The sequence below is a fragment of the Phocoena phocoena genome, chromosome 17 (assembly GCF_963924675.1).
Source record: "Phocoena phocoena chromosome 17, mPhoPho1.1, whole genome shotgun sequence".
Lineage (NCBI taxonomy): Eukaryota > Metazoa > Chordata > Mammalia > Artiodactyla > Phocoenidae > Phocoena > Phocoena phocoena.
The window spans coordinates 25,896,644-25,968,732 of NC_089235.1; positions in this window are offsets into that span (position 1 = coordinate 25,896,644).

Below are 72,089 nucleotides of genomic sequence, written 5' to 3' on the forward strand. Positions count from 1 at the left end.
TATCTGTTTTGAAGTATACAATCATTTGCATTATTTTTAAGGCTCCACTTACAGGTAATATCATAAAGTATTTGTCTTTATCTGATTTATTTCACTAAGCATAATACTCTCTAGGTCCATATACATTGTTGCAAATAGCAAAATTTAATTATTGTTTATGGCTGAGTAATATTCCATTGTAATATATATATATGACACATCTTCTTTATCTATTTATCTGTTAATGGACACTTAGTTTTCTTCCATATCTTGGCAATCATAAATAATGCTACTGTGAATATTGGGGTGCATGTATCTTCTCAAATTAGTGCTTTCATTTTCTTCATATATACAACTAGCAGTGGAATTGCTGAATCAAATTGTTGTTTTATTTTTAGTTTTTGAGGGAATTCCATACTGTTTTTCATAGTGATTGCACCAATTTACACTCCCAACAACAGTGTACAAGTGTTCCTTTTTCTCCACATCCTTGCTAATATTTGTTATTTATGGTCTTTTTGATGACAGACATTCTGACATGTGTGAGGCAATATGTATTGTTTTAATTTGTGTTCCTCTGATGATTAGCAATGTTCAGCATCTTTTCATGTTCTTGTTGGCTATCTGTATTTCTTCTTTGGAAAACAGTCTATTCAGTTCTTCTGCCCATTTTTTCATTGGGTTTTTGGTTTTTTTACATTTTGAGTTGCATGAGATATTACTTACTTAGTTAACTAAGTAATACTTAGTGTAATTACTTAGTTAATTACAAACTTAATTTCAATACTTGTAATTGGTCTGTTTAGATAGTCTATTTCATTGTGTTAAGTATTCTAAATACTCTCATATGTTTTATTCAAATTAAATTTGTGAAGTATATAGGCAAATGTGGTCAAAACCTCGTCCAGGTTGTTTTTAATAGTAGATCCTGGAACATTAATTGTAAGATTTTTAGTGGTAACTGGATCATTTAAACACATCTAGGTTGGACTACAGAACTTATATCTTTGCCAGTTTTCAAATACACACTGTGCTCAATAATTGAAGCTTGAAGCAGAGAAACACTTGTAATCAAAGCTGATTTCTACCTTGAATGGACTGGCTACTGGACACTGGGAAATCTCAGCAATAGTTTTAAAGCAGCATTGTATTATTCTCCCCTTCCAAGGCATGAAAGCGTCAGGGCAGAAACAAACAATGGAGAGAAACTCCTGGACTTATACAATTACTCTACCATTCATTTAAAAGTTATTTTAAAGACCCTCATAAGTAAGCTGTTTGGACAGATGCTAATAAAACTACAAGAAAACAACTACTGTTGCTATTACTATAGCTAAAGAGAATTAGTTTAGAAATATTTCCTTTTTTCAAACAGTCATTTATGTCTAAATAATGATTTGTTACCTAAATTTTAAGAATCACTCATATTGTCATGACCTTTCCAACAATCTTGATCATTGTGATGTTTTTAAAGACATTATGGTTTTCATTGAATTTAGGCTTATTACTCCCCATAAGTTTATATTTTAAAATTAATCAAAAACTCCAATTATCAATAGTACTATCTATAAGTTGTTAAGTGATGAATAACATTAATCTGAAATGAATATTCCTCATTAGAATCGAGCAGAAAGTATATGATCAATGGAACAGAACTTCAGATCTTGTTCTGCCATTAATTACCGTGAATCACTTTGGAGTAATCATATATCAATCTTTTTTGTGCCTTATTTTTTATTATTATTATTATTATTATTATTAGCACAAAAGGCTGATTCAATTACTTTGGCCAAAACTCAGGACTTATTTTTGAGACTTTTCTTTCCCTCACCCCCTACATTCAATATCTTGATAATTCTGTTTGCTACGCCTCTGTTACAGGTCTAGAATCCAAACACTTCTTAATAGCTTCAGTGTTAAAAGCAAAGTCCAAGTAACCAACACAGCTCACCTAGGCTACTGAAATCTTCCTCCATATGGTCTGTCTGCACCTCTTTTTCCATTTTGTCCAAAATGCCAACATTAATTTTAATTGATCTCACACAATTCTTCTGTCCTTGGACATGCCATGCTTATTCCCATATCAGGCCTTTTCACTTGATCTTACTTCTACTTGTAACATTTTTTCCAACCCCTCCACCACCTAGAAGTCACTCTATCACATTATTTTATTTTACTTTTATCAGATTAAGAAACCAAGATTAGATGAGTGGGAAATTCCATGTTAGTATTCTGTCTCTTCACACAAGAATGTAAGCTCCTTGAGGGCCCTGGTTTTTGGAGTGCATAGCTTATTGATTAAATACAGTATGCCTTGCCTTTCACTCTACATTTATTGCCTAGAAAAGCTCCAAGCACATAGTTTATTTCTTAATAAGTGTTTGCTATTTAGATGAATGGCTAATTCATGTGAGAAATCAGAAAATACTCCTCAAAAAAAAATACTAAACTAGGTCTTCAAAAGTAATTAGCAGTTAATAACTAATAACTGCTTCTCAATAATGAGAAGGGATCTGAAGCAAAGAGATCACTATCTGAAAAAGTAGAGTTTTTAAAAAAAAGCACTTTTATCAAAAATAATTTAAAATGATGTAATTGGTTTTTTTTCCAAAATACTAAATATAAGTTGTGAAAAATTTTAAACATCTAATTAGAGTAAAGCTGATAGATAAGTTTGCCAAATGCAATTTTAGATGGCCAGCTCATTTGTGAAGTATATAAATCTAAAATTATCATGTTTTAAAAACAAAACAGAAACAGACATATAGACACACAGTGCAACCTGGTAGGTGACATATGAGAGGTGGGTGGAAGATTGGGTGGAATAGGTGAAGGAGATGAAGAGATACAAACTTTTAGTTATAAAGTAAGTAAGTCATGGGGATGTTCTATATTGCATAGGAAATATAGTTAATAATACTGTAATAATTTTGTATGGTAACAGATGATTACTAGACTTATGGTGATCATCTCATAATATATTTGATTGTCAAATTACTGTGTTGTTCACTTGAAACTAACATAATAATTGTGCAGCAACTATACTTCAATAAAAATTTAAAACTAATTAATTAATTAAAATAATTTGGAAGTCCTTGAGTATATTCTTTTAAATGTGTACAAATTCTGTGTAGAACTTTTTTACTAATACGTTTAAATTAATCTTAAACATTATACCTGATTATACTAAGATACTGTTCTTATTGGCTTGAATTCAAACTTGTACATTTAGTCAATAACCTAGTCACTGTCAACCCTAGTATTCATTAACTTAACCTCATTTTGACAATGAAAAGCACCTGCTACTGGGAAACTGACAATTACATTTATATCATGTTTTTTCTTTTAATTAGCCTTCTCTTTCTAGGTAAATGCTTATAACAGGCAGATAATTATATTTCTTTAGCTCAGTGTAACCCAGCACAACAATGTATTGCTTAAACAGATATCCTCATATACGCGTATTCATTTGGCCTTATCTGTGGAATCAGATTTCATGACTTTTTCTAACCAAAACCAATCAATGACTTCTCGTTACACTTAGAACAACATCTATATTCTTTCCCTGGCTCATAGAGACCAACATGATCTGGGCAGTAAGTACATCTGATCCTTTGTCACAGTCCTCCTGGCTTTCTTGAAGTTTTGCAAATAAATTGCAAAAAAATGGCTTTTCACTTTCTACTTTCTCTGCCCTGAGTGCTCTTTTCGCAGATATGATTAGTGCTCATTCCTTCATTTTATTCAAACCTCTACTACAGTGTCATCTCTTCAGAGACACCTTCACTAACCACTCTATCTGAAATAGATCTCATTCCTAGTCTCTTTCCAGCCTCATTTACTTAGTTTTTATTTTTTGAATTTATCACAATCTGACATTATATTTGATTCTTTAATCATTTATTGCCACTCTCACTCACTGAAATGTAAACTCCGTAAAGAAAGGCACTCTACAATACTTTACTCTCAGTTCTTAAAATTATGCTTTTCACATAACTTGATTTGAATAAGTATTTGTGAATGAATAGATGAATCCAGTGACTATTAAAAAAATAATATTCTGATCCAGATAGCATAGTAATAGAGGAAGTTTTGCTAAAGAGAGCTGAACCAGGTTAGGATTGCTAGAAAAGGTAGTAGCTACTGCAATACATGGTATCATTTCTTTGATCTTCATTATTTCTGAAAACAGGACCTCTTAAAGTTCAGGAGGATTATCAATCAGGCTGACTAAAAATATTAGTTCACCATCATAATGAAGCTCATCTGCTCTGTTTATTTCCTTCATATGTCCAATGATCTTACACTTTTATCTTGTTTTTTTTTTCATTTTATCTCATTTCTGAGTTATATTTGGACTCCAAGTTTTATTCATAAACAATATCCATTTCTCTGTATATGCCAAGATTAATAATAAGTGCTTTCATTTTCAAATTCCTAGAGGGCAAGACATATCTGAAAAATACTTTTTAGGAAAAATAAATAACTGTGTATATTTTATTTTTTGTTTTGTTTTGTTTTGTTTTTGGTACGCAGGCCTCTCACTGTTGTGGCCTCTCCCGTTGTGGAGCACAGGCTCCAGACGTGCAGGCCCAGCGGCCATGGCTCACGGGCCCAGCCGCTCCGTGGCATGTGGGATCTTCCCAGATTGGGGCACGAACCCGTGTCCCCTGCATTGGCAGGCGGACTCTCAACCACTGCACCACCAGGGAAGCCCACTGTGTATATTTTATATCCACATATGATATAGATTTTAGATATTTAATTTTTATTTTAATGGCATGATGTAATATCCCTGATATTTCTGTTTCAAAGCCAACAATTATTTTTTAATTAGATTATAATATGTGCATAAATTTTTAAATTTACTAAAAGTTATTGAATTGCTAGAGATTAGCCAAGATGGCTGAGTAGAAAGACCCTGAGTTCACCTCCTCTCACAGGCACACCAAAATTACAACTATTTGCAGAACAACCATTGATGAAACAGACTAGAACCTAACAGAAAAAATCTTCTACAACATAGATGTAAAGAAGAAATCAAAATAAGATAGGTAGGAAGGGAAGAGTCATGGTATAGTCAAGTCCAATACCCCTGGATGGGTGACCTGCAAGTGAGAAAATAATTATAATTGCAGAAATTATTCCAAAGGAGTGTGAGAGGGTCTAAGTCTCATATCAGGTTTCCCAATCCAGGGTCCTGTACTGGGAAGATAACCCCCCCAACATTTGGCTTTGAAGACCAGTGGGGCTTAGGTTCATGAGTCTCAGAGGGCTTGGGAAAAAAGGGACATCACTCTCAAAGGGACACACAAAGTCCAGCACACTCTGGGACCCCAGGCAGGAGCAGTAACTTGGAAAGAGCCTAGGTCAGATCTACCTGCTGATGTTGGAGAGTCTCCAGAAGAGGCACGAGGCAACTTCAGCTCAGCCTAGGGACGCTGACACTGGTGGAAGCAATTTTGGGGAGCTTATTCTATTACTTCAACCTTAATGCTGGCATGCACTGTTTTGGAATCCTCCCTGCAGCTTATTAATCTCAAGACCAAGCCTTGCTCTGGCCCAACAGCCTGTAGATGCCAGTGCTGTGATGCTCTGTTAGGCAAATGAGGAGACAGAGGAACATGTTCCAAATGAAGGAACAAGATAAAACCCCAGAAGAAGAAATAACTGAAGTGAGGATAGCCAATCTACCTGAGAAAGAGTCCAGGGTATTGTTTGTAAAGATGATCAAAGAACTAAGGAGAAGAAAGGATGCACAGAGTGAGAAGTAAGAAGTTTTTAATAAAGAGAAAGTATAAAGAACAACCAAACAGACATGAAGAATACAATAACTAAAATGAATAATACACTGGAAGAAATCAACAGTAGACTAACTAACACAGAAGAATAGTCAAGTGATCTGGAAGACACAGTAGTGGAAATCACTGATGCTGAAGAGAAGATAAATGAAAAGAAATGAGAACAGTTTAAGAGACTTCTGGAACAACATCAAGCACAGAAATATTCCCATTATAGGTCTCCCAGAAGGAGGAGAGAGAGAAAGGGACTGAGGACATAACTGAAGACATAATAGCTGAAAACTTCCCTGGGAATGAAAGAAACAGATATTCTAACCTGGGAAAGGAAACAGATATTCAAGTGCAGGACATGCAGAGAGCCCTGTACAGGATTAACCCAAAGAAGAATACAACAAGACACATTGTCATTAAAATAGCAAAAATTAAATATAAAGAGAGATTATTAAAGCAGCAAAGGGAAAGCAACAAGGGAACTCCCATAAGGCTATCAACTGACTTTTCAGCAGAAACCCTGCATGAAGAGAATGGCACAATATATTTAAAGTGATAAAAGGGGAAAAACCTACAACCAAGAATACTCTACCCAGCAAGGTCTCATTCAGATTTGATGGAGAGAACAAAAGTTTTACAGACAAGCAAAAGCTAAAAGAGTTCAGCAGCACCAAACCAGCTTGACAAGAAATATTAAAGGAAACCCTCTAAGTGAAAAAGAAAATGTCACAACTAGCAAAATGAAAATTATGAAAGGAAAAAGGTCATTAGTAAACCAAATATACTGTAAAGGTAGGAAAGTATCCATGCACAAACCTACTATGGAATTTAAAAGACAAAAGTAGTAAAATCATCTATATCCACAGTAAGCAGTTAATGGATACACAAAGCAATTAGATGTAAAATATGATGTCAAAAACAGTAATCATGTGGGAAGGAAAGTTCAAATGCAGGGTGGTTAAATGCATTTGAAAATAAGAAATCAGCTTAATCACATTTATCTATCTATTTGTATATAGATAGATAGATAGATGGTAGATAGACATAGATGGGTATATAAATACCTCATGGTAACCACAAACCAGAAAATTATATAGATACACATGCAAAAAGTAAAATGAATCCAAATCTAACACTAAAGATACTTATTAAACTACAAGACAGCAAAATAAGAAGAAAGGAATAAAAATAACCTACAAAAATAATTAACAAAATGTCAATAGCTACACACATAATAATTACTTTAAATGTAAATGAACTAAATATTCCAATCAAAAGACAGAGTGGATGAATGGGTACAAAAACAAGATCCGTATATATGCTGCCTACCAGAGACTCACTTCAGACCTAAAGACACAAACAGACTGAAAGTGAGTGGATTGAAAAAGCTATTCCATGCAAATGAATATCATAAGAAAGCCATGGTAAAAATACTTATATCGTACAAAATAGACTTTAAAATAAATATTATTAAAAGATACAAATAAGAACATTACATAATGATCAAGGAATCAATTCAAGAAGAAGATATAACAATTGTAAATATATATGCATATATATATCTACAGGAGCCGAGAAATACATAAAGCAAACACTAACGGATGTAAAGGTAGAAATCAATAGTAATTGTAGGGGACATAAATGTCCTACTTACATCAATGGACAGATCATTCAGGAGGCAGAAAATCAGTAAGAAAACATTAGCCTTAAAGGACACATTAAACCATATGGACTTAAAGATATATATAGAACATTCCATCCAAATGCAATAGAGTACACATTCTCTTCAAGTTCACATGGAGCATTCTCCATCTGTCTTCTTTGGACAAGTCACTATTTCTCTATTTCAAGACTTTTTTTTTTTTTTTTAACATCTTTATTGGAGTATAACTGCTTTACAATGGTGTGTTAGTTTCTGCTTTATAACAAAGTGAATCAGTTATACATATACATATGTTCCCATATCTCTTCCCTCTTGCATCTCCCTCCCTCCCACACTCCCTATCCCACCCCACCCTGTGGTTACAAAGCACTGAGCTGATCTCCATGTGCTGTGTGGCTGCTTTCCACTAGCTATCTATTTTATGTTTGGTAGTGTATATATGACCATGCCACACTCTCACTTTGTCACAGCTTACCCTTCACCCTCCCCATATCCTCAAGTCCATTCTCTAGTAAGTCTGTGTCTTTATTCCCATCTTGCCCCTAGGTTGTTCATGACATTTTTTTTTCTTAGATTCCATATATATGTGTTAGCATACAGTATTTCTTTCTCTCGTTCTGACTTACTTCACTCTGTATGACAGACTCTAGGTCCATCCACCTCATTACAAATAACTCAATTTCGTTTCTTTTTATGGCTGAGTAATATTCCACTGTATATATGTGCCACATCGTCTTTATCCATTCATCTGTTGATGGACACTTAGGTTGCTTCCATGTCTTGTCTATTGTAAATAGAGCTGCAATGAACATTTTGGTACATGTCTCTTTTAGAATTATGGATTTCTCAGGGTATATGCCCAGTAGTGGGATTGTTGGGTCGTATGGTAGCTCTATTTTTAGTTTTTTAAGGAACCTCCATACTGTTCTCCATAGTGGCTGTATCAATTTACATTCCTACTGACAGTGCAAGAGGCTTCCCTTTTCTCCACACCCTCTCCAGCATTTATTGTTTGTAGATTTTTTGATGATTGCCATTCTGACCGGTGTAAGATGATATCTCATTGTAGTTTTGATTTGCATTTCTCTAATGATTAATGATGTTGAGCATTCTTTCATGTGTTTGTTGGCAATCTGTATATCTTCTTTGGAGAAATGTCTATTTAGATCTTCTGTCCATTTTTGGATTGGGTTGCTTGTTTTTGTGATATTGAGGTGCATGAGTTGCTTGTAAATTTTGGAGATTAATCCTTTGTCAGTTGCTTCATTTGCAAATATTTTCTCCCATTCTGATAGTTGTCTTTTCATCTTGTTTGTGGTTTCCTTTGCTGTGCAAAAGCTTTTAAGTTTCATTAGGTCCCATTTGTCTAGTTTTGTTTTTATTTCCATTTCTCTAGGAGGTGGGTCAAAAAAGGATCTTGCTGTGATTTATGTCATAGAGTGTTCATTAAAACAAATGTCTGTGAAGAGATCGTCTAAAATAAAAAAGAGCAAATGTCTTCCTCCTGAAACCTGCAGGTGGGGGCAGTGATGTGGGACACAAAAACAGGGCAGACCAATCAATAATTGTCTTCTAACACTATATTAAATGATAGGAATTGAAGGAAGCTTGGATCAATTGTTTGAGCACTTACTCAATGTTGGATAAGGTGTAAAGCTTTAGGTGTTTTAATTTAGAATTTCAACACCTTTAATTTTATAAAAGTTGACATTTATATTTTTTTCATTCCAATTTTGCAGTTTGCCAGAATCTGTTCTCATTTATCATTAAACCATCTGTGGATGGACAAAACCATTTAGTATGGTTCACAAGTGGCAATGCAAATGGCCAGTCCAAATCATTGCACATCCACTCAACTGTAGCACATATTGATGGGTCTTTTGGATGGTCTTCTATTATTTGTACCAACTGAGTCACCTTATTAATTAAGATTGTAGACCTCATTTTTTATATGTGATCTTGGGATTGACAAGCTTATTCTTTATTTTCTTATAATACTTTCCCCTATTTTTCCTCAAAAAGGAAAATTCTAAAGGCAAAAAATTTGATTTGTTATATTCATTAAATTCGGTTTGTGCTTTTATTATACTGACCCCAAATTTCACCTAAGCTACTAGTGACAAGACAGGTCTTGTGTGTAAAATACAATATTTTATTCCATGGAAGAATATATTTCTAAATTTTTTAAATGGTACTACCCACAAAAGCATCCAAGCTATACATTGTGTGCAGACAGACCTTGGTACAAGTGAAATATTTTGGTCAATTGTGATCTAAAAAAAAAAGTAAGAAACTCTGGGTGGTAGGAGAAAGGGAAAGAATTGACAATGAATTATATCCTGTTAGCCTGTAGTCTCTCTGGGGGTTCTATGACTAATCTTTGCAGAGATACATTTTAGTGAGTTTTCTTCTGAAGTACAATGAAGCATTCAGTACTTCAAGAGACATAGGGATTAAAGAAAAGTGGAAAATGACAACTCAGAGTGAAGGGAAAGAAAAATCACCACAGCAGCTCTTTTCATTATTTAATGTATTTTTGGACTGCTTTAAGTCAAAAGGTCTTTTGGAACATAATGCAAATCAGTAGCAGTGGGAGAATATGAAGTTTCAAAAAAGAAACCTACAATTATTATTATTTCAAGTGAGGTGATTTTCAAAAGTACAAAGAATCATCTTAAGAATGCAACCTAATAACCCTGAGTCATTTAATGAATTATGTGTGGCCCAATCAGCAACTCAATAGTATCATAAAATATTTAACATGTAGAGCACTAAGATTATTCCCAGTTAATGATGGAGAGTTATGAATATATACATGCAAAACATAATATTCTATGATACAGTGATGTAATTATTTTTTTCAGTTAAAAGGAAATAAAGAATGAGAGCAAATAATGCATTCAGGAGGGAAAGAAATGGATGAAACAATTACAGCACTGATGAAAACAGAAAATATTTTAAAAATAAGAAAGAAAAAGAGAGAGCATACTTGCTAATCCCTAATATGGAGGATAATTTACTGCACAAACAAGAAGAAAAGGGGAGGCAGCAAATATTTCCTCCAAATATAATCATTCAACCCTAATATGAGTTTACTTCTTCTCATTCCCATTCCACTCACCAATAACGTCTAGGAGAAGAGAGAAAGTCCTTTACAGGTACAGAGGTCTCCTTTCAATATATTTACCATTTTTATTCTGAAGAAGATACAAAATGACCTACTCCCTTTAATAGAGCATATCCTGATATGATAATATTCATTTTAGGTAGAGTATGAAATATATTTGAAAGACCCATGAGTTATAAAGAATGAATCTTACAAAGAATAGGGGTCAGGTTCACTGTCTGTACCCGTCATTAACTGCATGAGACTTTGTACAGGTTACTAAATCCTTCTGGACTCAGTTGCCCTCAATGTAAAATGTATAGTTTCTACCTCATAAACTGGTGAATATTAAATTAAATAGTAGATGAAAAGTACTTAGAAAAGTGCCTGTAAGCTACCAAACATTAAAAATTAGCTTTGATTATAACTGTCATTATTCTTCTATAGAGACTTTTGGGGACATGAGGTGTATTTTATCTTTTGCTTAAATAAAAATTTTATTTTACTGAAGTATAATATAGAAAAGATGTTTAGCAAATTTTCAAAAAAATAATATTCCTTTGAAGCCACATCTTAAACACAAATAAAATGTCAATTGCATTCAGAAGCCTCTATTGTTTTCTTCTGAATTGTCACCATCCTAAGTTGAACTATTATTATGAATCCCATTGCCATATATTAATTTAACTGGTTTTCATTCTTTATATAAATGAAACTATAGAGTATATGTCTTCTTGTGTCTGACAATATTCACTTGAAAATGTTTATGAGATTTATTCAAGTCATGTATGAAGTAGTATGTTAATTTTCTTTGCTGTGTAATATTCTGCTTTATAAATATACAACAAATTATTTATCCCATCTGTGGTTGAAAAATTCTATATTATTTCCATTTCATGGATATTATATTGTGCCTGTGACTATCTGTATATATCACATATATACATGTATAAGTAAAATATGCATGCCATATGTAATCATGTGTATAATTACGTATTTTACCACATATATGAAAAAATTATATGAAATGTATGTTATACATAGTCAAATATATATTAAAAGGGGGTTCCCATGGAAGTGGAATTGCTAAGCAATAGGCATGTTCATTTCCAGTCGATAATGCACAATAGCTTTCTGCAGAGCTTTTAACATGTTATATTACAAAAAAAGTTTTATTTGCTTCTGTTTCAAAAACCATCTGCTATTTTCTGGCTAATTGAAAAAAATATAGTCTTCTAGTGGATGTGGAGTGGTATCTCATTATGGTTCTAATTTGCATTTCCCTGATGACTATTAGACTATATTAGATATCTTTTCATATCGGCATTTTCCACTTGAGATCTGTGAAGTAACTATGAGTTTTACTGGTTTTCATGTGCTGATTTTTAATTTAAAGAAGTTTTCTATACATTCTGTATATGAAATTTGACTATTTTCTAAATATATTTTCTGCTCTTTGGCTGGCTTTTTCACTTTCTGACATTTTTACTTTGATAAACACAAACCTTTAATTTTAATGTAGTCCCAATTTAATGTACATTTTCTTATGAGTGTTTTTGTTTTCTGTCACAAGGCCATGCAGGCTCCTGTGTTATCCATTATAATTTTATTGTTGTATCTTTCAAAACTGGTTCACAATTCAATTGATATGAAATAGGAGTCAAAATTATAAACCTTATGTAGATACACAATGACTTATGACAATTTATTGAAAAGAGTGCCATTCCTCCTGTCACTACATTTTCAACTTTGTCAGATAGCAAGTGTACATACATAGGTGATTTTGTTTCTAGACTCTATTTTCTTCCATTTGCCTCTTTCTTAATATTTGTGTTAATAATCCATCACCCTAATTACTGTATTTTATAATTAATTTTGATCTATTATAAAAGTTCTCCAATTTTATTCTCCTCCAAGATTGTCTTGGTTTTTTGGATGTTACATTTTCATATATACTGTAAGATTATTATGATAGTTTCTACAAAACTCCTTGCTGTGTTGCTAAATGGAAATTTACTGAATCTAAATAGGGCATGACTATATAACCAAGCTTGCCTGGAACACTCAAAATTTACTCTCTTGTCCTAGGATAATTATTAACACACCACATTTCATATTTAAAAGGTAACATAATAATAAATTATAAATTGATGTAATATCAATTATTTGACATTATTTCAAATCTTTACATTTGTGTTCTAATACGTAGCATATATTACTTAGTTAATTCAAATTTTTTAAAATTTCTTTCTCAGTAATGGTTTAGAGACCTTCATGTGGGATCTTGCACATTTTCTGTCTGATCTCTTCCAACATATATGCTAGATGCAGTACTGAATAACATGTAAAATATATGCAATGTTGAATAAGAATAGTGATAATATATTACATCATTCTCTAACTCAAGGAAAATGATTTTGATATTTCACCATTATGCATGAAGTTTTTTGTAAATTTTTTCATGTAACTAACACTTAAGAAATTAAGGAATTTATTTGCCTCCTAGAAATGACAGTTATTACTATAATTTTTATTACTAAGAATTTTAAATTTTATCACACAATACTTCTATATAATGGAAAATCATGTGGATTCTGATGATATGTTAAATTTTAGAGGTTGAATTTTGAAAAATAACCCAAACTTGCATTAATGGAATAAACCCAGTTAGGTGATGGCATATTATATATATATTTTAACTTATACTGGAATAAGTTGTGTTAATTTATTTAGCATTTCTGCATTTATGTTCATGAGTGAAATTGACTTGAAAAGTCTTGTTTTCAAGTTTAGAAATGTTTCCTTTATTTCTCTTTACTGAGAAATTTGTATAACGTTGCTGTTATTTCCTCCTTATATGTTTGGAGTAACTTAGTTGTAAAGCTGTCAGTGCCTGGAGATTTATTTAAGGGTGGGGAGCTAATTAAAGAAAATCCATTTCTTAATAGATTTAGAAATATTCACATTTTCTACTTACTATTGTTTGGGCAAATTTATTTTTAATGTAAATTTGTCCATTTTACTTAAATTTCCAAATGTATTAGCATAACTTTCTTCACTATATTTTCTCATGTTCTTTATAATATCACCAAAATCTTTAGCAATGTCTCCCCTTTAACTCCTAGTGTATAATTTTCTCCCCCTCTTTCCTCGAAACTAACCAGAATTTTATTCCTTTTGTCCATTGTTTTAAAGATCAAGATTCTTTTTTTCATGTTCAATTGCTATTTCAATAATTTCTGTCTCTATGTTATTTGGTTTTTTATACTTTGCATTTAATTTGTCACTCTCCCCTTTTTGATATATGAAGCTTAAATATTTGATTTTTCATCTTTTCCCTTTTAATCATGTGTTCATTTAAGGTTATAAATTATTTTCTAAGAACAATAGTGCCGCAATCAATAAAATTGAAAAATTTAAATTTTCATTACCATTCTTTTTAATATATAATGTACTTTTCAATACATTCATTTGATCCTTGGGGTATTTAGATGTATACTGACTCATTTTAAATAAGGGATTTTTATAGCTATCTTATTGTAGATGAATTATAGCCTACCCCTTTTGTCTGAGAAGATAATCAGTATGATTTTTGTTGTTGAGGTTTGCTTTGCAATATATTTCATGGTCAAGTGATGTAAATGTTCCAGGTATACTTGAAAATTATCTGTATTGTTCAGTTACTATTGTGGTCATTATATATCAATTAAAAGAATACTCTTTAATATTTTCCAATATTTATATCCTTATTTTTCTCCCTGCTCTTTCTACCAGCTGTTATTAGAGGTTTTTATTTTAATTCTAGTATATATATATTAATTCTAGTATTGTTTCTTTTACCTTTTAGTTCTCTCAATTTGGTTTGATATATTTTGAGGTCATATTATTAGCTGTATACAAACATTCTTGTTTGATTTAATCCTTTATCTTTATATAAAATCCTTCTTTATTCATATCTCTGGTCTCAAATTCCTATGTCTGATAATATTAGTTTAGCTGCACCAATGTTCTGGGGGTTCTTTTCATCTGTTTTGTTGGATTTTTAGATATTTATTTTTAGGCTTTAGATTCCCATATTTCGAATTTCAACCATTATGAATGATTTTTACATCTGGAATGAGGTATAATTTATACATAAAAACTAAACATATTTAATGTATACCATTTGATAAGTTTAGACATATACATACACCTGTGATACCATCACCATACTCAAGCTAATAAACATACCAATCACGTCCAAGAGTTTCCTTGTGTCACTTGTGTTTGTTTGTTTTTATTTTGTGGTAAGGATAATTAACATGAAGCCTAATCTTTAACAAATTATTATTTTTTTAATTTATTGAAATATAGTTGACTTACGATATTGCGTTCATTTCAGGTATACAACATAGTGATTTGATATTTGTATAGATTACATACCATACTAAGTTATGAAACATTGACTATATTACCTCTGCTATACATTACATCTCTGTGACTTATTTATTTTATAACTGCAAGTCTGTACATCCTAACCCATTTCACTTATTTCACTCCTCCCTCCACCTCATCCCCTATGGTAACCACTAGTTTGTTCTCTGTAACTGTGAGTCTGTTTCTGTCTTGTTAATTTGATCGTTTGTTTTATTGTTAGATTCCACAGGAAAGTGAAAACATGCAGTACTTGTCTTTCTCTGTCTGACTTATTTTACTCTGTATTATTTCACTAGCATAATACTCTACAGGCTCATTCATATTGTAGTAAATGGAAAATTTCATTCTTTTTGATGGCTGAATAATATTACATTTTATATATACATAACATTATGTATATAACGCTATCTATATATATACACCACACACTATATATATATATATATATATATATGTACACGTTTCACATCTTCTTTATCCATTCATTTGTTGGTGTATACTGAGGTTGTTTCCAAATCTTGGCTATTGTAAATAATGCTGCTATGAACATTGGTATGCATATATCTTTTCAAATTAGTGTTTGTTTTCTTTGGATAAATACCCAGGAGTGGAATTACTAGATTATATTGTAGTTCTACTTTCCAGTTTTTGAGGAAACTCCATACAAGTGTACAATACAATACTACTCACCACAAGCTCTATGTTGTACAACAGATCTGTAGAGCTTATTCATCTTGTATACCTGAAGCTTTGTACCCATTAAACAACAACTACCCATTTCTACCTTTTCCCATCCTCTGTCAACCACTATTCTATTGTCTGCTTATATAAGTTTGACTATTTTAGGTACCTATGTAAGTGGAATTATGCAGTACTTGTTCTTCTGTGAGTAAATTATTTCACTTAGTGCAATGTAATCCAGGTCCATCCATCCTTTATGAGTAATTATCTAAAAAATTTGTCTCATAAATAATTTTTAAATAAAGTAAAATTCCTATGAACACTGCATTTTAATTGGATTATTTCTCTTTTTTTTTGTTAATAAAAATTGTATGTGTTTAAGTATACACATGGCGATTTAATATACATATACATAGTGAAATAATTATTGGGTTGGCCAAAATGTTCATTCAGGTTTTTCTGTAAGATGCTACAGAAAAACCTGAATGAAATTTTGGGCAACCGAATACTATAATCAAGCTAATTAACACATCATTTCCTCACATAGTTACCATTTTTTTTTGTGTGAGAGCACTGAATCTCTTACACTATTTCTAGTATTCAGTACAGTATTATTAACTGTAGTCATTATGCCTATACATTAGATTTCTAGACTTATTCATCCTGCACAACTGCAACTTTGTACCCTTGACAAATATTTCCCCATCTTCCCCGTTACTCACCCAGCCCCTGGTAACCACCATTCTAAATTCTGCTTCTATGTCTTTGACTTTTTTTTTTTAGTTTCCACATATAAATGAGATGATACAATATTTGTCCTTCTCTGTCCTGTTTCACTTAGCATAATGCCCTCAAATTTCATCCATGTTGTGACAAATGGCAGGATTCCCTTCTTTTCATAGCTAAATAATATGACAGTGCTTATACATCTCACATTTCCTTATTTATTCATCCATCCATGAACACTTGAATTGTTTCCATATCTTGGCTATTGTGAATAATGCTACAATAAATATGGGAGTGCAGATATCTCTTAAAGAGTGTGATTTAATCTCCTTTGGGTATATACCCAGAAGTGGGATTGCTGGAACATATGGTAACTCTATTTTTACTTTCTTCATTTCATAAGGAATTTTCATACTGTTTTTCATAGTAATTTTTTTTCCATTCCCACCAACACTGTATGAGGATTAACTTGTCAGGAGCCCACACTAGCATTTGTTATCTCCTATCTCCTGTTTTTCTGAGAATAGCCATCTTAACAGATGTGAAATGATAACACATTGTGGTTTTGATTTTAATTTCCCTACTAATTAGTGATGTTAAGCACATTTTCATGTGCCTGTTGGCTATTTGTATGTCTTTGTAAACTGTCTATTCAGGTCCTTTGCCTATTCTTTAGTTGGTTATTCTTTTTTTTTTTTTTTCTTGATATTAAGTTGTATGAGTTCCTTGTGTGTTTTGAACATTAGCCTATTTTTGGATATATGGTTTGCAAATATTTTCTCCAATTTGCCTTTATGTTTTGTTTATGGCTTCCTTTCTTCTTTGCTGTGCATAAGATTTTTAGTTTGCTGTAGTCCTAATTGCTTATCTTTGCTTTCGATGCCTTTACTTTTAGAGTCAAATGAAAACAATATTTGCCAAGACAAATGTCAAAGAGCTTAACTTCTATGTTTTCTGCTAGGAGTTATCCAGTCCTTATGTTCAAGTCTTTAATGCATTTTGAGTTGATTTTTGTGTATGGAGTTAGGGGCCCAATTTCATTCTTTTGCATGGGACAATTCCATTTTCCCAACACAATTTATTGATGAGATGATCATTTCCACAGTGTATATTCTTGCTCCTTTGTGAAACTTTAATTGACCATACACGCATGGATTTACTTCTTGGCTCTCTATTCTGTTGCATTGATCTATGAGTCTTTGTGCTAATACCATACTGTTTTGAATACTAGAGCTTAGAAATATAGTTTGAAATCAGGAAGTGTGATGCCTTCAGATCTGTTCTTCCTTCTCAAAATTGCTTTGGATATATTCAAGGTCTTTTGTGTTTCTATATGAATTTTGAGAACTCAAGAAATTGTATTAAAATGCATAGCGTACTTTTGAAAAAAGAAAAAAGTAGGGCTTTTTATCAAAAATCTCATGCACAAGAGTTGACTTTTCTTGAGGAAGTGATAGTTAGATTTTACCATTTGGTCATATATCCAATCCATATTCTATGTCTCCTCAAATTTTTGATCCTTCCCTGGAAAGATAAAACAGATTGTACCAAGAAGAAAATGACACTTCCTCTAACTTTTTCTGAGATTTCATGTTTTATTTAACCCTTTTGTATTTCTTATTTAGTATTGCTGTAAAACTGTATTTCACTCATGGTGGAAGATTTTTTTGTTTGTTTCTTCACCTCTTCACAATTGAGGAAACTGTTTTTGAATTAGATATGCTGTTAAAACATGTGTTAACATTATTTATCACTCTTTACTACAAAATAACATTGGCAACATTTAAAATCCTGGTGGTTTATCTTACTTAGCTGATGCTGCTGTACTTGTTATTGATTATTTCTTAAGACCAGTTTTCCTCTTGTGTAAATCTTTTCTCAATCATTAAGAATAACTTACTTGATTGTACTGGAATGGATTTAATTCTGTTTTTCAAATTTACCAAGTCTCTCAACCTCACCCATTAAAATGAAAATTGGTTATCTCCTCCTTAGTGAAATATTTTATGGTTTAATTTTAAGTGTTGGGAGGAGGAGTTAATAGTGCTTTATACCTATCAGCAATGAATTTAAGACCTACAATAAACCTAATTATTTTCTGTCAGTCATTTAACAAATAGATATTTAGCACTTGCTTTCATCATGTACTGTTCTAAAAACTATAGATAACAGATTTGCAGTGTGGAATGAAAAAGCAGGCATTGTGCTCACACTGCTGGGGTTTTTGGAACCACACAATATGTTTGATTGAAAGGCTCTTTTAGAAGCTTAATTTTTTTAACATTAAAGAATTAAATCAGGGGGGACCTTGAAGATGGCGGAAGAGTAAGACGCGGAGATCGCCTTCCTCCCCACGGATACACCAGAAATACATCCACACGTGGAACAACTCCTACAGAACTCCTACTGAAGGCTGGCAGAAGACCTCAGACCTCCCAAAAGGCAAGAAACTCCCCACGTACCTGGGTAGGGCAAAAGAAAAAAAGAAAAAACAGAGACAAAAGAATAAGGACGGCACCTGCACCAGTGGGAGGGAGCTGTGAAGGAGGAAATGTTTCCACACACTAGGAAGCCCCTCCGCGGGTGGAGACTGCGGGAGGCGGAGGGGGGAGTTTCGGGACCACGGAGTAGTGCACAGCGACGGGTGCGGAGGGCAAAGCGGGGAGATTCCTGCACAGACGATCGGTGCCGACCAGCACTCACCAACCCGAGAGGCTTGTCTGCTCACCCGCCGGGGTGGGCGGGGCTGCAAGCTGAGGCTCGGGTTTTGGTTTTGGACGGAGCTCAGGGAGAGGACTGGGGTTGGCGGCTTGAACATAGCCTGAAGGGGTTAGTGCACCACGACTAGCCGGGAGGGAGTTCGGGGAAAAGCCTGCACCTGCCGAAGAGGCAAGAGACTTTTTCTTCCCTCTTTGTTTCCTGGTGCGCGAGGAGAGGGGTTTAAGAGCGCTGCTTAAAGGATCTCCAGAGACGGGCGCGAGCCGCGGCTAAAAGCGCGAACCCCAGAGACGGGCGTGAGCCGCGGCTGAAAGTACAAACTCCAGAGACGGGCGCGAGCCGTGGCTAAAACCGCGGACCCCAGAGACGGGCGGGAGACGCTAAGGCTGCTGCTGCCGCCACCAAGGGGTCTGTGTGCGAGCACAGGTCACTCTCCACACCCCTCTTCCGCGGAGCCTGTGCAGTCCGCCACTGCCAGGTTCCCGGGATCCAGGGACAACTTCCCCGGGACAACGCACGGCGGGCCTCAGGCTGGTGGAACGTCACGCCGGCCTCTGCCGCAACGTCACGCTGCCTCTGCCGCCACAGGCCCGCCCCGCACGTAGTGCCCTTCCTACCCCCATCACCCAACCCCCGGCCTGAGTGAGCCGAAGGCCCCAAATCAGCGGCTCCTTTAACCCCGTGCTGTCTGAGCGAAAAAACAGACGCCCTCCAGCGACCTACAAGCAGAGGCAGTGCCAAATCCAAAGCTGAGCTCCTGTGAGCTGTGAGAACAAAGAAGAGAAAGGGAAATCTCTCCCAGCAGCCACAGAAGCAGCGGATTAAAGCTCCACAATCAACTTGATATACCCTGCTTCTGTTGAATACCTGAATAGACAAGGAATGATCCCAAATTGAAGAGGGGGAATTTAGGAGCGAGATCTATGATTTTTTTCCCTTTTCCTCTTTTTGTGAATGTGTACGTGTATGCTTCTGTGTGAGATCTTGTCTGTATACTCTTGCTTCCACCATTTGTCCTAGGGCTCTATCCGTCCATGATTTTTTTTAAAAAATTCTTTTTCTTAATAATTAAGTTTAATTGTAATAACTTTATTATACTTTACCTTCGTTCTTTCTTTCTTTCCTTCCTTCCTTCCCTCCTTTAGACAATGAATCACCCCAAATTGAGGAGGTGGTCTCTGAGAGCAAGATTTATGATTTTTCCCCCTTTACCTCTTTTTGTGAAGGTGTATGTGTATGCTTCTGTGTAAGATTTTCTCTGTATAGCTTTGCTTCCAACATTTGTCCTAAGGTTCTATCCGTCCCTTTTTTTTTTCTAAATATTTTTTAATTCAATAACTATATTATACTTTATTTTATTTTTACTTCTTTCCTTCTTTGCTTCTTTCTTCCTTCCTTTCTTTCCACCTTTCCTTCTTTCTTTACTCATACTTCTACTAATTCTCTCTACTTTTTCTCCCTTTTATTCTGAGCTGTGTGGATGAAAGGCTCTTGGTGCTCCACCCAGGAGTCAGGGCTCTGCCTCTGAGGTAGGAGAGCCAACTTCAGGACACTGGTCAACAAGAAACCTCCCAGCTCCACATAATATTAAACGGTGGAAATCTCCCAGAGACCTCCATCTTAACACCAGCACCCAGCTTCACTCAACGACCAGCAAGCCACAGTGCTCGACAACCTATGCCAAACAACTAGCAAAACAGGAACACAACCCCACCCATTAGCAGAGAGGCTGCCTAAAATCATAATAAGGCCACAGACACCCCAAAACACACCACCAGACGTGAACCTGCCCACTAGAGAGACAAGATCCAGCCTCATCCAGCACAACACAGGCACTAGTCCCCTCCACCAGGAAGCCTACAAAACCCACTGAAACAACCTTAGCCACTGGAGACAGACATCAAAAACAACGGGAACTACGAACGTGCAGCCGGCAAAAAGGAGACCCCAAACACAGTAAGATAAGCAAAATGAGAAGACAGAAAAACACACAGCAGATGAAGGAGCAAGATAAAAACCCACCAGACCTAACAAATGAAGAGGAAATAGGCAATCTACCTGAAAAAGAATTCAGAATAATGATAGTAAGGATGATCCGAAATCTTGGAAGTAGAATGGACAAAATGCAAGAAACAGTTAACAAGGACCTACAAGAACTAAAGATGAAACAAGCAACGATGAACAACGCAATAAATGAAATTAAAATCACTCTAGATAGGATCAATAGCAGAATAACTGAGGCAGAAGAACGGATAAGTGACCTGGAAGATAAAGTAGTGGAAATAACTACTGCAGAGCAGAATAAAGAAAAAAGAATGAAAAGAACTGAGGACAGTCTCAGAGACCTCTGGGACAACATGAAACGCACCAACATTCGAATTATAGGGGTTCCAGAAGAAGAAGAAAGAAAGAAAGGGTCTGAGAAAATATTTGAAGAGATTATAGTTGAAAACTTCCCTAATATGGGAAAGGAAATAGTTAATCAAGTCCAGGAAGCACAGAGAGTCCCATACAGGATAAACACAAGGAGAAACACGCCAAGACACATATTAATCAAACTGTCAAAAATTAAATACAAAGAAAGCATATTAAAAGCAGCAAGGGAAAAACAACAAATAACACACAAGGGAATCCCCATAAGGTTAACAGCTGATCTCTCAGCAGAAACCCTACAAGCCAGAAGGGAGTGGCAGGACATACTGAAAGTGATGAAGGAGAAAAGCCTGCAACCAAGACTACTCTACCCAGCAAGGATCTCATTCAGATTTGATGGAGAAATTAAAACCTTTACAGACAAGCAAAAGCTGAGAGAGTTCAGCACCACCAAACCAGCTTTACAACAAATGCTAAAGGAACTTCTCTAGACACGAAACACAAGAGAAGGAAACGACCTATAGTAGCGAACCCAAAACAATATAGAAAATGGCAATAGGAACATACATATCGATAATTACCTTAAATGTAAATGGACTAAATGCTCCCACCAAAAGACACAGATTGGCTGAATGGATACAAAAACAAGACCCTTATATATGCTGTCTACAAGAGACCCACTTCAGACCTAGAGACACATACAGACTGAAAGTAAGGGGATGGAAAAAGATATTCCATGCAAATGGAAACCAAAAGAAAGCTGGAGTAGCAATTCTCATATCAGACAAAATAGACTTTAAAATAAGGACTATTAAAAGGGACAAAGAAGGACACTACATAATGATCAAGGGATCGATCCAAGAAGAAGATATAACAATTGTAAATATTTATGCACCCAACATAGGAGCACCTCAATACATAAGGCAAATACTAACAACCATAAAAGGGGAGATCAACAGTAACACATTCATAGTAGGGGACTTTAACACCACACTTTCACCCATGGACAGATCATCCAAAATGAAAATAAATAAGGAAACACAAGCTTTAAATGATACATTAAACAAGATGGACTTAATTGATATTTATAGGACACTCCATCCAAAAACAACAGAATACACATTTTTCTCAAGTGCTCATGGAACATTCTCCAGGATAGATCATATTCTAGGTCACAAATCAAGCCTTGGTAAATTTAAGAAAACTGAAATTGTATCAAGTATCTTTTCTGACCACAACGCCATGAGACTAGATATCAATTACAGGAAAAGATCTGTAAAAAATACAAACACATGGAGGCTAAACAATACACTACTTAATAATGAAGTGATCACTGAAGAAATCAAAGAGGAAATAAAAAAATACCTAGAAACAAATGACAATAGAGACACAACGACCCAAAACCTATGGGATGCAGCAAAAGCAGTTCTAAAGGGGAAGTTTATAGCAATACAAGCCCACCTTAAGAAGGAGGAAACATCTCGAATAAACAACCTAACCTTGCACCTCAAGCAATTAGAGAAAGAAGAACAAAAAAGCCCCAAAGCTAGCAGAAGGAAAGAAATCATAAAAATCAGATCAGAAATAAATGAAAAAGAAATGAAGGAGACAATAGCAAAGATCAATAAAACTAACAGCTGGTTCTTGGATAAGATAAACAAAATAGATAAACCACTAGCCAGACTCATCAAGAAAAAAAGGGAGAAGACTCAAATCAATAGAATTAGAAATGAAAAAGGAGAAGTAACAACTGACACTGCAGAAAAAAAAAAATCATGAGAGATTACTACAAGCAACTCTATGCAAATAAAATGGACAATCTGGAAGAAATGGACAAATTCTTAGAAATGCACAAACTGCTAAGACTGAATCAGGAAGAAATAGAAAATATGAACAGACCAATCACAAGCACTGAAATTGAAACTGTGATTAAAAACCTTCCAACAAACAAAAGCCCAGGACCATATGGCTTCACAGGTGAATTCTATCAAACTTTTAGAGAAGAGCTAACACCTATCCTTCTCGAACTCTTCCAAAATATAGCAGAGGGAGGAACACTCCCAAATTCCTTCTACGAGGCCACCATCACCTTGATACCAAAACCAGACAAGGATGTCACAAAGAAAGAAAACTACAGGCCAATATCACTGATGAACATAGATGCAAAAATCCTCAACAAAATACTAGCAAACAGAATCCAACAGCACATTAAAAGGATCATACACCATGATCAAGTGGGGTTTATTCCAGGAATGCAAGGATTCTTCAATATACGCAAATCTATCAATGTGATAAACCATATTAACAAACTGAAGGTGAAAAACCATATGATCATCTCAATAGATGCAGAGAAAGCTTTTGACAAAATTCAACACCCATTTATGATAAAAACCCTCCAGAAAGTAGGCATAGAGGGAACTTTCCTCAACATAATAAAGGCCATATATGACAAGCCCACAGCAAACATCATCCTCAATGGTGAAAAACTGAAAGCATTTCCACTAAGATCAGGAACAAGACAAGGTTGCCCACTCTCACCACTCTTATTCAACATAGTTTTGGAAGTTTTAGCCACAGCAATCAGAGAAGAAAAGGAAATAAAAGGAATCCAAATCGGAAAAGAAGAAGTAAAGCTGTCACTGTTTGCAGATGACATGATACTATACATAGAGAATTCTAAAGATGCTACCAGAAAATTACTAGAGCTAATCAATGAATTTGGTAAAGTAGCAGGATGCAAAATTAATGCACAGAAATCTCTGGCATTCCTATATACTAATGATGAAAAATCAGATAGTGAAATCAAGAAAACACTCCCATTTACCATTGCAACAAAAAGAATAAAATATCTAGGAATAAACCTACCTAAGGAGACGAAAGACCTGTATGCAGAAAATTGTAAGACACTGATGAAAGAAATTAAAGATGATACAAATAGATGGAGAGATATACCATGTTCTTGGATGGGAAGAATCAACATTGTGAAAATGACTCTACTACCCAAAACAATCTACAGATTCAATGCAATCCCTATCAAACTACCTCTGGCATTTTTCACAGAACTAGAACAAAAAAATTCGCAATTTGTATGGAAACACAAAAGACCCCGAATAGCCAAAGCAATCTTGAGAACAAAAAAAGGTGCTGGAGGAATCAGGCTCCCTGACTTCAGACTATATTACAAAGCAACAGTAATCAAGACAGTATGGTACTGGCACAAAAACAGAAAGATAGATCAGTGGAACAGGATGGAAAGCCCAGAGATAAACCCACGCACATATGGACACCTTATCTTTGATAAAGGAGGCAGGAATGTACAGTGGAGAAAGGACAGCCTCTTCAATAAATGGTGCTGGGAAAACTGGACAGGTACATGTAAAAGTATGAGATTAGATCACTCCCTAACACCATACACAAAAATAAGCTCAAAATGGATTAAAGACCTAAATGTAAGGCCAGAAACTGTCAAACTCTTAGAAGAAAACATAGGAAGAACAACCTATGACATAAAACACAGCAAGATCCTTTCTGACCCACCTCCTAGAGTAATGGAAATAAAAACAAAAATAAACAAATGGGACCTAATGAAACTTCAAAGCTTTTGCATAGCAAAGGAAACCATAACCAATACCAAAAGACAACCCTCAGAATGGGAGAAAACATTTGCAAATGAAGCAACTGACAAAGGATTAATCTCCAAAATTTACAAGCAGCTCATGCAGCTCAATAACAAAAAAACAAACAACCCCATCCAAAAATGGGCAGAAGACCTAAATAGACATTTCTCCAAAGAAGATATACAGAATGCCAACAAACACATGAAAGAATGCTCAACATCATTAATCATTAGAGAAATGCAAATCAAAACTATAATGAGATATCATCTCACACCAGTCAGAATGGCCATCATCAAAAAATCTAGAAACAATAAATGCTGGAGAGGGTGTGGAGAAAAGGGGACACTCTTGCACTGCTGGTGGGAATGTGAAATGGTTCAGCCACTATGGAGAACAGTATGGAGGTTCCTTAAAAAACTACAAATAGAATTACCATATGACCCAGCAATCCCACTACTGGGCATATACCCTGAGAAAACCAAAATTCAAAAAGAGTCATGTACCAAAATGTTCATTGCAGCTCTATTTACAATAGCCCGGAGATGGAAACAACCTAAGCGCCCATCATCGGATGAATGGATAAAGAAGATGTGGCACATATACACAATGGAATATTACTTAGCCTTAAAAAGAAATGAAATTGAGCTATTTGTAATGAGATGGATAGACCTAGAGTCTGTCATACAGAGTGAAGTAAGTCAGAAAGAAAAAGACAAATACCGTATGCTAACACATATATATGGAATTTAAGGGGAAAAAATGTCATGAAGAACCTAGGGGTAAGACAGGAATAAAGACGCAGACCTACTGGAGAACGGACTTGAGGATATGGGGAGGGGGAAGGGTGAGTTTTGACAGGGCGAGAGAGAGTCATGGACATATACACACTAACAAACGTAGTAAGGTAGATAGCTGGGGGGAAGCAGCCGCAAGGCACAGGGATATTAGCTCGGTGCTTTGTGACAGCCTGGAAGGGTGGGATGGGGAGAGTGGGAGGGAGGGAGACGCAAGAGGGAAGACACATGGGAACATATGTATATGTATAGCTGATTCACTTTGTTATAAAGCAGAAACTAACACACCATTGTAAAGCAATTATACCCCAATAAAGATGTTTTAAAAAAAAAAAGAATTAAATCAATAATGTCCCCCCCCAAAAAAAAAAAAAAAAACTATAGATAAAACAAAGCCCCTATCCTTGCATATAAAATTATGTATCTGCTCTGTAAATATTTATATGTCATTTTTTGTCCAGCAAATTATTTCTAAAACCTACCATATTCAGAGTACTGCTCTAGTACCACTGATATAAACAAGAATAAGATATGGTTCATGTTCAGATAGGGAGAAGTGTTAAGAAGTCTACTTGGGAAGCTATAATGAAGTATTTCCCAAATGCAACATGAGATTTTAGAGAGGATCAATTTGTGTGTGTTTGTGGGGTGGGGGTGTGTGTGCATGTGTGTGTTAATGGGTTGAGTAGGCTGGGATAAGGAAAATTTGGTAGAAGCAGTTGAAGATTAGTGAAATATCTTCCAGCAATATTTATAAGCAGAGGTACCAGTGTGGTTTTGCAATAACAGAAAAAAAAAATCAGTGTGTTTTCCAAAAGTAAGTATCTCTCCTTCTTTCTCCTTGGTTTTCTCTTTTGCAATGTAGAAATATTAAGTTGTACCAGCAGAGGCAAAAACTCATCTTGTTTCCCAAATTTCATATTATCTTCTATTCCACAGCACCATCATTGCTCTGAACTTTCTCAGTTCTCTGTTATCTTGCACCTGCAGAGAAATCTGTACTCACTTTTACTTATTATCTCTGACCAAGGTTAGCATCTCTACCATCCTCTTGATTCTTTGTGATTTGCTCCTTTTACATCTTCAGGGGCTTTGGTTTTTTAGTTATGACAACTGTTTTCAGTATTCCAACTTATTTTCTCCCTGGCTTATTCCTTTACCTTGTGTACTTTCAATTCATTTCTATCTACAAAAATGAACTATACTCCCAACTTGAATTCTTCTCTGGTGAGTGCACTTTTTCTTGTTTGCACAGATAAGTTTCATGAAAGAATAGTAATTGTTTCCATTTTACTACCTCTCATTAATAATTAATTTAGTTTAAAAAAGATATACTGAGTGCATATGCTGCACTAGTCACTGTTCTAAATGTCAAGGGCACAATATAAAAGACACTGTCTGTGAGAGAGAGAGAGAAAAGTAGATCAATAGCTAAAAAAATGTCTGCTTATGCTCTTAAGGTCCAGAGAAATGACACTTAAACCAAAATAGATTATTTAGATTGAATAGCCAGTGAAGGTAGCATTTGAGTTGAGTCTTGAGAATGAGGAGTGAAGAGGAAGCAAGAATATTTAGAACAAGTAAAAATGTGCAGGAAACTTAAACACTGAGGAGTATTGTATTTTCAATAATTAAAAATAATTGTGTAATATGAAGAACAAAATAAGTAGTCATAGTACTGAATTACTACCAAAACAATAAGTATCCATTAATCCAGCGTGATTTAAATAAATGATTGAATGAATAAATAAATTACAGAATTCTTTCCTACAGAAGAATTGCAAATAATAAATATAGAAGGGATTAGGGAAATAGAAAACTATTATTAGAACACCACAGTAACAATGGCTCAGGCAAGGACCACTGCTGGATGCTAAAGTTAGTGGGCAGAACTTTAAAGAGAAACAGAATATTTGCATAGTCCCAAAGGCTCTCCTCCAAAGTATTTATACTTACTGTGGTGTTGTAAGAGATGTCCACAAATTTTTTTGATACTATTTCCTCCGTAAGTTAGAGCTTATATCTCCTCTAAGTGTTGCTTCTAAAAATAAAGTATGGAAATGGGTAAATAGTAATTTTACAATAGAGAAAACTGACAAGCACTATTATAAGCAAATGATCAAAGTTAAAATTGTTACCATACTCAGGTTTGACTGCTTGCCGCTCGAAAGCCAATGATCAAGAGGCAAGTGTCAGTAGAAAGGAAAGATGTTTTAATAGTAAAAGCTGGCAATCTGGGGAGAAAGTGGACTCATGTCCTGACACCAACTCCAAAGATTCTGCTCAGCCATGATAGTTTTTAAAAGAGAAAGAGGGGAAAGAATCTCAGTGAATCATTGAGACAAGAGGTATCATTCTCCATTGTGTGCAGACTGGCTGTCTTTCTCTTCAGATGTTATCTTGCCTGGGTGATCTGCCTGCAGTATTGCAAGGAGGTTGTTGGGAGTAGAGAGGTTAGTCATTCTTTAACTACTTAATTCTTCATTCTTACTTATTTTTATCTAGTAAAAGAATTAACAGGTTAAGCAAGATGTGGTGTGCATTCAGGAAAGCATAAGTTAGGAGTTAGGTTAAATTGCCTACTAAGTGATCTAATTTCTATAATTAAGTTCCTTTAAGGTTAGAGGGGAACAGAAATGGGCAAACAGTAAAGGGGTAAAAGAGTTGCTTTCAATTCCCCACTGTCAAACAACCTTCCATTTCTATGGGATTGGGGTGAAGGTCTGTCTTCTGTAAATTCTTCATGCTGACATAGGGTTCCATATTCTCAGGATAGAAGATGTCTACATGGGTCTGTAGCATCTCTTTGCTGACAATTTTAGTTGCCTGCTTACAAATACAGGCAGAGCAACTACAATTATTTTTATGTCCACAACAATATAGATTATTATGAGCAATAATGTTAATCCCATTCTCTTAAGGCCAGTTCTTGGAATTGTGCTAGTCACAGATTCAGTACTGCTCAACATGGAGCAGCTTATGTCATGGCTACAGTCTGGTCATCATTCAGTTAGCTTTTTTCCTCTGGTGGCAGTTACAGTATCTGTAAAACAACCCAGGAATGTGCATCAGACACTGAGTCTGTGCTCTATTGTCCTAATCATTAACTGTTTAGTTTTGTACTTGGGGGGTCCTGCAGGGTTCTTTGATTCCAAAATAACCAGTAATAAATTATTTTTATATTAAATATCCCCTGATGTGGTGTAATGAGAAGGACACTTTTTACCTCTTTTATATTCCCCCCAAATTTATAACCCAGCTATGAGAAAACAGCAGAAAAAAAACAAGTTTAGAGATATTCTATGAAACACCAGACCAATATTCTTCAAAGGTATCAAATGTATGAAAAACAGGAAAGGACTAAGAAACGGTCATAGATCTGAGGAAAGTAAGCAGCCATGATAACTAAATGCAATATGGTATCCTGAATTGGCTCCTGGAACAGAAAAAGACATTATTGTAAAAACTAGTGAAATCTGAATCAAATTTGTAGGTTAGTTGACTGCATGTTCCAATGTTGTTTTTTGTTTGTTTGTTTGTTTGTTTTTGCGGTACACGGGCCTCTCACTGTTGTGGTCTCTCCCGTTGTGGAGCACAGGCTCCAGATGCGCAGGCTCAGCGTCCATGGCTCATGGACCCAGCCGCTCCGCAGCATGTGGGATCTTCCTGGACCGGGACATGAACCCATGACCCCTGCATCGGCAGGCGGACTCTCAACCACTGCACAACCAGGGAAACCCCAATGTTGGTTTCTTGATCTTGATAAATCTATCATGGTTATGTAAGATGTTATTATTGAGGGAAGCTGGATGAAAGATATACAGAAACTCTGTATCATATTTGCAACTTTTCTGAAAGTACAAAATCGTTTCAATATAAAAAGGTATAAAAATTGGCTATGTGTAGCATAATGAGCATATGTTAAAGGTAAATACAAAAACAGTAGCCTTAACAAAAAAAATATGATCCATGAGAGAAAAATAAGTTAGACTTCATTACCGTTAAAAAAAAAGCTAAACTAAAATCTGCTCTGTAAAAAGAAAAGTGTTAAGAGAATGAATATACAAGCCACAAAATAGGAGAAAAGAATCACAAAACACATATCTGATAAAGCATTGGTATCCAAAATGTACAGTTCTTTTAAATATTAACCATAAGAAAACAACTCAATTAAAAAATAGACCAAAGTTCTCAACAGACATCTCACCAAAGAAGATATATAGATCACAAAAAGGCTATAAAATGTTTTCAACATCATATGTATTAAGGGATTGGAAATTAGAACACACCTATGAGAATAGCCAAAATTCAAAACACTGATGACATTAAATTATGTTGAACACTTGGAAAAATAGAAACTCTCATTCTCAGATGTTGGGAATGCAAACTGGTACAGCCACTTCAGAAGACAGTTTAACAGTTTCGTATGAAGTTAAAGATAGATGTTAGAGAGGAAAAAAATTTCCTCTACCCTTCTAGGTTCTTCTAGCTGGTCTAAGAATTAAATTGACATGAGACAGGTTAACAGGAGGAAATCAAACAAAAGTTTAATAACATGTATACAGGAGAAAGACTCAGGAGAATTGAGTAACTTGCCAAAACGGCCAAAGCCCTCATCTTAAATACCGTCCTCAGCTAAAGACAAAAAAGAATATTGGGGGAGGGGTGTGGTTTAGAAACTCAAAGCGTAGGAAGGCAATTGACATGAAGATGGAAAAGCAAATGTTTGGTAAATAAAAGGTTGGTGGGTCATGCAGAGACAATGGGACACAGAGAGGAATTTTATAGAACAGACTTTGCTGGGTTCCTCCCTGTCTACAAACCTAGTTCATACTGTAGTTATCTATGGTGATAACTCCCTTCCTGGAACAGGTCCTCTATCTAAATTATTTTTAGACAATTAAGAGGTAGGTCCATGCTTCTTTCTGAGTCTTTCGGGCCTTGATTGTTTCCGGCTCAAAATAATCAGCATACTAAAGAGACATTTTGGCATTTTGAAATTTTGTTCCCCTACAGTTAGTAATAATGAAGTTAAATTTCATCAGTTTTAACAAATGTACCATACTACTGAAAGATGTTAATGATAGAAGAGACAGAGTATGGGGTGAGGGAATTCATGGGATCTATCTATATTTTCTGGTCAATTTTTATGTAAATCTAAAGCTTTTCTAAGCTTTTGCACAGCAAAGAAAACCATGAACAAGATGAAAAGACAACCCTAAGAATAGGAGAAAATCTTTGCAAATGAAGAAACTGACAAAGGATTAATCTCCAAAATATACAAGCAGCTCATACAGCTCAATATCAAAAAAAACAAACAACCCAATCCAAAAATGGGGAGAAGACCTAAATAGATATTTCTCCAAAGAAGATATACAGATTGCCAACAACACATGAAAAGATGCTTAACATCACTAATTATTAGGGAAATACAAATCAAAACCACAATGAGGTATCATCTCACACCGGTCAGAATGGCCATCATCAAAACATCTAAAAACAATAAATGCTGTAGAGGGTGTGGAGAAAATGGAACCCTTCTGCACTGTTGGTGGGAATGTAAATTGATACAGCTACTAAAGAGAACAGTATGAAGGTTCCTTAAAAAACTAAAAATAGAACTACCATATGATCCAGCAATCCCACTACTGGGCATATACCCTGAGAAAGCCATAAGTCAAAAAGATACATGTACCACAATGTTCATTGCAGCACTATTTACAATTGCCAGGCCATGGAAGCAACCTAAATGTCCATCAACAGATGGATGGATAAAGAAGATATGGCACATATATACAGTGGAATATTACTCAGCCATAAAAAGAAATGAAATTGAGTTATTTGTAGTGACATGGATGGACATAGAGGCTGTCATACAGAGTGAAGTAAGTCAGAAAGCAAAAAACAAATACTCTATGCTAACACACATATATGAAATCTAAGAAATGGTATTGATGAACCTAGTGGCAGGGCAGGAATAAAGATGCAGATGCAGAGAACAGTCTTGAAGACACAGTGGGGGAAGGGGAAGATGGGACAAAGTGAGAGAGTAGCATTGACATGTATACACTACCAAATGTAAAGTGGATGGCTAGTGGGAAGCTGCTGCATAGCACAGGGACATTAGCTCGATGCCTTGTGATGACCTAGAGGGAGGGGATAGGGAGGATGAGAGGAACGCTCAAGAGGGAGGGGTTATGGTGATATATGTATACTTATAGCTGATTCACTTTGTTGTACAACAGAAAATAACACAACATTGTAAAGCAATTATACTTCAACAAAGATATGAAAAAAGAAAAAAAAGAAATACATTGAAGTATTGTAGACTTACAGTATTACATTAGTTTCAGGTGTACATCATAGTGACTCAATATTTTTACATATGATCACCAGTATAATTCTAGGTACCCTCTGTCACCAGAAGAAGTTATGATGAGAACTGTAGTCAATATCTTATAATAACCTGTAATGGAAAAGAATCTGAAAAAGAATATATATAACTGAATCACATTGCTGTACACCTGAAACATTGTAAATCAACTATATTTCAATAAAAAACTTTCCAAATTAAAAAAAAAATAAAGGTTTTCTAAAAAATAAAGCCTCAAGAATAATAATCTTTAAACAAGAAGTAGAGTAATTACAATGGTTATTATTTCCCCTTGATCTTCTCAGGGATGGAGAGTGAGAGATTAAATAAGGTAGAGGTAACATTCCTGGTAGCACTGAGAACAAGATGTGGGATTAGTGTAGTTCATTGTGGAGAGGAGTTTACAGGAGGACTTAAATGACTAATAAGGGTATAGTTTTATTGGGAACAAAATGTCATGAGTAGTGTTGCCTTTGGTGATGCTATTTTCCTGTGTCATAAACAGCACTTGTCAAAGGTTATGAACAAAACCAGGTATAATATCTTGATTTAACTTTTATTTGAAAATTCAATGATCATTAAAGTATGGGACAGGACAGGTCCACCCAATGAAGAATTAGCAATATCCTACTGAATATACATGTAATTGAAAAAAATACTTTTTAGATTGCTCTCACCCCAAAATCAACTCCATCATTTATTTTATGCCAGTTTTGCATGGGTTTATGGTAAAGCTTTTGCTCTCTACAAAAGAACACACTTCTACTGAGCTATTGTTTACCACCTAGAATTACAAGAGTACACTTTCCCTCATCACAGAAAAGTTCAAATTAAGCACCATTGTGTGCTGTATTCCATTTCCAGTGACCCCCTAGAATCATGGTCAGTGATACTGAGTTGGTAGCTTGAAATCTGGCATGGTGGGGGTATTTACACCATAGAAAATGACAAATATTATAAATTAGAGCATTATTATTAGTAATATTAGTATTTTGGAAAGCAAATTTTTAAGCATTTACTAGAATAGCAATGTTTAAGGCTAGCACTAAAATCCAATCAAAAAACTCTTGTTTTTTTTTTCTTAACTCTTTAAATGTTACAATTCCTTTAGCAATGAAAGGTGAGCCTCAAGCAAAGAAGTAAAGCTAAAAGGGTAATAGAAGATCATTACATACTCCTCTAATAAATTATGATCCCACTAGTAGCCCAGTTGCATTACCTCCTTGGATTTAATGCATCCACACCAGCCTCCTCCTTCCAGCAGATGAAGTAAGCAGAGAGGAAAATGGAGAAAAATGATGAGCTCCAGCTGGAAGCCAAATGCCTCTGTTTTTGACACCTGGTGTGACTGCCCAATGACTCATCAATATAATGTTACTGTGTTTTAAGGAGATTTCATCTGTGTTTTATGCAGGTATCCCAGAGTTACAGATTAGAAAAGATATACCAATGCATACATAGAAATTTATTTACTTGTCAACTGTACTATCTCTTTTTGACTAAAAGTATGCTTGGTTCATTCCTTACATTTTCCAAAGAGACATATATCACCTAAACAGTAGTTTTCTCTCATTATCATAGCAATTATTGCAAAGCAGTATATGAATTTTAATAATGTCACATTAATAGGAACATTTCCTTTCTTTCCAAATTAGTCATAAATATATACCTTAAATGGATTGAAGTATTTTTAAAGCTTAATTTTGAGGGGTTCTTAGGTTGTATCTGAATATGTCATTTGTGACCAATGATTTCTCTAAGCTGCTCTAGTGGCTGTACATCTCAGGAATGCAGCGAGCTTCCTGGTGAATCAATTTGTGTTAGCTGTGCTGTACAGATTTGCAACAGCATAATTCAGACTGACTTCTCCAAATAATAATTCCTCTGACAACACTTTTAAAGTGGCAAGATAGCTTGGAAAAGTACAGAAGTGTCTTGAGATATCACATCCCACAGCAAAATTCAAAATACTGCTGAAAGATTGACAAAATAGAACCTAAATTGTAATGTGATATAGTAAAGCAGCTGATAGATTGCACTCTGCACCAAAAATTGCTAACGCAATGCCCAATAGGGAAATTGCAGGAGTGTAGCAACTGTAAAAGTCCTGACGCTACAGGGTAAAAAAAGCCAAATGAATATAAGATTAGTAAGTAGTATTTTCCAACTTTGTTAGACACATAATGATTCTCTTTTTAAAATTACAAAGGTATCACAGAACATTGGAGAAAGTGTATGGATTACCAGTTGAAAATTTGAAAATGCTTTTCAAATTGTTTACCATTTGTTAAATATTTTGTGCAGTGCTAGGTTAAGTTTAAGGGAAAAGTGGTTTTAGCATGTGAATATTTAAATGTTGTATTTACTGTTAGTTGAAACCTATTGAGAATTTACACTAGATTAAAAAAACTCCTGCTTACTTTTGTAAATAACATTTTTTTCATAGTTAAGAATGCTCATGATAAGAGGTGTTAAGCGATCACAGAGACTTTTAAAAATATTTGAGTTTTTCCATATGTGTGTTGGGAGAATGATTGCATTTTTGAATAATTTGGGAAGCAAATAAATAGTCCCATGAGATGGCACATCATAAATAAATGTTTTTGCCCTTCAGCTAATTTTAGATTTATTGCAATCTAACACTCTACATATAAAGGCTTAATTTGACTTTTACTCAATATGCTATTTATTTAGTTATTATTGACAAATATTTTATTGCTATACAACTGAAAACGCTTTGGTTGCTGATGTAAACATGCTTTAAGATGGATGTTCCCGTAGTTGCTAAAAATAATGCTAGACCATAGTAGATCTTTAATATTGTTGATTGAGTCATTGATTGGCTTCTTAAATCAGGACATGGAAAAGAAAGTGAATTGTGAATCTCTAGAGGCTTGGCTTGTTTTGTAGAAGAGGCTAATGACCTTTACATCTCTCATTCTCATCTGTATTTCTTGAAGTTTTGAAGGTGGGTATTGACCACTGTTTTTAAATTCCATCATATATAGAGAGAATCAGAGGGATGAGAATGCTTGTGTTATGAAACGTGATTGACAATTACTCTGCTGTTTCCATCTAAAACAAAGATTTTATTCTATCTTCTCTTGCTGCCCTCAAACCAGATCATCATAAAAATCAGGCTATCAAAACATAGCTGAATTATTTTTTTCCTTTTTATTTAAAACTCACTATCTCCTACTTTGAACAATGAGTGGTGAGACTTTATTCCTTATCATAAGGGATTTTAAAATTGAGAGGAAAAAACTCAGTGTCAGAAAGAGGAAAATCATGTTTTTGCTGACAGAAAAAGAGCTAAGTATTCTTATTTCTGCATTTTTAGCTTTCAGTATAGAGAACTTACTATATTTTTCATTAATATGCACAGAGTTGTGTTACACAAGGAAAACAAAGTTAAGAGGGATACACTGAAAAACGTAAATGAGTTGCAGACAATAAGAGAAACAGTCAGAGGCAAAAAGTATCCGGATTGTCAAAGTAAAATAATTCCTGGGATGTAATTTGTTGTAATTATCAATAAAGTATGCTTTTTTTTTCTTCAACTGGGCACTGTCCACACTGAGCTGGATGAAACTAAATTCAGTGCCATCCTACAAACTGGAAATTACCTTCTCTTGACTTAGACTTAAATCCATAATAATAATGGACAGTCTAGGTATGTAATATTTTTAATGTGTTACCAATTTAAACAATAAACAACAAATAGAAAGTATATTCATTTTAACATTCTTATCGAGCCTTCTCAGAAAACTCCCTGTGGCCTTTTGCAAAGTTCGGCTATACATATCTGCAGATTCATTATTGTTGCAGTTGATAAGTTTCCTTTCTGTTTTATCCCATATTTTTCATTTTAAGTCCATTATTCCCTCCAAAGTTTATTCGTATAGAGACTCTGCAACATTATGAACACTTGCTGAAATCTATGATCAAGCATTTGTAATATTGTGTTTTTGTTAAATCATACAAATACCAATGTCTTCCTAAAGTAGTCAGATTTTCTAAGGTATCTCACTGAAAACTGGAAAGATAAAAGTTATCTGACTCTTTTTCCAGATATCCACTTTATTATAAACTGTATAAAACTTTATAGACTTACTTGCTGCAAGGACACATAAGTCAATACCTATTGAACTGTACCTGGGCATATCAGTTAAAAAAAGATGAATAGCATGGGTTAATTTCAGCTGGTCTGGACTGAACACGTGCTGATCTCCAGATCTGCCTGAAGCATGGTGGTGACCCTTGGCCAAGGCTAGAGAATCCACAAGCTAAAGTGAAATGTTCTGTAATCATGAGCCTGTGAGTTGTTTTGATGGCAGGATGCATTCTCATGTCAGCACTGTTTGGTAATAACAACAGGATCTGTACCTGGTTTTGGTAGAACTACTTTTAAGCCCGTGTGACCAGTTTACGCCAAGTAACCTCCCCAGCAGGAGATGACTTTGCTGTTAGTGAGGTGCTTCAAAATCTGGAGGCAAAGTGTTCCCTGTGCAACCCAGTGGTAGGAGGAAAAAGTTTACACTTGACACCTCCAGACTATTTTCAATGCATGTCATTTTCTCGCTGTTGCTGGTTTTTTTTTCTTTTCTTTTGCCTGTAATAAAGCTCTTCTGTGAGTAAAAACTGAATCCTGTGAGCCCTTTCAATAATCTAACACTTAAGGCAATTACTGCATAATTAATGCAGATGTAAACAATAAAAGCTTAGTAAACAGCAAAAAGAAAAGGTAGCAGAGTATTAAAATGGACCAATAATATGATTAAAGAAACTAGTGTGGATTGGCTTCAGGGCACTTAAAAGGATATGAATATTAACTGAGGTATATAAATTGAGGAAAGAAAATTAATTATTATAAGAAAAAAAGGTGTTACTTGAAACATTATGCTAGAAACCTTGAAGAAACAACTTGGTTGTATATCTCGGCAATGTGGTATAAATGCAACTGACAGAATAGTTTCATTTCTGGAATGAAACTAAGAGGTGCTACAGGTTAATGGTGGGTTTTCTAGAGCAATTGAACTCAAACAAATTTGACTATGTCGGAGAGGGTGAATAAGAACTAATTGGCCTTTTAGAACTCCTTCCAGCTAGTCTTCTGTAGCTCCCTTATTTTATTAGTGTGTTTTCATGTTTACCACTTTATGTACTCTTAATACCAGAATTACATATGTTCAAGGAAACCAAAGTGTTATTTAGTAACTGATAGTGCCATATGAAATTAAGTTTGGAGGACTCATTCTTTATTTATCATAGAATTATTAGAGTGTAACTCCTTCAACTAGGACATTTCCATGTTCAACCCTCACTGATAAAACCAGTTCCTTTGAATGAAGAGGATAGAGAGACTGCCTGGCTTACTGTGTCCACTATGAATTTGGTCCTTGTTGGAAACTAAATGTGTCACCCCACAATTTTATATGTTAAAACCTTAACACCAATGTGGTGATATTTAGAGATGGGGCTTTGGGGGCATTATTTATTCAGCTTCATCCTGACAGCATATTTAAGGAGTGGACAAGGCAGTAGTGTATAATAATAATACCAATGAGAGAGGGTTTTGAAAACTAGTTTTCTAATCCACACTTACTGATACCTAAGAATCAGATTTTCTTAATCAGGGACAGAGACATCTGTCCTTAATCAGGGACAGAGACATCTGAAATTAACATTGTAAAGTTGCATGAAAAGTGACCAAGTTACTTAGCATCTTTGTGGCTCAGTTTGTTCCTATTTCAGAGTGCTAATCTATATAAAGCACTGAATAAAGGTTAACTATAATTATGTCCCCTCATAATACTTATTTATTTCACCTGCACAATTATGCTTTTTGTGTGTGCTAGAATTTGTACCACATAAGATCAATTTTCTAAACCTATTTGTATGACATTGTATTTTAAATGAAATAGAAGAAATCAATTTATTTTTCCTTCAATATTTTTTCTTGATTTTTATTGGAGTATAGTTGATTTACAATGTTGTGTTAGTTTCAGGTGTACAGCAAAATGAATCAGTTATACATATACATATATCCACAGTTTTGGGTTTTTTTTTTTTTAGATTCTTTTCCCATATAGGCCATTACACAGTATTGAGTAGAGTTCCCAGTGTTACACAGCAGGTTCTTATTAGTTATCTATTTTCTGCATTGTAGTGTGTATATGTCAATCCCAGTCTCCCAATTTATCCCTCCCCCTGCCCTTATCCCCTGGTAACCATAAGTTTGTTTTCTACATCTGACAGAACAACAAGTACTCTTGCAGCTAGGATGGGTCTGACTTTATTTTTTCTTCAGTATTCTTAATGGTTCCTTTCTACATTTGTATTATATGTCATGAACACTCTACTCACTTATGTTCTGATACTTCCTATTTTACATTATGCTACTCCCATTGCCTCTGAGAAAGGAGGCAAACAGGGGTTCCCCTCTGATTCTCCATGATATAACTTTTACCTGGGCAAGCTCCCCATATGGGAAATGCTCACCCCATTCTAGAACTGTGCAGCTGGGTAGATATCTCTGGCTAATCCTGGAATTTGTATGAGATAGCTCATTTAATTCTCAGACTAAATTGCCTAGAACTTTGACTTTTTCAAAAATAAAAGTGGTTTGCATTTGACATTCCTATCACTTCCCCCTTAATTTTGGATAGAGAAAAATGGGGGCTCTTTATTTTACTCACTTAGAGATCCAACTTTCTAATTTTGCCAATTTGATGATTGCAAGATGCATTCAATATTATATTAGCTCGCATTTCACTAATGTCTGGAGGGATCAAGACACTCTTCATTGTTTCATTTTTTAGTACTTTTGAGTTGTCCTTCTGTAAATTAACTATCCTAACATTTGCACATTTATGTATCATTTTCTCTTCATGATTTGCACAAAATTCTTGTGTATGGTATTTATTTTGTTCCGTCCCTGTTAGGCGTTAAAACTATAAACTTCTACTCTTTTTTTATGTGCTAACTGTAAATTTTCCTTCTCTCTTTCCTGAAAAAAGAATCTTAATTTTCATTTAGTCAAGATCATCAAATTTTTGACTAATATTTTGTTTTGTTTTTGTATTATAATACACCCTTTGCTACTTCCAAACCACAAAGATATATTCCTATATTTTCTTCTATTATTTTTATTCTATTAAATTTTTTTAATTGACTTCATTTTACACTTTTTTCTATAGGAATCTAATACACATAACTCACTTTTCTATGTAATGTTTATAAAAGAAGTTATGATACAGTTTTATTATTTAATATATAATAAGCTGTTATTTGCAACACCATCCATTAAATATTTTATTTCCCTGTTGATTTGTGATGTCATCTATATCATATCTTATATTCCTATATAGATGAATCATATCTTAGCTCTTTTATATCACTGTATTCTACCTGTGTTTTCCTCCACAGTAGCACACTTTTTGCTTTGCTTTAATTTTTGTAACAAGTTATTATTCCTGACATAACAAATTTCCCAAATTTGATCTTTTCCTTCAAAACTCACTTAGCAATTAATTAAAATGTATTATTTTATATAATCCTAGGATATGGTTTTATATATTATTTTAAAAATCCAGGAGGCATTTTGATTTGGATTGATTTTCATGAATGAGTTAATTGGTAATGTTACATAATCATGTTCATGAACATAGTTGATCATGTCCATTTTATTCAGTGCGTTTGCCCCACGTGTGAAAGAGTGCTTGACATGTAGTAGGCACTAAATACATTTTGCTTAAATGCATTTATTTTTTACTTTACTCACCCTGTTGCTATTAACATTCTTTTTTTCATAAAGTTCTTGGACGGTTAAATCCAGGAAAATTTAAAATTTTGGTTGCAAATATAAACATTATTTTCTATGCTGTTTTGTAGTATGCTGTTGAGGTACAAAAAGTGTTGATATTTACTGGTTGACCTTATATTTGGTAGCCTCAGTTCTTTTATTTATTCTGAGAGTTTATTGACTCCATGGGTTAGCTACTTTTTGCAACATTTTCCCTTCCAGTCTTGATTCCTTTTATTTCTTTACTTTGACTACAAATTTTGGTACTTTTGATAATTGGTGATCTTGTCTTTTATACAATTTTTAGGAGAGTATACCTAAAATTAAACGTAAATGTCAGCTGTAGGTCCTCTTTTATTTTTCCCTTTCTCTTCTTTTCTTTCTTCATTTTTGACTTTATTAAAAGTAATTCCATTATAATCCAACGTGTTGTTTTAGTCATAAAAGGAGTTACATTTATCAAGTGTTTATTTTGACTCTATTGAGATGACTATTTTGCTTTTAATTCATTAATATAAATTAATTGTCCATTTCCATACTACATTTATCCTTGCATTTCTTTAATAATGTCTTCCTGAATTTATCTAGTGTATAATTATATAAATGTTTTATAATTATATAATGGATTGCTAGTTACTGTTGACTTATATTTTAGCTAAGTGTACATTTTTTTTTAATTTTAATTTGTGAATTGAGTCTTTAACTTATTTTATCTACTCTCAATGTGTGGTTTCAAAACCAAGATTTTAGTAGATTCTAAACATGAAATAGGACAATTTCTTTTTTTCTACTTTTATTATAAAATATATAAAATAGAGATTTTATGGGTTTTGAAATTTTGAACAAAGTGATTCCTAAATCTGCCTAGTGTGGGGATTTTTAAGAAAATTTAACTTGTATTTAAATATCACTAATTATTATTGTTTTAATCAAAATTTTGTCATATTATTATGACAGCTAATATTTTTTTCCAGAAATGTGTGTATTTTACCAGGTTTTATAATTTATCAATGTAGAGTGACTTATAAAATAATTACCTTTCAGATGCATATTTTCCTTGGTATTTTCCCTTTGTCATTCTATATTTTGTTTGTTTCCATAACCTCTTAATTTTTTTTCTGTCTTGTCATAAAACATCCTTACTAAAACATTCAAAAATCATCTTTTATTTAATCCTGATCCATCTTTTGTTTGCTTGCTTTAGACTTCTTTGATATTTGGTCTTATTTTTTTATTGTCTATGGGGTTTTGTGCCATTTAATTAAAATCTCTTCTCTTTGTCTAAAGTTTTGAGTAAAATATTTGTCTTATTTCTCCTTTTGTATTTTCTGGGATATGGTACAAATAGTAGCTTCTCATCTGGGAGAGAGATATTCTATCTTTTCTGCCATATTATTAGCAACTTTTTAAAAAAAATGTCTTTACTTATGATATCATAACTTACTTGTTAGCTCTGAAGTAAACACATTTACTGAAATATAAATAGTTGATTAAGTGAAAAAATAAGCAGAGAGATGGACCCTGGGTAAATGATTAAATATCATATATCACCCCCCCATTGTTTGATAATGGAATTTAAAATAAACTTATTTTTTTGTGTGTGGTGGTTTTTAAAATAGTGCTTGCATATTTTTAATAATTCTGCCATTCAGACATGACATCTAATTCCCAACCTGTGAATCTGGGTTGTATGTTTGACTCGCAACTAATAGAATGCAGCATTAGTACAGTGAGTGATTGTAAAATTCTATGAGAAATATACAGGAAATTTTCATTTGGTACTCTTCAGATTCTCACTCTGGTGAAATCCGGTCCTCTAGTAAAAACTTTGATTACCCTAAAACCATTAATTTGTAGAGTCCACATAATAAAGCTTCAATTAACATTGTCGGATGATCTCAGCCTTCCAGCCATCCTTTCCAAACACTGAACATGTGAATGATGATGTTAAATTCGACCAGTGCATCTGTCAGTTAAGTACAAGTCAAGTCCATGAAGAGAAAAAGAAGCACCTAGCTTAGCCCTGTCCATATTCCTGACATACAGAATCCATGAGTTAAAATTAAATGGTTGTTTTTTTAAACCATTGAGTTTTGGAATAGTTTATTATTCAGCAATAGATACACTGAAACATAACTTGTTACTGGGAATGGCACAATAAAAACTTAAAATATGTGACATTGGCTTTGGGCCTGAGCAATGAGCAGAAACTTGAAGGGCTTTCAGGAGAATTTTAGAAGAAGCCTCACTGTTCTCAAGGTATCTTTTGGTAAAAGTTTAAGAGAAAGTTAAAAAAAAAAAAAGCAATTAATTGGAATCTGAAGGAAAAGAAACAGTGTTACACAGTGGCAGAAAATTTAACATTTTCACCTTTGATAACATGAAAAATAGAAAATGTACCTAATGAACAGATGGATCTGACTGAGGACATTTCCAAGCAGTATGCAGAAAGCTTCATTAGTTTCTTTTAGATGATCTTCATAAGCTACAGATAGAGATCTGTAGTTATCTGTAGTTATCCAGCAGAATGCAAAGTATTTAGTTCTATAACTATCACTCTAGCATAGATTTCAAAAATTTGATGTTTTATTTTTAAAAATTTTCATTGAATGAAAATATTTTCTAATATCCTTTGTGATTTTTTACTTATTATATAAATTCATGTTTTAAAAATGTACAATATTTGATCATTTTACCAAATATCTATACATTATTAATTCCAAATTTAATTAATTTTGTCTGAGAGTGTGTTCTGCATGACTTCAATTATTTTACATTTATTGAGAATCGTTTTAAAGTACTGAAGATGTTCTATCTTGTAGAATATTCCTCTACACTTAAAAATAAATGTGTATTTTAGTGGTTTAGGGTGGAGTTATCTATAATTATCAGTTGGGTCAGGTTGCTTGACAGTTTTTTTTTCTTTTTTATGAATTGTATATCCTGACTGAATTTCTCAGTGAGCGATATTAATCTATTGAGAGAGAAGTGTTGAAATCTCTAATTATAATGGGGATAGGTTTATTTCTCCTTAGTCTCTCATTTTTCTTTACATTATATGAAGCTCTATTATTATTAGGTACAGACAAATTTAGGTTTGTTTATTGGAACTGAATTATTTCCAATAACATTAAATGTTTGAATCCACCTGCACCTTTATTTTGCTAAAAATAAACTTAGTTATTTTAAACTGCAGAAAAAAGAGATATAAATTGACCCCCTTTATCACTATGAAAACTACTGCTGTACACCTGGAATATTCCTTGTTTTCTAATCTAATTTGCCTAATATTAATATTGTCATTCCAATTTGTGTATGTATGTATTGTATGTCTTTTCCATTCTTTTTCACTTAACACACAAATGTCTTTATATTTAAATTGGTTTCTTGTAAACAACACATAGCTGACATCTGTCTTTTAATTGAATTGATTTGAAAATTTTACATTTATGCACTATATTTACCAGTGGGGTAAGTTTAACATTGCATTTTTGCTAGTCATTTTCTCTGTGTCCTATATGTTTTCAGCACTTTTTTTTTTCTCTTACCCTTCCTCCTTTTTTTGTCTTTAATGTTTATTTTTATTTCTACTGCTGTCTTATTAGCTAGATTGCATTGTTTTATATTTTTAGTGTTTTTGTTTTGCTTTGTTTGTTTGTTTTTGAGCTGGGAGTTTTAAAAATTTTAACAGTTTGGGGGCCATGAGAGTTGGTTCTCAAACTTCAAAATGCTTAAGAATCACCTAGCTGCTTGTTAGAAATGCAGATTCCTAGTGTTAAATTCTGAGGATTATTTAATCTACCCTCTATTTTATGCAGAAATGGGGCAGGGAGGATTAGAATCTGGGTGTGAGTCACCATAGAATCTCAGTGTCCTTCACACTGCCTCTCAGTTCACTTATGGCAGAAATGAACAGCCAGATGAAGAAGTCAAGAAGGGTCCCCAACAAAGCAAACTCTGTTTCTGTGGAGTTGGGGTATTCCACTCTCCCCAGATATGGCTGTGCTCACCAACTTGGAAGCTCCCTGAACTTTGTTGTTTAGGTGTTTTTATAGAGGTTTCATTATTAGATTTAATATATAAATATTTTTTACTGATCATTTATTTTTAACTTGTACAATTTCAATTACAACTAAAAAACTTGCAAGAATATCCTTCCTTTATTCCTCTCCTATCCTTCATGCTATTGTTGTCACATATTTCACTTTTTAAAATGTGGAAAACACATTATACTTGATTATTGTTTCTACTTTAAACATTCAGTTTTATTTTACAGAGATTACAAAAGATTAAATACATCTTTCACATTTTCCCTCAAATTTAACATTGCTAATGTTCATCATTCTTTTCTGTAGGTTCAATTGTTTTTTGGTAATATTTTCTTATTTCCTAAAAAAGCTTCTTTAACATTTTTTCATAATGTAGGTTCATATAACCCAGGACTTAACATAGATGAAAAGATTCTGGACTTTGAGCTGATGCTGAAGTTGAATGAGACTTTGAGGACCTGTGGAGGAAGTGAGGGTATTTTACATCTGGAATCAAAGTAAATCATTGATTGTCAGAAGGTGACTTATGATAAGCAGGCTCTAAAAGGGCTCCCAAACTTTTCTACCTTCTGATATTTATGTCCTAATGTAACACCTCCCCCTTTAAGGATTTGACTTAGAGAATCACATGTTTTAAATAGAATATAGCAAATTAAATGAGAGGTGACTTCTGAGAATGAGTTAACAAAAAATTGTGATTTTGTTATTTCCTTATCTCTCTGTCTCAGAGCTCTTGCTCTGGTGGAAACAAGATGCCATGTTGTGAGTAGCTCTGATGAACATCCAGTGAGTACCTGAAGGGCTTCCAGGAGCTCTGTGAACGAATCTGGAAGTGATCTCCTAAAGTCTACCAACAGCCATGTGAAGAAACTTGGAAATGGATTTTTGAGGCCTTCTAAGAGCCATGCATGAGCTGGTAAGTATATTGAGCCTCATAGAACCTTGAAACAACTGCAGCTTCAGATACTGCCTTGGTTGCAGTCTTGTGATAGCCTCTTGGTCAGTGGTACCCAGCTAAGATATGCCCAGATGACTGATCCACAGAATCTGTGAGATTAAAAACAAAATGTTATTTTAAGCCACTAAGTTCTAGATAATTTGTTATATGACAATAAATAACAAAAACATAGATTATCTCCCTTATATTTTATGATAGGATTTATTCAAGATGATGTAGAAATTGACTGAATACTCAAGACTAAAGACAAAAATAATGGTAGACGTTTATTTTATTCTAGTTGCTAATTTGTTTTTCACAAAGGTATGAATTAAAAATTCAAAAACCACTGTTAGAGAAAGAAGAAGAATAAGGAAGAGGAGAATAAGGAAGGTGTATACGTTATAATGCCACCTAGAATGACAGTGGTGTTGGAATGGAAGAGGTATCAACGTGCACTCATGGTTTTAAAATATAAACATAAAAAATAAGAATCATAAATAAGTATAGATATGTGTGCAAGCATGAGATACATGTGTGTATTCTCTAGGCAGAAGCAGTGACACCGCAGTAGCAATGAGCACACTTACCACCAATAATATATTTCCTAAATACAATTCTCTAAAAAATGAACTAAGTTTCCTTGGAGAACTGATCAATTCTAATCCTGGACAGGGAAAATACAAAGTGAACTTGAAGAATTTGTGGTACCAGAAGATAAGTGGGCACATGAAAAAATATATGCACCCCAGAGTTATCAAGGTTCAAAACTGGAATAACTTGAGCAAAAAATAGCTATAATGTTGGATTTTAATACTTCAAATAAAATAAACATTGTGAGCCTACACTGAAATCAATCAATCAATAAATAAATAAATAAGAAGTAACAAATCTTCCTTATGGAAGAATTACAATTAATAAATATAAATGGAGTGAGGGAAATAGAAAATAACTCATTCTACCACAGTCAAAATTCCTGCAGGCAATATCTTCCAATGGATGCTAAAATGAATAGGTGAAATTCTAAACTGAAACAGAATATTTGCATAGTCTCAAATAATTTTCTCAAAATATTTAGTAATTATAATGATAAGAATAGTAAGATCATTCTTAACTAAGATAGGTAGTTCTGACAGACACCATTAAAAGCCAAATGATCAAGGTTAACATCATCAGTACCACAAATAGACATCATGCATTCCCTAATACAATGTTCTGAGAATAGTATATAACCTCTTTAACCATCCTTTCCAACAATGCATTACCTCAATATAATTTTGATAAAAACATTAGGCTAACCAAAATGGAAGAGAATTATGAAAAATTATAAAAAATACCCTTCAAAATTGTAAAGACTAAAGAAGTGTTTCTGATTAGAGGAGTCTAGGGACACATGACAACTAAGAACAATCTGGAACCCTGGGTTGGAGCATAGAACAGGAGAAAAAAAAATAATGAGAAAAAATCACTGAAATTTGATTAAGTTTGTGTGTTAGTAAATAACATTGTGTCAATGGTAATTTCTTGCATTTTATAAATGTTTTATTGTTATATAGGATGTTAATCTAAGCAGAAGATAGGAGACAAGCCTATAGAGACTCTCTGCACTGTTTTACACCTTCTCTATAAATTCAAAATTATCCCAAACTTAAAAAAAATAGTTAAAATGCAGCAATAATTAAGCAAAAATAACCCCCCCCAAAAAAACTTTAACAACTACAAAACATTCTTCAAAACTGCCCTTTACTTATCCAGTTTTCTAACAAAAATTGAAAGTTTTTTTAAAAAAAACAATAAAGTGATTTTTTGAGGAATATAAATTAAAATGAAGAGATTTGCAAACTTTTTTTGGCTGCTATGAAAACCTGTTGCAGTATAATTAACTAGAATAGTGCAGATTATTAATAAGGAAGGTGGCAAACAGACTAAAGGACTTTCAGGTGTAAGTATGATAGATACACAGAAGAGTCATTGTGTCAATTGAAATTACTTTAGCATGGGTATGCAGAACAGATTCTAGTAATTCTTTTATAAGGATATTTGGCAGATGGTTCATAGTGCATGTGTGTTAGTGCACAAGATTCTGTTAATAGAACAATAGTGCTGACGGCCGACATGTTCTGGAGACATCATGGTCCATCATATCAATGATCAGTGACCTTAAAGGCCATAAATACACTGTAGCTGTCTTTTGTGTCAAGGATCTGCAAGCTAAAGGTGCTCAAGTACCATAACTTGCAGTGGTATAGTCTCTAACTATGATTCTATGTGATGGACTGTGACTGATGAGGATGAGCTGTCATCGTCTACTGGATCAGTAATCAGCATTGTTAAAATTCATAAGAGTTGCACAGCAAAATCCTCCATACCTGCCAATAAAGGACAAATGCACATTTTGTCCTTCATTTATCCAGGTTAATTTCAAGAAATGCCAACCACCAGGTCTTGAAACACTGTTATGGAAATTTATCAGTAACTTCTGCATTAAAGGAGGAAAAAAATAGAAACTCTTTATGTTGAGAAAAATCTTTCTTGCTTACTTGGATCATTCTCATAATATTTTATCATGCTAAGCTCGACAGTTTTCAGAATAGTACTTTTCATTTCCTGTCGAAATATGCACATTATCCTTTTATTTGCACATTTAGTTATAAAAATGGAAGAATAACTGTTAATCTTATTGAACAACAAACATCCACTTTTGTCTCAATTATCTGCTTATCTTTTTCTTTAATACCTAGAAAATCATCTCAGACTTGTCTTTCTATTTTCATATCAAAATATAGGTTTTTCTCATGGGTACGTTAACATTATTTCAGAATGCTATTTCATTTGTTATACTCATTATTTAATTTTTTCCCAGAGTTAGCTGGAAGTACCTAAAAGCATGTGAGTTTGGTAAAATAAAATTAGTGTAGGCCATTGTATTGAACTCCAAATATTTTATACATATACACACACCCACGCATACACACACCTGTGGTGAGTAGTCATGGAAACAAAGGAATAATACTTTCAGGAACTCTGAGATTAGTTGTAGAAGTGATCCTAAAAAAGAGGCATTGTGAAGTACCTGAATCTTGACTGAATGTATTAAAAGAAATACTCTTTTTCTTCTCTAATCGGCTCTTTAACTTGAATTATCCAAAAATCACTGTACCTTATTGATACCATAAAAATATATGAAGTGGTAGCACCTGCAAATACATATATGAAAACAAATAGATAAAATAATAGAATAGGCAATAACATAAAAACTAGGCAGGGAACAAAGTAGCTAGGATGTATGAAAATGATTTCAGGGTAAAATTGAGAGAAAAAATGATTTATTTTTTTAATGCAGTATTGCATTAAATAATTAATTTTTATAGAAGGAAAAATTACTTTCATTAGCTTACCCTTCTAAATGATTTAGTATAACATCATCATGTCACAAGTCTGCTTTTAGTAATATGGTAAAAGCCAATTGACCACCACACCCTGATAAATAATTTAATGATACATACCTAAAAATATGTGCTGTGCATGCTAAATTAGATGTTAAAAGTTAAAGACATTTCTGAAGTCAATAGTACACAAACTGCTTCTTCTATTCAGAAGAGTATGTAGGAAAATATCAAACATTAGTCAATATAACAAATACAAATGGCTTTTAAGTCATGGGAAAATACAAAAGAGAATTTAAAAATAAGAATTATACCATACAATATATTATCTTTAAGGATATAAATTATTTTAACTTGGTGTAATAAAAAGAACACTGGATTCAGAATCAAGAACTGGATTTGAATGCCAATTCTAATAATTATTAACTAGATGTAGAGAGTATTAATTTGTTCTTTTAATATCTGTGTCTTCTCCTAGAGTAGAATTAAATTGTGTTTGTGAACACACATCCAATATACAAGACCTTACTAATACAATATACTATTATTCTCAATGAATTATTTTTTATTTACATAAAGTATAATTTAAACTCTGGCATGTACAGTTCTGTTGGTTTCGGCAAAAACATAGAGTCACATATCTACCACCACCATCTGGATACAGAAGAGTCTCATCAACTCAAATATTCCCTTGTTTTGTCCCTTTGTAGTCAATCATTATCCCTACTTCTAGTCCCTGCTAACCGATAACCTGTTTCCATTTTATTGTTTGCCTTTCCAAGATGTCATGTAGATGCAATCAAACAATGCTAATTCTATATAGATGGAATCAAATATTTTGTGTCTGTCTTCTTCTACTTAGGAAAATGTGTTCATGATCCACCTGTTTTTTCATGAATCAATAGTTTGTTCTTGTTTATTGCTCTTGTGTAATGCTTGTTCCTGTGCATTCCAATTCTTGAATAGCATGCATATACCATTTTGTTTATGAGTTTGTGTATCTATTCATTAGTTCAACAATGCCTGGGTTGTTTTCAGTATTGGTTGATTATAATTAAATATGCCATAAACATTAACATATAGATTTTGTGTAAATGTAAGTTTTTATTTCTTTGGGATAAGTATCTAGGCATGTGATAGTTTTATCATGTACATGTTTAATTTATAAAAAATTGTTAAGCAACTCTATGCCAATAAAATGGACAACCTGGAAGAAATGGACAAATTCTTAGAAAAGCACAAGCTTCTGAGACTGAACTAGGAAGAAATAGAAAATATAAACAGACCAATCACAAGCACTGAAATTAAGACTGTGATTAAAAATCTTCCAACAAACAAAAGCTCAGGACCAGATGGCTTCACAGGTGAATTCTATTAAACATTTAGAGAAGAGCTAACACTTATTCTTCTCAAACTCTTCCAAAATATAGCAGAGGGCGGAACACTCCCAAACTCATTCTATGAGGCCAACATCACCTTAATACCCAAACCAGACAAAGATGACACAAAGAAAGAAAACTACAGGCCAATATCACTGATGAACAAAGAAGCAAAAATCCTCAAAAAATACTAGCAAACAGAATCCAAAAGCACATTAAAAGGATCGTACACCATGATCAAGTGGGGTTTATCCCAGGAATGAAAGGATTCTTCAATGTACGTAAATTAATCAATGTGATACACCATATTAACAAATTGAAGGAGAAAAACCATATGATCACCTCAATAGATGTAGAAAAAGCTTTCAACAAAATTCAACATCCATTTATGATAAAAAGCCTGGAGAAAGTAGGCATAGAGGGAACTTTCCTCAACATAATAGAGGCCATATATGACAAACCCACAGTCAACATTGTTCTCAATGGTGAAAAACTTAAACTATTTCCCCTAAGGTCAGGTAAAAGACAAGGTTGTCCACTGTCACCACTATTATTCAACATAGTTTTGGAAGTTTTAGACACAGCAATCAGTGAAGAAAAAGAATTAAAAGGAATCCAAATCGGGAAAGAAGAAGTAAAGATGTCACTGTTTGCAGATGACATGATACTATACATAAAGAATCCTAAAGATGTTCCCAGAAAACTACTAGAGCTATTCAGTGAATTTGGTAAAGTAGCAGGATACAAAATTAATGCACACAAATCTCTTGCATTCCTATACACTAATGATGAAAAATCTGAAAGTCAAATTAAAGAAACACTCCCATTTACCATTACAACAAAAGGAATTAAATACCTAGGAAAAAAACTACCTAAGGAGACAAAAGACCTATATGCAGAAAACTATAAGACACTGATGAAAGAAATTAAAAGTGATACAAACAAATGGAGAGATATACCTTGTTCTCAGATTGGAGGAATCAACATTGTGAAAATGACTCTACTACCCAAAGCAATCTACAAATTCAATGCAATCCCTATCAAACTACCACTGGCATTTTTCACAGAACTAGAAGAAATAAATTCACAGTTTGTATGGAAACAAAAAAAGACTCCAAATTGCCAAATCAATCTTGAGAAAGAAAAACAGAGCTGGAGGAATCAGGCTTCCAGACTTCAGACTATAGTACAAATCCACAGTAATCAAGACAATATGGTACTGGCACAAAAAGAGAAATATAGATCAATGGAACAGGAAAGAAAGCCCAGAAATAAACCCACACATCTTATGGTCAACTTCTTTTTGATAAAGGAGGGAAGAATATGCAATGGAAAAAAAGACAGCCTTTTCAATAAGTGATGCTGGGAAAACTGGACAGCTACATCTAAAAGAATGAAATTAGAACACTCCCTTACACCATACAAATAAACTCAAAATGGATTAAAGACCTAAATGTAAGACCAGACATTATAAATCTCTTAGAGGAAAACATAGACAGAACACTCCATGACATAAATCATAGCAAGATCCTTTTTGACCCACCTCCTAGAGAAATGGAAATAAAAATTTAAAAATGGGACCTAATGAAACTTAAAAGCTTTTGCACAGCAAAGGAAACCATAAACAATACCAAAAGACAACCCTCAGAGAAAATATTTGCAAATGAAGCAACTTATAAAGGATTATTCTCCAAAATTTACAATCAGCTCATGCAGCTCAATATCATAAAAACGAGCCAATCCAAAAATGGGCAGAAGACCTAAACAGATATTTCTCCAAACAAGACATACAGATTTCCAACAAACACGTGAAAGGATGCTCAACATCACTAATCATAAGAGAAATGAAAATCAAAACTACAATGAAGTATCACCTCACACTAGTCAAAATGGCCATCATCAAAAAATCTACAAACAATAAATGCTGGAGAGGGTACGGGGAAAAGGGGACCCTCTTGCATTGTTGGTATCTAGGACATGGAAGCAACCTAAGTGTCCATTGACAGATGAATTGATAAAGAAGATGTGGCACATATACACAATGGAATATTATGCAGCCATAAAAAGAAACAAAATTGAGTTATTTGTAGTTAAGTGGGTAGACCTAGAGTCTGTCATACAGAGTGAAGTCAGAAAGAGAAAAACATATACCGTATGTTAACACATATATATGGAATCTAAAAAATAAAATTGGTTCTTAAGGCAAGGCAGGAATAAAGATGTAGACTTAGAGAATGCACTTGAGGACACGCAGAGGGGGAATGGTAAGCTGGGATGAAGTGGGAGAGTGGTATGGACATATTTACACTACCAAATGTAAAATAGATAGTTAGCAGGAAGCAGCCGCATAACACAGGGAGATCAGTTGGGTGTTTTTTGACCACATAGAGTGGTGGGATACGGATGGTGGGAGGGAGAAGCAAGAGGGAGGAAATATGGTGATATATGTATATGTATAGCTAATTCACTTTATTATAAAGCAGAAACTAACACACCACTGTAAAGCAATTATACTCCAATAAAGATGTTAAAAAAAAGAAAAAAAAAAAGGAAAATTTAAACTGTTTTCCAAAATGGCTTCACCAGTTTGCACCCCCAATAGCAATGTATGAGTGTTGTTCTGTATCCTCACCAGCACTCGGAATTGTCAGTGTTTTTTGAGGGTTTGGGAGCAGGGGTTGTGGGAGGAATTAAATTTAATAGGTGTTCAGTGTATTTCATTGTGATTTTGATTTGCATTTCCCTAAAGATTAATGATGTTGAATATCTTTCCATATGCTCTTTTGCCATCGAGATGTGAAGTTTATATGTAAATCTTTTGCCCATATATTTATTCCATTTTTTTTTATTGTTGAATTTTGAGAGTTCCTTATATATCCTGGACACAAGTACTTTTCTAAGAATATGACTTGCCAGTACATTCATTCTCTCAACTGTGTTTTTGTTGTTTTTCATAGCAAAATTTAAACATTTTTTTAAAGTGTAATTTTCTTTGCTTTTATGGATACTAGTCTTGATATTGTATCTAAAAATTCTTTATTTATCCTGAGTTTGTGAAATTTTTTCTATGTTGTTTATTTCCAGAATTTAAAATTTTGTAATTAGGGCTATGATTCATTTTAAAATTATTTTAAGTGTGAGCTCTAGGTCAAGCATATACATTTTTGTATATGAATTTTGAATTGTTCCGGTAATATTCATTGAAAGACTATCATTTTGCTACTGGAGTTTTTTTAATGACTCTCTTGTAAATCTGTTGACTTTATTCTTGTGGTTATATTTATGGAAGATTCCATAAATAGAGTGATGTATATGTTTATCCTTCCATCAATATCACACTGCCCTGATTACTTTAATGGTAAGTCTTGATTTGGAAAATGGTGAGTTCTCTAACTTTGATCTTCTATACTAAAATTGGTTATTCTCAAACCTTTGCCAATTCTAGTTCTTCTGCCTTTCTGTGTAAAGTTTTGAAAAAATGTTTAGTGATAAAAATGTTTATTGGAACCACTATAAAACTTTCACTGGGATTTTAATAAACATAAAATCAAATTTAGAATTGGCATCTTAAGATTGAATTTTCCAATTTATCAATATTATATATATATATATATCCCTATGAATTAGGATTTTTGTAGATTGCTTCCATCAATGTTTTATAGTTTTTCAACAGATTGATCATATATTTATATTGTTAGATTTATATCTATATATTTCATATGTTTGGTGCTATTGTATATGGTATAGCTTTTTTTAAAAAAATTCAGATTCCAACTGTTTACTGCTGGTATATAGAAATATAATTGATTTTTTATATTGACACATTATGTGATCTTGCTAAATTACTAACTATAATATACTGTTTGTGCATTCCTTAAGAGTTTCTATACAATCATGTCACTTGCAAATATAAGAGGTTTAATTTCTTCCTTTTCAATTATTTTGAGTTTATATAAATGGTGTTAAATTTTTTTCAAATGATTTTCTGCATCTACTGAGATACTATTTGGATTTTTTCTTTTAGTTTCTTAACATGGTAAATTACACAGATTCACTTTTGAATATTGAACTAGCTGTGCATTCTTGGAATGAACTTCTCTTCATCGGGGTGTGTTACCCTCTTTATACTGTACTGGATTTGAGTTGCTAAAGCTTTGCTGAGAATGTTTGCATATGTGTTGAGGGTTGTTGGTCTGTAGTTTTATTTTCTCATATTTTCTGGTGTTAAGTTAATGTTGGCCCCACACCATAAGTTGGGAAGCATTCTCTCCACTTACAGTTTTTAGAAAGAGATTGTGTAGAATTGGTATTTTTTTTCTTTCTTAAATATTTGTAAGAATTCACCAGTGAAACTTTCTGGACCTAGAGGTTTTTTTTTTTTTTTTTTTTTTTTTTTTTGTGGGATGGTGTTAAACTATCAATTATATTACTTTAATAAATTTTACACTGGTAAGATTATTTTGTGTGTGTGTGTTGGTCCTGATAGTTTAAGAAAATATTTCATTTTATCAAATTTTTAAAACTATTAGAATAGAGTTCCTTGTATCACTCCCTTATTATCCATTTAATATTTATGGTATCTATAGTGATATCCAGTTTTTCATTATGCTATAAGTAATGTGTGCTTTTCCTCTTTCTACTAATTAGTCTGTCTAGAGATTTATCAGTTTTATTTATCTTTTACAAAAACCAGCTTTTGGTTTGTTAATTTACCCTATTTTTTCAGTTGTATTGATTTCTACTCTTTATCATTTCTTTCCTCTTGCTTATTTTAAGTTTAGTCATTTTCTCTCATTTTTCTAGTTTTTAAAATTGAATCTTTGAATACTGATTTGAGACCTTTCTGTTTACTAAATTTTTTTCCTGCTATAAATTTCTGTTTAAGCATTGTTTTACTTATATCTTTCATATTTTGATATATTTTTGTTTTCTTACATTTCAAATAATAATTTTCCATGTGACTTCCTGAGTTATTGAGATTATGTATTTTACTTTAAAAATATTTGAGATTTTCAAGTTATCTTTCTGATATTGATATCTGGTTTTAATTCCAGACATCACTCAAGAACATACTTTGCATGAATTTTTTTTTAATTTGTTAAGTTTAAATTTGCTTTATGGCTCAGAATGTTATATATCTTGGTGACTGTATCTTGTTCAGTTTTAGAAAATACTTTTTTTTTTCTTGACTGCAGGTTCTATGATGTCAATTAGGTTGATAGTGTTGTTAAGATTATCTATTTCCTTACTGATTTTCTGTCTACTTGTTTTATAAATAATTGAAAGAATAGTGTGGAAGACTCCAATTTTATGTGGATTTGCTTACTTATCTTTTTACTTCTATTAATTTTTACTTCCTATATTCTGAGGCCCTGTTTTTAGATAATGGATCTTTAGAATTATTATATCTTTCTTGAGAATTGACTGCTTTATTGTTATATAATGTCTTTCCTCATTCCTGATATTTCTTGTTCTGAAGTCTACCTTAATTAATATTAATATAAATGATCCAGATTATTTTTACTAGCCTTTACATGGTATGTGTATATATATTCCTTTTTCTATTATTTTACTAAGTGATCTATATCCTTAACATCCTCTGCCTTAATTTCCTTCCCATTTGGGAAATTGAAGTGTATTTGATTTACAATATTATGTTAGTTTCATGTATATAGCATAGTGTTTCAGCATTTTTATAGATTATACTCCATTTAAAGTTATTACAAAAAAGGATTTAATTCCATGTGTTGTACAATGTATCTTCTTGCTTACCTATTTTATACACAGTAATTTCTATCTCTTAATCCCATACCCCTATCTTGCCACTCACCTCTCTGCCTTAATTTCTTGATGGTGTTAAGCCATCAAGATGGGGTTAAACCAAACCAGCATTATTACTCACTTTATGGTTTTTGTGAAAGTCAAATAAGGTAATCTATGTAAAGTTATTACGTTGGTGCCTGGCATATAGATTAATATTGCTAATACAACAATGTTATCACTCTTCAATATTTGAAAGTGTAACTCATATATCAGTTAATGTTAATTACTTTAAAATTATTTATTCTGAAAAATCCTAGAGAGGCTGTGCTCTTAAAGGCATCTCTAGCTTCGGTCTTAAATTTTCTAAACATTTTCTTGTGTCTGTCCTTTATTTCTCTCTAGTACTATTCCAAATCTCAGACTCAGTCTCTCTTAACTACTGCTTAATTGCCTATTTATTCATGCCCTAGCTACTCCTCATAGGAGAAATGGCTTACATGTAATAGAATTTTACTAAATATTTGTGTGCAGTGGAAGAGAAGTTTCATATCTGTGCTGATTAGGGTGGCTTTATTTGCTCATTAAATATTTGCCCTCTTGAAAATCTTTCTGACCATTCTATCTTCAGGATTTCTCACAGACCAAGCTATTTCAAAGTACATATTCAGGATTTTCCTGGTGGTCCAGTGGTTAAGACTCCACGCGCCAATGCAGGGGTCCCAGGTTCCATCCCTGGTCAGGGACCAGGATCCCGCATGCTGTAACTAAAATTCCTGCACACTGCAACGAAGATCCCCACATACCACAACGAAGACCCAGCACAGCCAAATAAATAAATAAATATTTTTAAACCCCCAGAGTACCATATTCATCTCCTAACAATTTGCTCTTTCTCTTTGACTTCTCACCTATAATGAATTTTTCATTGTTTTCTTTTTAGATTTCTTATAAACTCCAAGCCCTGTATCCATCCATTTTGTAGAGTTAATTTTCTGACATCTACCCTCAGGTAAGCACCACTTATTCCATATGTATAATCATTCCTGTTACATTAAAAAATATCACTCTCTTAGTAGCACAAACTGCTTACAGGCATGCTAAATTTATAGGAAGAAGCTGTGGTTTGACTATACTGCTGTAACATCGTTTCAATATGTTGGTTTTTCATTGATAATTACATATATATCAATTTTAGAATTTGAGTTTGGAGGTCACATGGAGCAGACCCTTATGTGAAATTTGTCTTCATTACTCATTCAGGTTAAACATATTTAGATAATTCTTCAGTTGGAGAATTTTCTCTCCTGATTACTTTTCTTGTTTTCAATGTTTCATATTTTTTGTTTGCTTTTATTTTATTTTCTTTTATTTACTTTTTTAACACCTTTATTGGAGTATAATTGCTTTACATTGTTGTGTTAGTTTCTTCTGTATAACAAACTGAATCAGCTATATGTATACACATATCCCCATATACCCTCCCTCTTGCATCTTCCTCCCACCCTCCGTATCCCACCCCTTTAGGTGGTCACAAAGCACCAAGCTGATCTACCTGTGCTATGCAGCTGCTTCCCACTAGCTATCCACCTTACATTTGGTAGTTTATATATGTCCATGCCACTCCTGATCGCTTTTAAACTACTAATAATTAACTCTTGTGGAGAGTGAAAAAAAATCGTTTCGTTATTTCTATGAGTTGAATCGAATACTAACTTATTTTTAGTCTTCTCCATAAGTGTAATACACAGTCTTTTTGAAATCTAACCAGTTGCCTTTTTGCTATATTGTAATTGAGTGTTGGGTTTTTGCAAGTTGAATTCCCTCACACTCACGTATATTCACAATGGACTTTCCATGTTGGTAGCACTCAATTTAATTACCCATTTGTAAATTAGGAAATTATCTGGAAATTTAAAGAATACCTCTCAAGCTAAAATTTGAAATGTAAGTTAATTGTAAATTAGCATTAATTTCTAACATCATACATATGTGTTTCCACATAATGCTTCATTAGGGCAGTAGTTGAGATGTCCATCACCTACTATTTTATCTTTACTTTTAGGTTTAGTTTTTCTCCTCATCTCTGAGATCATTAAAGCCAAATAAGAACAAATATGCCAGCCTGTTTGGTCTTGGGTTCATAAGGGTTTTTGTCTCCAGTGAACTGTAGGTGTAGAAATGAGTAATTGAATCTTCAGGGGAAGTATGAGAACATTATGCCAAAAGATGCAATTTCCAAGTAATTGCTATGTTACAGTGTGAAAACATTTACAGTAACTAGGGACTTATTCCTTTCCAAAGTAAGTTTATATTCTTGCTCTTATGAGCTTTTCTTATTTATTTCTCTTGAATCAAAGGGATTTCAGTTGTGTTACTCTGTGAAGGAAACATAATACAGCAATTCATTTTCATTAAACTCAACTTCGAGAGTGACTTATGGAGCCTAACAACAAGGAATAAAGAAAGAATTAACCAGAAGCTTTTCTATCACTGAATTTTGCAAGCCAAGTATCATGGTGGTTCACTCTGGAGAAAACCAATAATATATTTTATTCCTTTCCATCAGAATCACTTAGTGCTTAAAATAAACCTGAGAGGCATGGTATGGGTAAAGGAAAAATATCTAAGACAATATATGTTCTTGAAGTAATATCATTTTAAATAATAATAAATAATTCAGTGTGCAGCTATAACTCCCAAAAATGTCTAAGAGAAACACATTTTTAATGTACAAGAAATGTGGATGGCTGCCATTTTGTGTTGATTTTGCACTCTTGGTAACCATGCAGTCACTTCCTTCTCTGAAATATTCAAGTCAAAAATTTTGTTAAAATAAAAAAAAAAAATCATTTGTTTTTGGAAATCAAAATATTTAGCTATTTTTTTGATGTTTTATTCTCATTTCCTAACTGGTCTCTCTGTTTCTCTCTTATCTGTTGTAGTTTATTATCAAAAGACACCCAGAGTGGTCTTTGAAAACAAAATCAGATCATATGGCTCTTCAGCTTAAAGAAACCTCAAAGACTTCCCTTCACCTGCAGAATAAAACTCCAAACTTGTCCTCAACCATACGCCATGCCAAAACTCTCAGACATTACCTTAGCTTACCTCTCTGATCTCTAGCCTAATGATTTTCTGCTCGGCTCACTTCATTTAATTACCATTCATTTTGCTATTCATACATGCATATCACAGAATTATGACTTTCTGCTTGCATTCCCTCTTCTTAAAATTTCTTCTCTCCTATCTTGGTCTATTTATTTTTTACCAAACATGTTCTAGCATATAAATCAACTCAGAAGTACCTTCTTGCTACTCAGTTACTATGTATCATGTCACTGTTTAAATTTCTTGACAGTACTTTTCACAATACAAATATATATTGTTTTTTTACTTATTTATTTTCTTCTTCCCATCACTGGAATATAAAGTCTAGAGAGTGAATGTACCAGGATGAGAAATATTTTGTAAAGATGAGGGGGAGCCCTGTTGGTGTGGGACTTATAGAAACTGATTGGCCAGAACCACAAGTGAACTTGGACTTAAAAAAGTGGCTTACTCAGTTAAATGTCTTTATCAGCATGTATGAAAAGAGTCACATAACTATGGATGACAGAGACAAAAAACAGTAATTGAGCTGGTTAGAACAATATCCAAAGGCCTTGAAAGTGGTTGGAAATAATGTGTGGCCACAATTAATATCTCTTCAGAGTGAGTGTCTTTAGATATTCAAAGCCCAGTAGTCATCAGAATATACTCTTATTCTTTTGTGTAAGATATTGCAGAAAATGTTTTAAGGCAAATGAAAATATACTTGAGAAATATGTGACAAATATATATTGATCAAGGTCAGAGTATAGAGGAAGGCATTCAAGAGGTGGACCTGTAATCATTTCTCTCTAGATCATAGATCATAGGAGTGGGAGATGTTCATGAGAAGGAAACACTACATCTAGTCTTCTTGTAACTATATTTTTAACTGACTTCTTGATAAGTTTTAGACTAATGATATTTGCTAGAGGCAAGTTCTTATTTATGGGTTATTCTTAGCAAGAAGTTCCTGGATTAAATTTCCTTATGGATCATGAAGATAAGTTCCATAGATTTATAGGACGTGTCTCCCAGGAAAAAGTCTGGTAATCTAGGTGATTATCTCTAGTATAAAATGAAGATATTTCATAAGCTACATGATTCTAACATTGTGAGGTGAGAAGATTCACATAGGATGTTTTAGATTTCTCTTCCTCTGTCTGGCTTTCTTTATGCTTATATCCTGAGATTTATTAGTAAAGCTCAATGCAGGGTTAGATTTCTGTGAGTCTGATTTAATCATTTTCTCATCTGTGTTCAACCTTCTACTGTATATATATATATATATATATATATATATATATATATATATATATATATATATAAAAGAGATCACTCTAATTAGAGTGCTCTTGTCTAGGTAAAACCTCATCACAGAAGGCTTTTTAAGCTTCTGTGACCCCATATAACATATGTTGGTGACATTTCAAGTTCATACTTTATACATTATTAAGAACATGCAATTACAAATGAAGGAACTAAAACATATTGAATTTCAACTACATGTTTGAGGTTTTAAATATATATGTTATTAGAAACTTATTTGAGTAGGACTTATTAGTTCCAGTATTAGGTGAATCAAATGAAGTTCAGTTTGCTCACTGACTTACTCAAACCAGAGGAAATAAAAGCTAGACGTGTAAATTAGGTACACTCTATTTATAAATCTATACTCAAATGCAATTTTATATAGATGATTCAGTCCATGGGTAAATAAATAAAGGTGAAGTCATTTTATTCTTAGAGTCAAGGTTCAAGACTGTTACATCTTCATCAAATTGGAAAGTTTCATATGATTATATTTTTAAGGTCTGGGTAGCTAAAACCTGGCAAAAGAAACCCAACCAGCTCAATCTACATTATTTCTTACTGTTATCAAATGTAACTAGAGAAAGTGATTTTAAAAGTGATAGTAAAGGTCATTGAGACAGCAATAATCAGACCTGCAAATACGTTCAGTTTGGTATAAATACACATGGCCATCATCTCATTCAAGCATGTATCCTGGACATAGAGGAGAAGGAGGAGAATTCAAGTGTGAAAGAAAGCTTGAATTTTAGCTAAATTAAAAAAAAATACTTAGAGCATTTGGAATAATATTTTAAAGAGCTAAATTCAAAAATCTGAAACATTTTATATATTAGTTACAGTAAATCTCATATTGTTCCTCACAAATATCACAAAAAACTAAAAATGGAAAGAAAATTTGTATAAATTCAGACATACTAGAACACTTTTTTAAAATAAAAAGAGAGACGTCCCTGGTGGTGCAGTGGTTAAGAATCCACCTGCCAATGCAGGGAACACGGGTTTAAGCCCTAATCTGGGAAGATCCCATATGCCGCAGTGCAACTGAGCCTGCGAGCCACAACTACTGAACCCAGGTCCCGCAACTACTGAAGCCCATGCACCTAGAGCCCGTGCTCTGCAACAAGAGAAGCCACCACAATGAGAAACACGTGCACCACAAAGAAGAGTAGCCCCCGCTCACCACAACTAGAGAAAGCCCACGTGCAACAACGAAGACCCAATGCAGCCAAAAACAAAATAAAACAAATAAGTAAATAATTAATTAAAAATAAATTAATTAAATAAGAAGAACGTTTTCATCTCAGTGTAAATTTACATTTTGATTAACATATAATGTTCTTCAGTCAATGTATACTGTTCTGTTACAGGTGAAAAATAGCTAAAATACTTACCAAGAAATTAAATGGAAGCAAATAGCAGGAAACCCTCTTAAAAGATTAAGAAAAAGGTTAATGCTTTGTTTCTCGTAGGACTCATCAGCAACAAGAATAATAACGTGAAAAAATGATTTTTGTTCATAAGTAAAATCTCCCCAGAAGAACCTATTTAAAAATTTTTATTTTTGCTAAAATTATACAGTTAAACTCTTAATTCTTCATTTCCTCTGCATACATATATACTTTGGACTATTCTATCAATACTTCCCTTGAGGATTATCACCATTTTGTGTGCTGCTTTGTACTCAATTCTGTGAAAATTCTCAATTCTGGGGCTTATAAAATGGTGCTTATCTATGTGGAGCCAAAAGTAACATGAATATAGTCTAGAGAAAGTGTAAAATGGAGTTAAGTCTTCATGGAAGTCACAGTAATATCACATGAAATAAATAGTTGCTGACCTCATTCCTCTTTGGTTTAAGGTTTCAAGAGTAAATTCTCAGCTGGCAGAAATGTGTATATATATATATATATATATATATATATATATATATATATATGTTTATTCTTTCCAAGCATGATATAGTTGAGAAGAATGAAAGCTGAACTGGAACTTGATTTCAAAGTTTGTTTATTTGCTGTTTAAATTTGTTTTAATTGGATAAATTTAAATGGCAACACTGGAAGGAGAATATGTAATGCAAAATTGTAGGAGATGAAATGATCTTACTATTAAACCTAAAGTTAATTTAAAAAATAAACTAATGCTGTTTGGGAGGATGGAAAAGAAAAATGTTTTAGGCTATTACATTCACAAATAGTTTCTTCTCTACATGAGAAATACTGAGTACACAGGGTAAGTCTTATATTTTAAGCTTTTTAAAAATGAAGAATTACAAATAACTTTAAACCACACTACAATGATAATTTTGTCATTAAAATGCTTACCTCTAATAATCACTTTAAGTAAAATGTTACTTAAAAGTCTTTAGATTTCACTTGTAATGAGGAGTTGTTAAAGCATTATTTTAGCAAAGTTCATTATATTGTTTAAATAGATGGCTTTATATATCATTAATTATAGTTTATTGCAAATCTTATGCATCGGTAATCATTATTTTGTGTAAACCAAATATGTCTAAATGACAAAGTCAATAAGTATGCATTTTTATTCCAGGAAAATCATCTGTTCCCAAAGTGTAGACCAATCTACCTCAGAACAGAAGTAGATGTTTGGAGTTGTGTTTTCATCTTGCCTAGAGCACTTTCCATAAATTATGTCTTCTGTTTCATTGTTTGCCTTTTGGTATACAGACTTTGCTTAAAGCAAAGGTTGAGTTCCAGAGCTGTTACTATTTCTGATTCTCTATATTTTCCAGTTATCAGAAAATAAAAATAAATAGGTGTACAAATATTTTATCAGTTATTTTTCTGGAATTATTGGAAATATAAACCAACAATGATAGTTGGATCTTTAGTATTTTTTTTTCCATTGAAGAAAAATATTTTATCCTCCAAGGAAAAGAATATAACTGCATATACTGATGGAAAAAAATGACTACTTAGTTATTTCTCTGCATATACCTAAATCTCTGTTATGTCATTAAGTCAGATAAAGGGTAGTATGAACTCAAGATTTAGATTAGGGGCATGGATGGGGCTAAGCCATAAAATATAACACATTTTTTCAGAGATCTAATTTGACAGTTGCAAGAATATTAGATTTTAACAAAGATTCTATGAAATGGTATTGATATTTGCTTCTGAGTAAGTGAATATATCTTGTGTTTACTATCTGAAGAAATGTCATAGTGGAAAGGAGGCTGTTGATGTGGCAGGATTCAGGCATATGTAGATTCCTCAGGCAAACACCATAAAAGTGCTAGAAAAACGCTATCCTTAGCGTTTGGATCTGCCCTTGCACCTGGCAGTAGCTTGTGAAAAGGAAACTGAGACTTTTCCTAGGTCTCTGAATGTCGGTGGTAACTGAATAACCAGATATAGCTGATGTCTTTGAAGCCTTGAATCTTTTTACATGACTGTATGTTTCTGTTTGGGTACTATGATGGACAGTATAGGTGAGCATAATTCAAGATGGAAAATGGAATCAAGAGTGAAACTTGGAAAGAATAAAATAATTTTTGTAAATTTATTTGGTTCACACTAACCAGTTTCACATATTTCTAGGATCAATATTATACCAACAAGTGTAAGGGTGTCTTTCAATTGTCTACCTTAAAACTTTTTTAAAAGATGGATTGACCTAAAAATGATTTTCTCATTTCCAACAGAAATGAACCCAAACCCAGTCTAATGTATAGCCGTAGCTTAACTACATACAAGCCATATTAACAATTTAATCATAAGATTTTTTTGGCATATGTTTATTTCATTAATTCATGTGTACACTACTTTGAAACCACTTTCTTAGCCCTATTTGGTAAGAAGAGATACTAGAAATATTTAATTTATAACTCTTTCTACTATATGCATGGAATGAATACAGGCATAACTGAGATATTGTGGGTTTAGTTCCAGAACACTTCAATAAAGGGCATAAACAATATTTTGCATTTCCCAATGCATATGAAAGTTATGTTTACAGTATACTGTAGCCTATTATGTGTGCAATAACATTATGCCTAAAACACAATGTACATACCGTAGTTAAAAAATACTTCTGCTAAAAAACATTAACTTTCATCTGAGTCTTCAGCAAGTTTTAGTATCACACATTACCGTAAAAAATATGGTATAATGAAAAAGTTGGAAATATTGTAAGAATTATCAAAATGTGGTATAGAAACAGAAAGTGAGCAAATGCTGTTCAAAAAGTGGCATCCATAGATTTGGTCCATGCAAGGTTACCACCAAACCTTCAATTTGTAAAAAGCGCAGTATCAGTGAAGAGCAATAAAGTGAAGCACAATGAAACAAGGTATGCCAATACTTTTTTGTAAAATCATAGGGAAAATGGAAAAACATAATGCTGAAAATTAAAGCCCACATATGTTTTGTATATTCAGTTTAAATAAGTATAGTTGTTTTCCTTATTTTAACAAAATTATTATGCTATACAGAATATCTTGCTTTGCTGTTTGAGTGTCATACTGTTGCCATAATGTCTTATATTATTATAGTATTGGAACACATGATTTTAATGATTACATAAATGTTTATAACATAAAATATTATAATATATTTTATAATTTCTCTGATGTGGGATATTTGTTAGTCTTTAATTTTTTCATATTATAAATAATTCCCTAAAGAACAGCTTTGTATATGAATTTTGCTGTTTTTTCTGTAATTTCCTTCATTTATTTTATTTTCCTTAATATAAGCATATGATCTAGTGCTTCTAAATCTCAACTGATCTTGGTTTAGTTTTATTTATGACTATGAGAATGTACAGTTGAATCTTGTTTTTTATACAGTATGAAAATTTTGCCTTTTAATCAAATTGTATAACTTATTTACATTTAATGTAATGAATGGTATGGTTGGAAGTCTACCATCTTGGCATTTGTTTTCTTTTTTTTCCCATTTCTTTTTTTCTTTAACATCTGTATTAGAGTATAATTGCTTTACAATGGTGTGTTAGTTTTTTTCTGTATAACAAAGTGAATCAGCTATACATATACATGTATCCCCATATCTCCTCCCTGTTGCGTCTTCCTCCCACCCTCCCTATCCCACCTCTCTAGGTGTACACAAAGCACCAAGCTGATCTCCCTGTGCTACGCAGCTGCTTCCCACTAGCTGTCTATTTTACATTTTGTATTATATATATATGCCCCTGTCACTCTCTCAATTTGTCCCAGCTTATCCTTCCCCATCCCTGAGTCCTCATTGGCATTTGTTTTCTACTTGTATATTATCTGCTTTTTTTAGTTGTTTTTTTGTTGCTGTCTTATATCCTCCCTTTTTCACTTTCTTTTGGTGCATCATTTTTTAAAAATATTTGATTTTAACTATTTCATCGAAATTTTAGATATATCCCTTTGTACAATTTTTAGAAGTTTCTCAAAAGTTTAAAATATGAATCCTTTAACATATCACATTATAATCTGATAATACTATACTACTTCAGACACAAAAAAATATAAGAATCTTATAATAGTGAAACTTTATTTAGTCTCCATGACACCTCAAATTAATAAATTTGCATGTCCACATATCAACCACCCCTCGGGACCCTTGCACTGAAGAATATATAAATTGTATATTTACCTTAATACTAGTTGAGATATAGTGTCACTCCTTTCTCAGTGTAACATATGTTTACCAACATCTAAAATGTTATATAATGATGACTGTGTTAAAGATGGCAATAGTTATAATTCTAGAGAGGGAAGAAGAGGGCCAGAAAAAAATTAGACATTATTTTACATTCATGTAATGTAGCTTGATGTAGCTTGGTTCACCTTTTCATCTCTGAACCAAATGTCATGACCAGAGGGATTCAGAAATATGATTCCTAAGGCCTGTGTCATTGGCCCACCTTCACTAAAGACATAGATAGATTTTGTCCTGCCTGAATTCCATGGAATGATTCTCCCTTGAGAGAGCAGATTTCTGTTGCTGAAAGAACATGGCAGAGAGGCAATGAGCAGGTGAATTTCACAGATAAGTTTCATCACTGATAAGCATAAAATTGGCAAAGGGAAGTAATAATTTTGAGGGCTATTTCTACCTTTCTAGAGGCAGATTGAGGAACTTAATCTTTTTTCTCTACTCTTCTCATTCTGTTGAAGTCAGTTAATCCATCTTTTTAGTTTTAAATGAACACTAATATTTTACCCACAATTGTGCACCACGACCACATACCTCTTTTCAGATCTCTAGATACATAGGTCCACTGAAATTTTCCACTTGTTACATTCTATAGGCACCTCAAACCCAGACATTTTAAAACAAAACTCATTATAAACCTCTACTCTATCTTCTCATCTTAGAATGTTGTCACAACACTTACTAAGTTTCTATATTCAGCAGCTTCCAAAATCATGATGATTATTAAAACCATCTACTTCACATCCATATCATATATCAGTTCATACCTGTATTAATATAATAGGCATCTAAGTTATTTCCCTTTTCCTAATATAGTTCACCTTTAAAATACTGCTCTTAGAAATGTTTTTGTAAAACATAAATAAGAGTAAATATTTCTTGTTGTTTCAGAATAAAGTACAAAGATATAAGAATCTTTTAGTTTCTTACCGTTTTTTTATCCCCTCACACTTACCTGTGCCTCTTCTTAATCACGTGTTATCACCATGTCCATCTCCTCAGTTTTCCCACCAAAACATCCTTTGACACATTTACTCTTCTCTTAAACTTGCTCTTGCTTCTTTGCTTAAAATCCCTTTCTCCAAACTTTTCAGTGAATCATCCATGTTTTCCCATTTGCAATATAATTCTGAATATCCTTTTCACCTGGAAGACTTTCTTCACCTTCAAATCCAAAATCTAGAACATCATACAATTATGAATGTTACATGAATAAAACAAATGAAAGTTGTGTGTTTATATCTACCTGTATTAGAAAAAAAAGTTTAAACACATCTAATCTGGCAACAGGGTTATTATCTTTCTAGGCATGGATTCTTTCATTTGACTTGAAGTCAGATTTTAAAAATTATATTAGTAAGCATACAGATATACTCAAATATGGCAAAAATATAAAGTATGGACTTATTAATAATTGATATCAGGAATCACACTCTGGGTCTGGTGTATGTGGTCTTACTGTACACTACCAAATGAGTATTACTCTAATGTAATTATTCTCCAATAAGCTATAGATTCCTTAAAGTACATACAGAACCTTGTTCATTGTTTGTATTCACAATTCCTACCATATCAGAAGCTCTTAATAGTGTTCAGTGAATAACTGAATGAATATGGATACATTAATAAAGAAACTCAGGTCAAAGGCTAACTCAGTGCAATTGCCACTTTATACCTTTCTGTAGATTATATTATTTAAGATGAACTATCAAAGCTTCTTGTTGCTGTTGTTTTTAATCACTGTAAATTCAGCCATGCTTTGGATTGCCAGAGGGTTTTCAATATTGGCTGGTATAGTATGAGAACAGCTGTATAATTGCCTTCGAAAATGAAAAAAGAGAGTGTTTCTTGGGCAGAAATGATAGAATATGTCAAAACAATCTCTTACACTAATACTTATTGATTAGAAATCCTGGTTGTTTTCTCCACTAAACGCATGCTTGGATAAGTTTATAGTTTTGGTAATAAAGTCAGTACTTTTGTTTTCAACTTTGTCAAATTCTGTATCTATCATTTCATACAGGTTATGTTTGTTCAACTGACCCAACTGCTGTCAGATTACTTTAACACACCAGAGCATTTTTCTTCCTGGAATTAAGTATCTCATCTAATTATTCTCCTTGTATTCGAAAAGTGGTGTTATATTTTATGTATGGATAATAATATATGATAGGTTTCCAAACTCCTGCAGGAAACCTGCCTTCATACACTGTCATTAAAAAGATGTTGTCTAAGAAACAGACTCACAGACATGGAAAACAGACTTGTGGTTGCTGGGGGTGGGGTGGGGGATAGGGGAGGGATGGATTGGGAGTTTGGAACTAGCAGATGTAAGGTATTATATATAAAATAGACAGACAATAAGGTCCTATTGTATAGCAAAGGGAACTATATTCAATATCTTGTAATAATCCATAAAGGAAAAGAATATGAAAAAGAATATATTCATATATATATATATATATATATTCAGTTATATAATGATATATAACTGAATCATTGTTTTGTACACCAGAAACTAACATAACATTGTAAATCAACTATGCTTCAATTTAAAACAATTAAAAAAAATAATACCCATAAAAATAAACAACAACAAAACAAAGAAAATTTACCTTGTCTATATTAGTACATGAATTTGCTCCTCAACACTGTATTCATCAATATAGAAAAACATATTTTCCTTACTAAGGCAACTGCCACCCTCTCCACTATACACTACATAATCTTTATTCCATTGTATATTAGGTAATTGCAACCCTGAAGTTTTACCCAAGCAGATATGTGCAAAGCAATCTACACTCCCACCGTGTTACAACCTTCTCACTCTTCTTCCTATACTGAAGATTTGACATAAATATAAAATGCAGATTTAAAATGTTTTTTCTTTTGGTTTATCTGAATCAAATTGTACCAAGAAAAGTCCATTCTATGAGGAAAAAAATTAACTAAGTAACTTCAGTGGTTTAGCAGTTCAATTAACTGTTGGTTATTTTCCATTTTTTTAATAAAAGAAAATGAAATTACTTATATGTAACTTTATTGGCTTTTTCAACCATTAAATATTCATTATGTTAAGTATTATTAATATGAGCCAAAATCTAATAGATTTCTTATGGTAATTAGTGAATATATAATTAATAAATAAGAAAATTTTGTTATTTAACTTATAAAATTATTAATATTATTTTATATTAAATATATAAATGTGTATTTTAAATATATATGTATATAGTATTTTATGTTAATTTTTTTTTTTTTTTTTTTTGCGGTACGCGGGCCTCTCACTGTTGTGGCCTCTCCCGCTGCGGAGCACAGGCTCCAGACGCGCAGGCTCAGCGGCCATGGCTCACGGGCCCAGCCGCTCCGCGGCACGTGGGATCTTCCCGGACCGGGGCACAAACCCGCGTCCCCTGCATCGTCAGGCGGACGCTCAACCACTGCGCCACCAGGGAAGCCCTATGTTAATTTTTATATGAACTGTATAAGGTCATAACACATTTAGCTAGTAATTATTATACATCTATTTAGAAGAGAAGAAAAGTAAAATTTAAGTATCTGTTTGGTTATTCAAATAAAAAATCCTATATACTCACAGTCTTAATGGGTTTGTCTTTTTCATTGTTTTGGTTTTGCAGTACTTAACACCCTTCTTATACTGGGGACATTTCCTATCCTTGTTGGGGAGGGGAGTTCACCTACTAAATATAGCTGATGAAATTGCCATTTATTTGATTTCCCATCTCCTCTTGCATCCAGAGTGAAGGCAATTAACCTGGTCCCAGCCTACAGAACACATCCACAATATTAGCAGTTGGTAGTACAAAGAAGAATATAGGAATATCCACTCTGAGAAAAGACAGTAACAGTTACACAGCAACATCTGGAGTGCAGACACCAGAAAGAGTAGAAACAGTTTATAGCACCTTCTATTTGTTGTGTTGGCAGCCATAATGGTAACTAGAGTTCTGCAAAGACAGCAGAAATGATTTCAAGAGACAAATTTTGGGGTGCCATTTTGGTTGAGCTTCTAGCAGTCCTGCACCTGACTTTAGTTCTTTAATTTGGACACACCTAAATTCCTTTTCCATTTCATTAGCCAGAATTTCCTTCTTTTAGTTGCAGACTAAGAACCAGAGTCTATAGTCAACAGGACTACATTTTTTTCAATGGGTAAAGTCTTTGATTTCATATGAATATGGAGATTCTACTTTATTTATATTGGTTTACAGTTGAGACAGAGTGTACTTCAACTATTTTCACATACTTTTGTTTTTTTTCCTAAAGTTCTTTCTTTATGGCAAAGTTGCATCAAATGCTTTCTTTCATATTACATTGTAAAAATGTACATACATATAAAAATGTATACATATGTACCGTGTGTGTCTCTTTCAACTTTTGAACTGTCTATAATCTAAATTCAAGTAAATAATGAACTAAAAAGAAATCAATTATACATTTTTATATTATAGTTTCTCCTCAAAACACTTCATACAATTCACTTTGTAGTAATTCATTTTCTTTTATAGTAATTTTATTATTTTTTTAACTGAAGAGATATTGTATCCTGCCATTGGCAAGTTGAAATGGAAAAGGCAATTACCAAACCAAATATTGTTGATTCAAAGAAGTAGAAAGTAGCTTTTAAAGTAATGTACAACATGATAAATATAATTAGCACTGCTGTATGTTATCTATGGAAGTTGTTAAGAGAGTAAATCCTAGGAGTTCTCATCACAAGGAAAGAATATTTTTCTCTATTTCCTTAATTTTGTGTCTATATGAGATGATGGATTTCACTAAACTTATTGTGATAATCGTTTCATGATGTATGTAAGCCAAATCATTATGCTGTACACCTTAAACTTATACAGTCCTTTATCTCAAATATATCTCAATAAAACTGGAAGAAAAAATTAAAAATTTGAAACAATAAAGTAAGCATACTTTAAAGATATTTTGTTTTATTTAGCTGTTAAATCAATATCCTTGTTTTCATTTTAAAAGCTAGTAACCTCTTAAAGACCTAATATTAGACATTTATATGACGCCAAAGTGTTGGTTAAACATAAAAAAAAAATCGAATCAACAAAAAAATTGAAGTGGTTTTGACAAATTAAAATTATTTTAAAATTATAGTTTTATTCAAATAGAAAAAAAAATATTAGTTAATAAATTCATTTGAAATAGGTATATATTTGGTAAAATATGGGGGAGAGGAAGTCGTTTAAATGGATTAAGGGAAAGAAATATGTTTCCTAATTCAACATAAAAATTTACCTGGGAAACATGAAACTACCTTGTCAAGATTTCTACCAGTGTATATGCTGTAGCCATTCTCATCTTCCTCTGTGTTCACTTAACAGTTAGCTGCTTGTTTTAGAAATGTTATATTTTCCTTTCTAGTCACCTGCTTACCTTCTTCACCCTGCTCTTCATCTGGAGAGGCTGACTTTTAAGGATTACATAAACAGAGTCCTTTGCCCTTTTTCTTCTGATTGGTTTGGGCAAGGGGAAAATACCAGCAACAGATGCACTGAGCAAGAAGAGAATGAGGTTGTGGTATTTCTTTCTTTCTTTCTTTCTTTCTTTCTTTCTTTCTTTCTTTCTTTCTTTCTTTCTTTTAATTTAAATAATAGATTTTATTTAACCCAATTATCTACAATCTTGCCACTTCAATATGTAATCACTCTAAAAGTTATCAATGAGATATTTACATCCTTATTTTTATGCTAAATCATCAAAGTCTGGTGTGCACTTTATGCTTACAGCACACCTCAGTTTGGATGCACCACATTCCCAGTGCCCAACAGCCACTTGTGGCTGTTGGCTACTATATTGGATCACGAGGATAGAGCAATCATTGGAAAGCAACTGTGTTCTCAGGGACTTTATTTCCTGGCTACTTGGCATCTAGGAAGGGTCAGGTGACTAGGTATTGCCAACAGTTTGGGATTAGAAGTTATATATGTCACTTCTAAACCAAGGTGGTTAAGAAGCAGGTGTGGCTTCTTCACTCTCTGTCCCCTTTCACCAGCTTGATGCAAATGGACATGCAGCCTGTTAAAGATAGCACAAGAAGGGAGGAGTATGGGTCTTTGAATCATCACTTTGAGGAAAGCCTGCCATCAATCAAAAATATTTGCTTTGGATATTACATAAATAAGAAATACACTACTTTTTTTTTTATTTTAACCATCTTTATTGGGGTACAATTGCTCCACAATGGTGTGTTAGTTTCTGCTCCACAACAAAGTGAATCAGCTATACATATACATATGTTCCCATACGTCTTCCCTCTTGCGTCTCCCTCCCTCCCACTCTCCCCATCCCACCCCTCCAGGCTGTCCCAAAGCCCCGAGCTAATATCCCTGTGCCTTGCGGCTGCTTCCCCCCAGCTATCTACCTTACTACGTTTGTTAGTGTGTATATGTCCATGACTCTCTCTCGCCCTGTCAAA